The sequence below is a fragment of the Ammodytes marinus genome, assembly GCF_949987685.1.
Source record: "Ammodytes marinus genome assembly, chromosome: 19".
In the NCBI taxonomy this organism is placed as follows: Eukaryota; Metazoa; Chordata; class Actinopteri; order Uranoscopiformes; family Ammodytidae; genus Ammodytes; species Ammodytes marinus.
The window spans coordinates 16958346-17021963 of NC_137223.1; the positions used below are offsets into that span (position 1 = coordinate 16958346).

General features: G+C 42.4%; 2 protein-coding genes across 4 annotated transcripts; both read right to left on the reverse strand.

Annotated features, from left to right (window-relative positions):
* Positions 1–2586: 2586 nt before the first annotated feature.
* On the reverse strand, positions 2587–9178 carry yy1b (YY1 transcription factor b). 2 transcript variants are annotated; one of them, XM_080048394.1, is made up of 5 exons: positions 8446–9178; positions 7219–7369; positions 6246–6306; positions 5571–5729; positions 2587–3698 (listed from the first exon to the last, which is right to left on the reverse strand). In XM_080048394.1, the coding sequence occupies exons 1-5, from the start codon at positions 9035–9037 to the stop codon at positions 3516–3518; spliced, it is 1146 nt and encodes a 381-aa protein (XP_079904520.1). In that variant the 5' UTR covers positions 9038–9178; the 3' UTR covers positions 2587–3515. The 2 variants fall into 2 exon arrangements, with proteins under 2 accessions (XP_079904520.1, XP_079904519.1); XM_080048393.1 differs by having other exon boundaries at positions 7219–7381.
* Positions 9179–10557: 1379 nt separating this feature from the next.
* evlb (Enah/Vasp-like b) lies at positions 10558–38083 on the reverse strand. 2 transcript variants are annotated; one of them, XM_080047616.1, is made up of 13 exons: positions 37497–38083; positions 22631–22799; positions 21582–21759; positions 16710–16776; positions 14308–14375; positions 13929–14173; positions 13694–13791; positions 13523–13559; positions 13328–13379; positions 12632–12689; positions 12467–12527; positions 12168–12225; positions 10558–11464 (listed from the first exon to the last, which is right to left on the reverse strand). In XM_080047616.1, the coding sequence occupies exons 1-13, from the start codon at positions 37589–37591 to the stop codon at positions 11427–11429; spliced, it is 1224 nt and encodes a 407-aa protein (XP_079903742.1). In that variant the 5' UTR covers positions 37592–38083; the 3' UTR covers positions 10558–11426. The 2 variants fall into 2 exon arrangements, with proteins under 2 accessions (XP_079903742.1, XP_079903741.1); XM_080047615.1 differs by having other exon boundaries at positions 13523–13562.
* Between the last annotated feature and the right edge of the window lie 25535 nt (positions 38084–63618).

A 63618-nucleotide genomic window follows, 5' to 3' on the forward strand; every position in this document is an offset into this window, starting at 1 on the left:
CAACTCAGGATTTATTTACAGTACATCCAGCACCACCTATGCTACTCAGCATTCTACAAGCAGTAGTGAGGGTAAAATCCCCTGCAAGGGTGTTATTAATGAATGTAAAATAAATAATGAAGCGCAGAATGCTACTGGGGTCGATCTGTAAGGGACTACTTCCTAAATTTAGTCTTCATTCATGGATGGATGACAGGGTGTAGTGCATCAACCGTGGGCATGTTCATGCTGAGGGCTTGTCCACTATGCTTCAGTGCGATAAACCTTCGTATGTTTGTTTGTTTGCTCGCACCCAGTGCAGTAGCAGCAGCAGAGAGAGAGAGAGAGAGAGAGAGAGAGAGAGAGAGAGAGAGAGAGAGAGAGAGAGAGAGAGAGAGAGAGGAAAGAAGAACTAATGAAAGAAAATCCAGTTGCAGAGGCTGAAGGTGAGATGACACCTGGCTGCAAATGAGCCAAGACTTGTCCAGGGCAGAGCGAGGAAGCAAGAGAGGGAATAACACACCCTGGTAAACATGCAGCACTGAATTAAAAATAGAAAAGAGGAAACACACACACACACACACACGTGCCATGACTCCTGGGAGAGAGAGGCCACAATGAAATAAGCATCTGAAAGAGAGCAGGTGTTGGAGGCTTGCCTGACTTCAGCTGCATAGCAAGTAGAGCATTTATTCCCCTGCTTTTGTCAATCAGAACAACTAAAAGCCGCCAGTAAAAGCTCCCTCAGAAAAAAACAAAAGACAAAGAACCCCTAGTGGAATCATCCATTATATAGCCTACTCTGAGACATCACTCCAGTCAAAGTTGGCTCCAGGTAGAGGTAAAAATAAATAATAATAATAATAAAAGGGGGAGGGGGGGTCCTGTTTCTAAATTTCAAGAAAGAGACTGAGCTGTTTGGGACTCTATAAAGCATAATAAGAGATGAAGAATGCTTAATCATTCTTAATCAATTTACTTCCTCGCAAGAAAACACAAAGCAACACAGCTCCCTCTCGAACAAGTCTAAAACAAGACACCTTCTTAGTGTTTCAGTTGAAATTGCAATCTGCAGTGTTTGAAATGCACTAGGATGAAATCCATTTTGTTTTGAATGTGTGGTTTACAGTTGTGACAGCAGTGTGTTAGCATTTGAACAAAGTGCTGGAAATCCAGTGTTGTGCAGGCTGTGGTTAAGCCATGAGATAAGTGAGTAGAGTTTTGAAAATTGTGTTTGAAAAGCAATAAAAAACAAGCTAGAGTTTGGTCCACATGGACTGCTGTTGTGCATAGTGTTGTTAGAGTTTTGCACATGTAACTCTAGTTGTGCCCACTGTGGTTTAGCGATCGAAAACAACTGTAATACACAGCAGCTGCATTGTGTTGCTGTAGCCCCCTGCCTGGGGATCAGCACCATGGATAGCACTGGGCTTAGTCATTAGAGAGTCTAGTGCCACAAGGGGGCAGTAATAGGAGCTGGTGCGGAGTCAGCAGAAGGGTGACTAGGATCAGGCCAAAGAGCAGGGTTTTAGCAGGACGCTGAGGCAGACAGTTGTTGTTAATCCTGCTGGCTGAGCAGAAAGAGGGCAAGGGACTTATGTGGAAACTCAGAAACTTGTGAGTGGAGAACCGAGAAGGAGGGAAAGGAAATTCCACCGGGCTGACGCAGCTTTTGAGAAAGTCTGTGAAACTGAGTCAAATTTCTATTTTAAAATGTCTCTTCCCACACTTTTGGAAGCCTGTGGTGTGTTAACTGACCGCAAGAAAAATTGAGACAACAATGGTGCTGAGGGGAGTCCTTTTTAAGCCAAAATGTCTATAATTTATTTTTTTAAACACTCAATGGTGAATACGTTATTAGTCTTCTTACTAAAATGAATATTGTGTATACAAAGCAGCCCATTTAAAAGATGCCCACTTGGACACTTTAATTGTAATGAACCTCATGGAAACAATGAATTAATTGAGGAAAATTGTCAGTAGATTACTTCATAATGAAAATAATTGTTAGTTGCAGCCTCCTAATTTTGTGGTATTGCATATCCTTTGTTTCACATAGACAACCATTGTTAGCTTTTTTTTATTACATTTTCCAATATGTTTTGTTTGGTCAGTGATGGATTACTGAATGGACAGACAGGCATCGGCAGGTGTTGTAGCGTCTGTCTGGAAGGACTATTAATATCTCTGCTGACGCCAGCTTTTCTAAAAAACTTCCAGTTTCCTTGTCCCTCCCTATGAATACAGAAATACAGAGTTTTACTAAATCTGCACTTTGACCAAAGTTTACGAAACTTTCCGGTTTTAGTGTTCAAGTGAAACCTACTTTTAAACTAGTTTACTGTCATATCAGAACATCCTCACATTTATGAAAATTGATAAATTCTGAATAAATGACTTCCGACACCGAGATTTACTTTTCTTAATCACTAATCGATTGACATATTGCTTGCTTCAGCATAAAAAAGTACTCATCATAAGGTATTGATAACATGCAGGCTAAATAATACGTTCGGTCAACAATTACAATAAAACAGACCAAATATGAAAAGGGAATTTGTTAATCAGAAACATGCACCTAATAAAATCTTTTGTATATTTCGACAGGCTTGGAATGATCCATTTTATTGTGGGCAGTTGAGATACATGGGTGTAAATATCAACAAAGGAAGTTAATGGTTGACGTCTGTACATTACATTCTAACAAAGAAGGTGATGGTCTTGCAGTCCATTCCATGTACGCTCCAGATACTTCAACTGAGGCACGCGCCGAGTACGCTCATGTTACTCATTCCTGTGTGTAAAGACAGCTCATAGAAAATATAAAGCAACTCATGACTAAAAGTTTAATTGGTTAACACTTTAAATCACACCTCTAGCTATGTCTACGTAATTTCAATACAGCCATACAATACAAGTATACAAGGTTATTTTGTGGTTAGAGAAAAATACAACCAAAGAAAAAGAGGGTATGGAAATGCAAACATACAGCTGTGTTTTTAAACTCCTCATACATGTGAAACAGGTCACACAAGGCCGGGGGCCCTTTTGAGTCATAGGTACGATCTCATAATGCAGGAGAAAAAAAAAATGAATCACAATTTTTTTTTACTAAACATAGCCTGAGTCACGTGTACAATATGCACACTTGGGGAAAATAAAAGCTATGTGAGAAAATAAAAATACTAATAGATTGCTGCTTCTCTCCTCACTCTGGTAAAAATAAGTCTCTGATGTTTGTCCATGAGTTCCATCTTCTGGCAGCCAAGTGCCATTGGAGAAACAAAGGGACTGTGTTGGCCGGGGCTTGGGGGAATAGTCACTGTGTTCCTCATCCAATATGACAGCAGACGAAACGGGGACACAGGAAAACTAGCTGAATTTCAGTGTTTTTTAGTCTTTTCATCTGTCAGATTTTCGCATAAGGACCAATAAGTCTCAAGCTATTTATTCCGTCTTCAAAAGAGGCTTCGTGTGTGCCGCTCAGATGTTTTTTCCCCCCTCATCTGTGTGGCTCGATGTTTGTGAATGGGTTCTCATTGGTTATTTTTGGCTTTGGCGTGTGTGAGGATGTGAGACTTTAGGTTGGTCGACTGCGCAAACTTCTTATTGCAGCCGTCGAAAGGGCAGACGTAGGGCCGGTCTCCAGTGTGGATCCGCACGTGTGTGCGCAGGTTGAAGTCCAGAGAAAACCTTTTCCCGCAGCCTTCAAAGGTACACTGAAAGAGAAGGGAGGAGCAGGGGAGTTGGTCTTCATGTTATTCAAACACTAAGTGACATCAAACTTCTGGGCTCAACTGACTATTCCCCCCCCAGACAGAGCCTGTCCAATCACAGCTTAGCAAAGACATGCCACACTGCTATATACCAATATTGTTTCTCTTTTTCCATAAGTTGGTGAGGATGCAGATGTTTTCGCATAGGACATGACGTCTTAACCTCAGTCTCTTAAGACAATATTATGTATGTAGCCATCAAACACATCAGAGTCACATGGAAACATTTAAAAGTCCGCCAGAAACTGTGGCTCCCATAGCGAAACATAAAGTTAACGTTATCTTAGTTAGGTAGCAGACAAGCTAGCCAAAATTGCAGCTGCAACTATGCTGGATACTATTTGTAGTTTCAGCCGTCGGATTGGAAGTTATCAGATAAAAATGATAGACCTGCTTTTTTTCAAAATGAATAAGACTGTTGTGATGGTAAATCTTCAGCTGTCAATATTAAGTAAACTGCATGTAGCAAGAACCGAGAGCTTGACATGAGAAATAGTTATTAACCCATTGATGACGGCTGCTGCGCGATGCCACATTGTATCTCCTGCCTGATGCTGCGTCGCGCAGCATTGTTACTTTATCTAATTTTCATGGCGTGCGCAGCATAGAATGCGCCGTCATTGGTTCAAATACACATGAGGTGGGTTTTGTTGATTTTTTAAGACCACGTGACCACCCAAATGTTGTGTGGTTTGCCGAAAATCACGCCAATCAAATAAAAAATAAAAATAATAATAATAAAAAAATTACGGTTAGTGGCGTTTGGAGCGCAGAATCTAGGTCTACTATAGGCTACTGACGAAAATCACACAACACATTGCATCTATTTATTAACAATATTTAAGAATTCAGGCTATATTTTGCTGCTCCAACTCAAATTCAGCCCAGCCAGGCGATAGTTAAGTTTCAGTTTCGTTTTGGACCAGCTGATCGGCTCCCAACAGCAGGAGTCAGTCTGCTTTCCAGTTGTACTGGGAAGTCGGATTTATGGTGCCAGTGATAACTGAACTAAATAATAAAATAAAGCTATCTTCTCCTTCCTATATCTGTCTATCTTTATCCCTCCACTACACACTCAGTCACTACTATCCATGCTAAAAGGAAGCAGGATTATAACCTCATTTAGCACATTATTTTTAAATATTTTATATTAGTTATTCTTTTTTTTTCTCCCCCATCTAATTTTGACGATTTTTAGAAAAATGTGTTGGTTTGTAAGCGCTAAGGGAGCATGTTTAAATAAAACCTGTGAACCTTAACTATTAAATGTATTTTATTTCATGTTTCTAAGTGCTACACAGGCTTAGATATTAAGGTTTTGGTAGACTTGACAATTCGTACTATTTTTTCAGAAAACCCTCAGGCATTAAGGACATGCATCCTAGATTGCCATAGTCATCAATGGGTTAAGGGCGCAAGACTGTAAATTGAAAAGGACTGATTTACATGTCAAAAATATCTGCCAAAATGTATAATTTGATTTAAATATTTCAGTAATTACTGAGAATAAATAGTGAGAGAACATGTTGAGCATGCATAGTCTCCCTTAAAAAAAGAAGAAGCAAAGAGTTGAATTGCTCCCAGTCAGTGAGATGGGGGCCTTTGGTTTATCCACCAATGACAAAGTTTTAGTAGCATTGGTGCTTGGTCGTTGATCATTTTGAACCCACAAATGAGAAATCATGTATTATCCCTTAATGCTCCGATTGAATTTCGGTTAAAACTGGGATAGGCACATGTGCTTAAAATGTAAATGTTATAATGCAAGTGGATCTGTGTGTGTTTTGGAGTGGGAAGTTAATCCAGACATCTAACCTGGAAGGGTTTTTCCCCTGTGTGAACAAGTTGGTGACGTTTGAGTTTGGAGCTCTCGACGAACGCCTTGCCACACTCGGCGCAGACGTGCACGCGGGGCCCGTGGGTGTGGAGATGCTTCCTCATGGCCGAGTTATCCCTGAACATCTTTGTGCAGCCCTGGGGACCAAACACAGTGCAGTGCAGTGTTAACAAACATCAAGCCATGCAATGCAAGCTTCTCAGCAGCAAGTCTGTAAACTCTAAAGTGGTGCACCAAAAACATATTTTCTTTCCTTGTACACATATAAATGTCAAGTGTCCTCAGCATTTTGTAAATGTTTCTGTTATCAGGTTACTGAAAAAACAAGTGGTGTTTCCTGTATTCTTCCCTGAGGTGCTATAGAAACAGTTAATCTCACGCTCCAATGGCAGACTGCTAATAGAGAGAATGAAGGCCTTTTGCATTTGAAAAACATGTAAGGCTCAGACAAGGCTTAATTGTTCTTGTAAATACATGAAAATCAATTCACTCAAGTGCTTTCTCCTCTCTTAAATACTCTTTACTCAAAAGTTCAATTACAGAGAGAGCAACAAAACAACAAAGCAAGGCCAATGAACCTAGTGGGGACTATAAAGTTGTGTTGAAGCAAAGTGAATGAGCAGTTCCTTCGAGGACAAAGTGGTTAAGCTTACTTTATGAGGACAAGCTATCGTGCGGGGAGCATCGTCCTCTTTGACTTTCCTGGGCTTCATCCTGTTAAGAGAAAAAAATGCATGTAAACAAAAAGCAGGGCAGGCACATAACACAAAATCCTCCTTTTTACAGACACTCTTCTATTCTTCTAGACCAGATTATAATAAAGAGATGTCTAACTTGTCACCTCCACATGGAAAAGTGACAATTCTGTGAAGTTAATGCAGTGGATGATTACAATAGACGCTTATGTGAGTATTTACTGGACTGACATAAATAAAAGCCTGCTTACCATTTAGCTTACCTGCACTTACAAAGCTACTGCAGCTGAAACAGTTACTTGCTTAATTTACAACCATATTAAATCACCACATAAGGCTTTCCCCCTCAAGACTTTGGGTTTTTTCTCGTTGAAAAAACAAGCCTTTTAAATGGCTCAGCTTTGGTTGTATTATAAATCTCATGGACATGTTTCACATTTTTATATATGCTATATGATTAAATGACAAGATAACTAAAACTAGCCAAATTAACTGTCAGTTGCTAAACTGTCTAAATGTTTTACTGACATCGAGGATTTTTTTTTTAGTTCCTTTGGTTGTCACCTGTGCTTAAACCAAGAAGCCTCAATTTTTTTTAAACTTCAGTATTATATTATTTCGATTGCACACTAATATTTCAAGTGAGTATTGAACTCTCTACCCTTCATTTCCCTGTACAAAATGTTTAAAAAACACGAATACATGCCTAAATAAATAAATAATAATGAAAAAGTACTTAAAATGAACATGGACGTTATGCCCGATAGATTATAGACTGTTGAAGTTCTTATCTACAATCTTTTTACAATCTAACAGTGATGTTTATCTTTTAATAACATTCTTCTGCAACTGTTTTCTCAGGAAACAGGTGTGTTTACATTTTTCGAACAGGACATGCAGACATAGGTCCCGGACACGCAAACACACTCACCTGGCAAACTCGGCCAGCTGTTTGGGGTCTGAGAGGTCTATCCCCGGGATTCCACCAGGGGGCAGCTTCTTCCCCGTCATGTACTCGGAGTAATCCGGAGGAGAGTTCTCCCCTACGATCTGCTCCTCCACCACCGACTCATGGTCAATGTCTTTATGGTCATCTAGAAATACATTACAGAGACTGAACCGATAACATATTGGTGTTTCCTTAGCAACACGTGAGGGGAAGAGCTAAAACATCTGCTCCAGTCGCATAATTAGGCTACTTCACTTTGGAGTTACATTAATAGCAAAATGACCTATTCCACACATTATTCATTTCCTACAGCTCATCATTTCATGCAGTCAGAAAATGTTGGGGAAAAACTTGAAAAGGGTGCTACAACTAACATCGTTTGGACTCGAACATTCACTATAAATAGTAGCTTCCTGTAAATTAAGAACTGATATATAAATATAATAAATTATAAATAACTAAACCCTCTTAAAACAGCCAAGCAGGGTGAACATTAAAGCTCTCTGCTGCTGTGTCCTCAAAAACTTCCGCCAGAAACGTTAACCAGAGTTTTCTGGGAAATAAATCGATCTTATATTAGGTAATGAATGATGGATATAACCCTTCTAGTGAATAGTAAATACAGTGCTTTAACGCCGCCCAGAGGCAGCAGACAGTCTGACGCAGCCGCAGAGCGGTCCGGTGAACTCCCACTAACGACAGTTTGAGCTAAATGCTAAACCATGCACATGCTAAATACCCTGACTCACACAAATATATCACTCATATTAAACTTTCACGTGTTTTTTTCAAATCCCTCCGGCGCCACACCAGCTACAGTACAGAACCACGTTCACAACTGTTTCTACGTCCAGTAAATATCGCGCAATTGGTTGCCTTTATATCTCCCCCACTTTAGCACCGCCGCCATGTCTGCCTGGCCGCGACTATCGCCATTTTTTCGGGGCCGCCGCCATACTTTCTAGTCTCGGGGAATATGGCGGCGCCCAGCAACACCTAAAACATGGCCTCCCTTCAAAACAAAAACATTTCGCTGTGGTTCAGGTAGGGGTTTGCATCGAAAGCGTGCATTATTTCTCGCTTCTCATCGTGGTGCAACGGACAAACTCCAGGAACTAGTCTGGTGCAGCAGGACAACGCCCTGGCAACGAGGCCTCATGCAACAGCTAACAACGACAAACAAGACACGGCGGGGCTAACGTTACTTACCCGAGGCCCACATTGTGACAGAAAACTCCCCCTCCAGTGTCTTTATTTGCACCTGCTTCTGTTCCCATTTTCTTCCGCCAGTATCCGTGCCACCTAAGTAGCTCTTTTTGCCCGCTTTCTTGCCTCCGGTGCCGCCTCGCGGCTTCATCCGACCCACTGAGCTCTTCCCAGCCACAGTCACTAGAGTCTGCTCGATGTACTCGTCCTCCACTCCCGGAGCTGGTACCGGGATGAGGATCTGGTCCTCGTACCCGCTGCCGCCGTCTGTGTGCATGTCCGAGTCATCCCCACCAACCACCTCCTCCCTGGTCTGAACCAGGATCACCTCTTGGTGGTGGTGGTGGTGGTGATGGTGGTGCATAGAGTGTGGGTCGTCCGTGCCAAGCGGCTGGAGCGCTATCATGGGCTGCCCGTCGTCGTCTTCGTCGTCTGTCTCTTCGTCCGTCTCGTCGTCCTCATCATCCTCGCCGACCACCGTGGTCTCGATAGTCTCCACCGGTATAGTTTCCACCTCTATCTCGTGAAGCTCCACGATCTCGGCCGGCATCTCCGAGCCGTCTGTCTCAATGTACAGCGTATCTCCGGATGCCATGTTGTATTCCGCCAGCTTGCCTCTTTCATTAACACCGTATTGTGTCCCTTTTTTAAATTCTTGACCTCTCAAACACACTCACACACCCCCAGCGCTGCTCCTATCTGTCTGTGGTCTCCCTCTTCTTCGATAACAACTCTCTCCACGGCCACGCCAGTTCTCGTCGCCACTAGGCTCTCCAATACGGAAACATCGCGAGACTTTGGTGAACCAGGCCAAACCGGTGCTTTTTTTTCTTTACATGTCCATGGCTGCTGCTAGGGGGGTTCCCAAACATTTATGACATGTGTTTTAGCTAGGCCTATATATTGTCCCAAATCAGTTATCTGATCATATTTTATGAATATGTACTGTATGATTTAACGAGTACATTACATTATAATACTTATTGAGTAATTAGAGCTGCAACTATTTTTGAACTTTAAATCACATATACATATTTTAAACACATATTTGTTTAATTAATCAAATAAAAAATGTGTCTACATTTGCAAACCACAAATGTCCATCATAGGTGCAGCATTAACAGTGGCTTATCCTGAACAGCGCCCATGTACGTATTTATTCTGATTTCTTTTTAATTGTTCACGATTTTTTTTTAATTTGATTGAGTCTTTTCAACAGTCCATCACAACTGCAAGCCATAGATAGTTTATAAAAGCCTAAACACTACGAATTTTTTGATTCCTGTTTCTCTTCTCAAATATGGGGATGAATCAATTTTGCCTTGCAAATCTCCTGGTGTAATGCCGAGAATTGCATTGCATCAGAGGTTTTTGTTAACTGATAAAGTACCTTGCAGTGCTTACCTGGCAGATATTGTGTTCACAGGAGAGCTGTGGAAATTAGCTGGTCATTTAAAAAATCTATTTCAGGTCATACAAAGGAATACTTATTTTCATCTTATTACTTTCATGTCTCAACCAATTGCATCCAATACAGTCCTCAGGTAGATAATATGCAGTTTTAGTTCAATAATACAGTACGTTACCACTAGGCTGTGCATAAATAGCACATCAAACGTCTACAATTGAATCTAAGAATTGGTGTTTAATTAAATGTACATTATATTAACTTATACACATACTATAACAAACACTATCATGAATACCAAGCAAATAAAAGTCTGTACTAAATCTTAAATCTTATAAGCAGTTATTCTTGAAGGACACTTTAACAGCATCCTATGTGTGGCACACTTGAATAACACAGGTTGCACAGTGGCAGCTCAGATGTTTCACACTTTTTTGTGCTGCACCAACCTTCATTTATAGCACCTATTCAATAAGCACAGCAGCTTTTCTTTAGTTAAAACTGAAAGGGAAAAATCATCAGCCAGTTATTAAAATACCCCCCCCCCCCCAAAAAAAAAAGACAAATCCTCATTTATCCAGTACATTGTTCACAGTTTTATTTGAATTCATTTCAAACTCAGTGTGTTTATTTTCTTTTCAAACCAGGAAGCACTTTGTCATAAAAGGAGAGAAATAAATGAACAATACTACCATATCCTTGCAGCCAATAAACATTTTATTAACAACATGATCACAAATACTCTGGTGTATTATTTAAACATTTTTTTGTTTATAAGATTGCAATATCCAAAGAAGTTTATTCCACCCTTGGTTTCAGGTCGGAGCCGTTTTTTTTTTCTGCTATGGTTCCACACATACGTAGCTGTGTTGGCCATAAAGGATTAAAAAACCTTAAAAAAATCTTCCAGGTCGGATGACGAGAGAAACACATATTGGGATGTGCTTGCAACTGTATCTAAAACATAAACAAATGAAAAAAAACAATATAAAATACAAAATGCTGACATAAAATAATGTGCAATAATAATGGTCAACATTATCATTACTTTCATATTCTCATTATCATTTCCCCATTGTTACCATTGTACTCACTACTACTACTACTCATATTAACAATACATTGACAATCATAAACATTTGAGTAATAATAATGGAAATGATAGCAATAATATACAAAAGAAAGTCGAAAACAAACTTGTGAAAAAAGCAAAACTAATAAAATCATATGAATTTCATCCGTTTTCCTTTCAGCCGAGGACAGGGGGCGAACTGGGCTAACAAACAGACATGAAAAATGTTAACAAATCAGAGTAATCAGTGCAAGAGAGTGCCCCGTTCACGTCCGTCTCTCCAAACAGACAAAAAAACAATGCTACACAGACACGTCTTTTAGGTGCTTCAGCAACGTTGCCGGTAGCTTTAACACCACAGCTGAAAAAGGATGAGTAGATGTCACAGTTTGGGCCTCCGTTCCTGACTTCTCCTTCTCCACCTCCTCTTCCTCCTCCTCAGCAGCTGCTGCAGGGGGCGATGGTTTGAAAAGGTGGTCCATGTCGGGGAGCAGCTCTGAGAGATTATGTCGTGCTAATTCGACTGAGTTCGTTTCTAATGGCTGTAGGCAAAGGAGATAAAAACATAGGAGGAAAAAAAGGTTAGGTTGATCATACGGGTTAGATTGATAATAAATTTTCCCAATGTACCGTAATAACCTGTCTTAGAGGTGCCAAGTTAAAGGAGCTCTCAACTAATTTCTTTTTTCAAAACCCCGGATTTCTTGGCTGCATAATTAAAAAAAAAATCTCCTTTCCCTCCGGAGTCCCACAAATGCTTTGAGTGCCCTTATAAAGAAAACCGAATGTAAAAGGTGCACCGTGGGTAACCGATGTGTTATGAATAATAAACAAAAGGGGGAAAAACATAAAATTATACATAATGCATGCACTTTCCAAAGTCTAATGCAAATGAACCTCTTTTGTCAATGTAACCAACCTTTCTATAATACAAGTTATTTATTTTTTGTATATTTTAACAACTGACTGATGATGTGATTACCCAAGCTATTCACATTGTTCATATTCATGCAAATAAATAGAGCATCTACTGTATATTTTTCTTGTGTATTAGTTTCCACAATCTGGTTTCTGAGACTCTAGTGCAACCCAGTGGTGACAACGCCACATGACTGCCTTACTCCCATCATCCTACTGGTTAGAATCCAATGAAATATTCATCAACATTAATCAGGCGACAGACAGCGTGCCTAAATGCTGATTGATAACCACCTCATTGCTGCGAGGAGAGAACGTTAAACATACCATCAATGATTTCATCCTTCACTTTGTGCAATTCACGAAAGACCTCATCCAAGATTTCCTAACGAAGCACAAACGAAACAGAACAGAACATAAGTCCAAACTGTTTCAGGACACACATTTCTTTATTGACTGTAAAAAGAAAGCTTTTCACACAGGAAGCAAATAAAAAGAGTGAGAACAAAAATATAAATAGTAACGATCAGAACCCTGTTTTGTCTTCCCAAATGTTGGCAGGGGTTAGTGTTAAGTTCAAGTTCATACTAAAAGCAGGCGAGCAGTCATCAGTGTGTTTTCTTTACCTGTTTCATTCTATCAAGGTCTAACGAGTCTGTGTCGCTTCCACCACCCACGGGCCGTACCCTGAACAACAAGAAAGAGAAAAAAAATCATTCTCTGTTAGATTGGCCGCTTTCATTCTGTTTCACAGACATTATACATTGAGCTGTCCTGCTTCCAGCTCTTACCTTGAAACCATTGACCTGTCTGCAGAGTTAGCTCGGTCCCACGGCTTTTTTGCACCATCTAAACGACAATAGCGGATGTAAGACAGAGTAACCAGTAGGGCTTTACAGGTATACCACATTTGCTAACCGTTAAGAGTCTTACATTCAAAATCTGTCTTAAGCAAATAGAGCGATATTTGAAAAATAAACTTGAATCTAAAGTAAAAGTCACTATGAAGGAAAATGTCCGCTGTGAGTGTTATGTTGCATTAATGTTATATGTTATTATTACACAATAAACTATTCGTTTGATTGCATTTATTGGTACGTATTATTTGCTGTTGTAGCTGGTCAAAGGTGGATAACAACTGTTTATTCTGTAAACATGAATTCTTAAGCTTGTCTTGATGTCTATTTTTTAGGCTATGTAAACGCCTGATCTGTATAGTACAGTCTGTACAGTTGTCTGATAAATTTAGTCAAGTCAAAAGTAAGAGGTAACCGCCCCAGAACCCATAGGCGCTGTACACAGATGTACAAAAGGTACATATTTACTGGCTGTTTAACATACAAGCCGTGTTGGGTGGCTGTTTCATGTTTATCTTTTAATATATTTGTCTTTTCTGAGACTATAGGAGACACACACACTGTAGAAAAATCCACAAAACATTTCCTGAGGTTGTAACACAGTTGACTATGCTCAGTTTTTTCCCCAACCTGTGGCATTCTGTCCACTCCGGGTGTTGGGTGACGAAGAATTTGGATCATCCTAAAAGAAGACACAAGGACTAATAAACATAACTTCATCCACTATCATTATCATCATCATCATCATCACATTATTATTATTATTAATAGAATTCTCATAGTAAATCAGAGGCTGAACAACTACACTGTTTTTCCTTCACTCACATTTTGGCTTTCCTCAGGCTTCTCTGAAGCTGCTTTCCTTCTGGGAGAAAGAAGAAGCCTCAAGTGAGAACAGGGCACTTCATCCACATCCATACATGTCAACAGTTTGACAAGTGTGATAGTAATAACAACTGTTAGTTTTGTGTTTTTTTCGTAACTCAGCGCTCTGACCTTCGCGCTAACAGAGCGTTCATCTCCTCCATCAGTCCTACACTTCCCCCACTCGTTCGGTTGGCATCGTTTTTGGCATTCGAAGAGCTGTCCTCAGGCTGAAGAGAGGAGTCCAGGGGTTACATGTCACTTTCTAATATGTACAATAGACTGTCCAGTTATGTCCTGCCTGACTAAAAGATTAAATTCATTACATAAAAACATCAAAGTTACAAAGACAAAAGTGGCGTCTCACTCTATTGACGCGGCGTAGTTTGGCTCCAGCGATCATAGCAGCAAGACCCGTCTGGGGGGAGTCGTCGGCGAAACTCCCTCCACCTATGGGTAGGGGGGGCGGGAGGGGAGGCTGGGGGGCCACTGCTGAAGGCGGCGGAGGCCCCGGCGGTGGTGGAGGGGGGGGAGGACCACACATGTTCATAGGGGGAGGCATTACCGGCGGGGCCACCGAGAGCACAGCAGGGTGGCCTTGGAAAGGAGAACCTGGAGGAAAAAAAGTTAGACGTGAAGATGGGAGTCTCTATGTACGGTGTGAGCATTTAGGTTCAGTTGTCACCAGGATGACGAAAAACCCATTTTGTTATTTTAATGTTGTGGAAAATCTGACGTGAGTATACCTGAGTTGGAAGACCTTCGCTCCCGCTCCATGTGTGCCTGCAACTGCTGCTGCTGCTCTATCATCTGCCTGAGGGGGAAAGCAAGGAAACACGGATGGTCACTTTATTTCTCTCATGTCATTTTCTTATTTTGCCATTCTGTCAATTCACTATGCCACGGGAAAAAGTGCAGCCAACAAGCGGCCAGAGAGCTGTCCTCAAGGTCACAAGTAGCCTAAGAAGGCTTCAAGCACGCATGAAGATTCAAATCATAGAAAGTATAATAGTAGAACACCTCTTTATATGCTTTGGTGAACTCAGTATACTACATAGAAAAAAGTCTTGAAATGTCTATGTGTTGGAGTTGCTAAGCCTTCTGCTAATGTTGCTGCTTTCTTAGAGCAACTTAACTTTCCATGACTTCATTTTGTGCAAAATTGTATCTCAATTGTGACAGATGGGCTGATGTTTCCCCTTCACAACGACAGCGTGAAGTAAACCTTTTTCCTCTTTACCAACATCACTCACTCCATCATCTCCGTCCATCTCCTCTCTCCACCTTACAACCACTCTCCTCCCAAAGCATGTCCACCACTTTTCACGTCTCAGTCTTTGATGTGAGAGATATATGTATGTCACCACTCAGGAGAGAGAGAGAGAGAGAGAGAGAGAGAGAGAGAGAGAGAGAGAGAAGGAGAGAGAGAGAGAAAGAGAGAGAGAAAGGAGACAGCTCATGGAGAAGTAGTGGAATTTTCCAGCTGTGTGTTGGAGAGGAGAAGTGCTGAGGCAGCAACCTCCCCGACGTGACAGCAGCAGGAGCGGAGCTGCTGAGCAACGCTGCACTGCTACCAACCAAGGAGAGGGCTCAGTCAAATTCATTTGCACCCGCTGACACACGTGTGCGCACGCACGCACACACACACACACACACACACACACACTCACACTCACAAGCACGCAATCTCCACTCACAATCACAGACATAATCCTTTGTGCCAGTGGTACAGTTTAGCAGACTTGGGATCAGATCAGAGCTGTTACTCCCATCACATTTGTTCTCTTAAGCCCCGGCATTTGACATTTAGGTGAACCAACCAACAGGCAGAGATGGAACAGGTTTGAAAAGAGAAACAAAGACCTAGTTGTGTCTAGGTGTGTCCCTGAAGGAGAGAAAGAAATAGTGTGGCCGCAGTGGAAGAAACACAGGCTGAAACACAGGCTGCTTAGTAAGCCATGGACTCAAGCGTTATTTTGAGAGCTACTCATGCAATACTTTTAGAACATTCAATCTGCAACTGCGATGCAGAAAAAAGGATGTCTTGTGTTTTAGCCTCTTTTTTTTCTCAAAAGCTCTGTGTCTTAATCTGACTGATGCCCATGGGAAATAGTTAGTCCTGCGAGTGAGACAGAAGGTATTATTGGAAATGGATAAAAGAGAGTGTGTGACAGGCTGACAGACCATTTAAATTCTTATCATAATCCTAAGCGCTATTCTCGTTTCCCCCCCCAGCCGAGCAGATGTAAAGGTCATCCACTGGTTTGTAGATAATGCAGTAACTGTCCCGAACAAGCCATCCCACCTGCACCCAGATACAAAGTCTCCGAGGCAAACATTTTGGAAACAGGCACATCACTGGTAGGAGGCTTTAAATATAGCTGGGTATCTTATATCTTTTTTTTTATGTGTCACCGTCAATGTGCTTTTTGCTGCATTGCTTGTCTTCAGGACTCCTTTCTTATTTGAAGATATACAGTTTTACAGCTTGGGGCTATTTCACATGAGAGATTTTCTGTATTTGTGTTATTTGTCTTTGATCTTCTCAATGGTTTTAAATTACTTTGCCTGGTTAAAAAAAAAAGGTGATGTCACCTAGTTTCCGTCCAATCAGAGGTGAGCAACTATGTGTCACAATCTGATCACAGTTGGGGTGGTTGTTTGCTTATGTTGCCAGGAATCAAATCTGAACAAATCGGAACCCTGAAGCACATACACTGTGTTAAAATCCCTTCTTGAACATCGAATGTAGCTAATTTAGTCAATATGTAAAAGTGCCGTAATAAATATGTTTGTGTTAACGATGAATAATATGATCACTTGTAGCCTATGTCTAAGTGGTCAGCCTATAAACACAAGGGGGCATTTAGCAGCTAAACGGAATAGAGACCAAATACAGACCTAAAAGGACAGCATAACTTCAAAATGAATGCTAGCATTGCTTCATATCTGGTGGTGGCTGTGTAAATTAGCAAAGCCTTGCTAGCAAGTTTTCCATGTCAGTGTTGTGTTAACAACTTGTGAAAGAAAAACACTTAATATGGGTTAAATGTCACAGAAAAGTCTATGTTCAAGGGCTTTTAACATTTCAAATGAGTTTGTCAATGTCTTTCCATTTCAATGTGAAGTTTTCAGAAGAGGTTTTTACCTTGCTCTCTGAGCCTCTATCTCATCTGAAGTTGGTCCGTTCTGGACATGGCGCTGGACAGCTGGACCTAAAGTTGTAAAAGAAAAAAAAAAGTTAAAGAAGAATGAAAGCAGAGAGACAGAAGGAGACTGAGATAACAGTGAAGTGGACCTTAATAATCCATAATGAGCTGCATGATGTTAACTTCAATTAGTCCCAGTTAAGACAATTAACTACCAAATGACAGGGAATTAAACAGCAGCTGATCATTATGTCCTCTTTGTGCCGTAATGAGTATTTTGCAATGAAAAGCATATTAATCCCTCGCTCAACATAAATGGATTCATCCACTGGTAAAGCTGAAGGCAAGCAGAACATAATACGGTGCGTGTGTGAACACAAGAGAGAGGCTCTGCTGTCACACTCATACTGTATGTTTACTCCTGTTACCAATAATGCTTTATTAGGGATACATGATACTCCATTTGATTGTCAGAAGTGTTGGTGAAGTACATACATAACAATACACACACACACACACACACGTCTGGTTGGCTTTTTACTTAAAATTTAAATTCACAAAGACGTTAAGAATGAGAACATTGGGGCGACTGTGGCTCAGGTGGTTAAGCGGGTTGGCGGTTCGATCCCCGCCCGGCCACCTGTGTCATGGTTGTTGTGTCCTTGGGCAAGACACTTCACCCACCTTGCCTTGTGTGAATGTGTATGATTGCTGTATGTTTGAGGTGGTGGTCGGAGGGGCCGTTGGCGCTGAATGGCAGCCACGCTTCTGTTAGTCTGCCCCAGGGCAGCTGTGGCTACTCTCGTAGTTTACCACCACCGGTATGACTGTGTGTGAATGAATTGAACCAGGAACCATGTAAAGCGTCTTTGAGTGCCTAGGCAATAAAGCGCTATATAAAACCTTTCAATTATTAACAAACATACAGAAGTATGCCCACAAAAGTAAGCCAGAGACCCACGAGTAGTGTTCTCTCTGATGACATGCAACTTGCCGGTGGGTTAAGTGTTTATGGAATGTAAAACAACAGAGCGGTTTAGCGAAGTCTGGAGTGTGGTTGAGCTGCTTATTCACAAGCAGATGGCCTCCTAAATTGGAAACAGAGGAAATGATGTCGTCTGCGGTCACACATCTGCTTTTTTTGGACAAAGTTCACATATGACAGAGATGTGGCAAAAAAAAATGTGTGAAATTTTTTGACAGCGCTGCTATGAGAGCTCAGTGGAAAACGTGGGAAACATCCCTCCAGCCGTTCATTAATGTGTACAAATCATAGGAGAAAATGCTCAGTATCAAAGACCAAGGCTTTCTCCAGTATCTCCGCTTCTGGCTTATGACGTGATTTAAGCTAAAAGGCACTCGCAATGTAATCCATTTACAACCATGAGTGAGATCTGCAGATGGAGGGCCAGATAGGGATTGTAATTAATTTAAGACATGATAATATGAGGACAAGGGGACGTCAATTTAGGGATTACTATGAAGTCAGTCAGAGTGAGTCATCAGCTTTCAATGGAACTTCTTGTCATCACTGAACTCGGTGTATGGAGAAATGAAACTCCTCTGGTGTGATAATAATCTTCATTGTTGCACCTGAGTACAAGTTCAGAGTGAAAAGGCTCAGGATTTATATGCTCACATTAGTGCTTTGGCATCGGACCCTTTTTAAAATGGAGAAACAGTATGGAGAGGAAAGAAGAACCCTTTCAGCGAAGGACTTTAATTTGATGATTTATCGTGGCAATGCTTTAACATGCTGATGTTGTCGTCAATGTGTCTACAAACCTTCAACGTGGGTATACGCTGTTCCCCTCTGTATAATGAAAGGTGTCCTTTACGGAACAGTTTTACAGTTTGACCCAGTCGGGGCCTTTTCAGAGTCAACATTCCGTGATGACACTCTCCACTGCTCACATCTCTAATAGAAGTCACTCTCGGGCGAGCCGACCGTGCTGCTGGCCGCCATAGATCAGGTCACATTAACTCCAAATAACACATCACAACAAAAGACCTGACTCCCACTATACTACTGGATACCTCATACCACACACACAGACATAGGCCTGTAAATACTGCATTGATTATTTTAATTTCGATATTGAAATTAGAATAGCATGTCATATCTATTCTATCACTTCATTTGCAGAGAATGCTGAATGTTGTTGTCTTTTAATTAAATTCAGAGGCTCAACAACTGAGGAATAAATCACATGTAAAAGTTCCTGTGTGCTGTGAGTTCCAGTTTCTCATGCTAAATAGTACATGAACTCTGTCCTCTCAGCCATTTCAAAGCCATAAAGATGAGGGAGGCAATGTTCTTTCCAGCTTAATAACTTTATAACGGACCATTTCTTACTTTTAGAGGTTAAGTCACTTTTACGCCAGGTAAAACACTGTAGTGCTAACACAGGGCCAAAAAAAAGGGGAAGGTGATTAACATGATGTTTTGTAGGAAGGGAGACTTTGGCTCATGAAATTACAGTATCGACTAATGTCAACTGAGCCATCAGTGAGTCTCACGCTTGTAGGAATGGACACCACAACCTCTAAAAACAAGCACACAGCACATCAAATAAAAAGTGTCATGCAGAGGTTCAGACACAAACACACACACACACACACACACACACACACACACACACACACACACACACACACACACACACACACACACACACACACACACACACACACACACACACACACACAAACACACACACACACACAAACACACACACACAAACACACACACACAAACACACACACACACACACACACACTCAGCTTTTCTACCTACATGACATGCTGAAGAAGAGGAACCGGTTGTAGCAGACACAGAGGCACTGACAGACCCACTCGGCGCTCACCATGTCTCGCCTTGGGCTAGTCTCCCTCCATCACCTCCCTCACTAGCTCTCTCTCTCTCTCTCTCTCTCTCTCTCTCTCTCTCTCTCTCTCCTCTCACCTGTCCTGGCCTCCTCCCCTCCTCCACCTAGCCATGGTATCAACTGTCATCTTCTTGTAACCCACACCTATAGACAGTAGCAGCAGCGCGGCGAGCATCCCCGGGTTAGTGTTTCAAAAGGTCAGCTTTGTCTGCAAGCTGCGCAGCGTAATGCCACACACACAAACACACACACACACACACACACACACACACACACACACACACACACACACACACACACACACACACACACACACACACACACACACACACACACACACACTCTTGTACATCTATCTTTGTGAGGACTATCATTGACATAATGCATTCCCTAGCCCCTAAACCCTAACCCTAACCCTAATTTAAACCTAATTCTAACCTGAACCTTAAAACCTAGTCCTAATCCTGATCAGGACTCAAGAAGAAATAAGGACCACACACACACACACACACACACACACACACACACACACACACACACACACACACACACACACACACACACATACAAATGAATATGTTACTGGATGTGTTCTGTTTACTGAGAAGTTGGTATTTGCCAAGGGTCAAGTGCTTTTAGTTATATTTGTCAACTACTTCACCGAAGGTCACAGTCTACAGTATTTACTCTGTAAACCTACCTGAGAACAATACAGAAGACTAAAGGTCAGGTGTTGCCCTTCTTACCACTAGAGGGGGCAGGCACACTTGCTTAGTTCAAGGAAAATCCAAGTCAAAGTGATCTTCGCTTTAACAAGGTGTGAGTGCAGCTAATGCAATTACTCAGAGTAGGAAAATGTACAAAAATAAAATCCTTCGACATGGAAGACAGATGAAACAAAGGTATTGACTCATAGCAATATACATGAATGAATTGCCTCTTTCTTCCTGCCTCTTATACATTAGCACACACACACACACACACACACACACACACACACACACACACACACACACACACACACACACACACACACACACACACACACACACACACACACACACACACACAGAGTATTGTAGCGAGCTGGGTGTAGGGCTATCAGTCTATCTATCTGTCGAGTGTGTTTGTGCACTCCTGTTTGGCCGCTGTCACTCGAGCCCCTTTGTTCCCCTCGTCCTGCGTTATTAGGCAGGATGAAAATATCTGCTCTCCAGCACGGGACCCAGGGGAGATCTTCTCAATGACTCATTCTAATTAAGAGGCTTTAGGGGACTGCAGGGGGGAGAGACACACACACACACACACACACACACTGCCGCTGCAGCTGGAGTAATGCCTGGCAAGCTGTGATACTCACTCTCTGTCTCTCATTATATCAGTTTAACTCACCAAGTTTACGTTTGTCTGTTCTTCTCTGTATAACACACAAATGTATATAAACACTTGCACACTCACACACAGAGCTCAGGATGAAAAGATTGCCTGTCTTGCACATGTATCCACGATTGAAAAACCACCCTACCTTATTACACAGACGATAACAGGACTCTTAACAACGAGCAACAACAACTCATCATTGATTACAGGAAGAAGCGAGATATGTGACATAGCACCAACAGTCTAAGTCATTCTAGGTCCATTAGTGGTTTCTCTCTGTATTTCTATTTTATTATTGATATGTGCCATATTAATATTGGATAGATGTATTACAGGCCACTTTACCTTCTCCCAAAATGAACTATGAGATACTGTACTAGTATGGTGAGTATTTCACCTGCTCACATGAACTTTTCCTAAGCTGTGTTCACCATGTTTGGAAACTCAAGTTCAATCGGTCTTTTTGAATTGGCCATATGTGTGCAGTAGAAGCGTAATCAAAGTGAGGAATTTTAACAAAACAGGTCACTTGAGCATTATTCCGTGTGTGCTCGCTTTGAGTGCAAAATGTTGGTGTGATGGACTTTGGGGGGGAAAACCCACCTCCATCTTGAGCGCTGAGGACGTTGAGGGCAAAGAGCATGGCGTTGGAGAAGGTGGTGGCCTCCTCCTTGCTGGCAAAGTTGAGGCCATAGACCTGCCTCGCATCCCTCCACTGGTGGAAGGTGGGTGTGGCCTGGTTGTACTTGAGGCCTTTCACTATGGAGTAGTTGATAACCACCTGTGAGAAAAGAGAAAGCTGGAGTTGACTTATATGGAGAAATGAAAAAAAAAAAACGATTGAGCATTTATCTTCAACAGCCATTCATCGTTTCTATCCGAGGGATGATATACATCTCCAGATGGCAGCTGCAGGTGATAAATACAACACACCATCGCTATTCTCGTAACTCTGCTCTGTTACTGATAGAAGAAGCTTTAAATACCAAAGAATTGATGGATCTGTGTTTTGAAAGGAGTCAATGATTTGTGTTTTGTTCCAGGGTAAAGACATACACATTGAGAGCCAGTGTTCATGAACAGCACAGCTTGTTATTGCCTGTGGATTCGTCATCTGTCACAAGTTTGAAGTGGCTTACATCATGTTCCATCCTTTGGAACAAACACGGCGGTGAAAGAACACTGCTGATCCTAATTTCTTTTGCCTCATTGATATTAACTAGAAAGCTCATTTCTCATATACATGGTGGATGCATGAATATTTGTAAGAACATCTTTTTATGTGGTCACAGATTACTTTTTTAGATGAGGATGTTTCTGGTAGTTTTATGGTTCCAACATTTTAGCATTCATATTTACTCATATTTAAGCAGAGTGTGTGTATAGTGCATCATGTATTGTTTGGCAGGCAATCTGAATCAAGGGCAGGAATGGTGAGAAAAACACCAACTCATTAAAAATGCATCAAATTGCTACTGCAGAAAAATGCAGAATATGACAAAAAAAATCGGAAATGGAATAAAAAACCTTAAGTATTGTAACTTGAGGCATCGATGTTGCTGTTTATTATTTCATGTTTCTGTATATCTGTAACTCAATATCACAAACCAAAATCCATGAAACCCATACCTAACTCCCCCTCTGTCTGTTACCTGCTGGTCCTGCAGTTTGACGCCCACCACTCTGAAGGTGTTGTTGACAGTGTTGTGGTAGATGTTGATGCGGCTGAAGCCCTGCTGTCCAGGTTTGATGGGAACCCACTTCTTACTGGTGTCATCGTAGACCATGACCGAGGCCCGCGCCTGGCAGATACTCTGCTCACTGGAAGTGAAAGAGGGGGGGGGGGGGCAGAGATGAGGGATGAGAAGAATTTTCCAGAAATTCTGTCAGTACACCTGAGTGAAGAGTTTGCATATAGCTGATTTATATCGTATGCATAGGTGCAGAGAGCATCAGTGACATCTGCGGATGACAGTGTGGATGCACTTATAAGGTTAGTAGGGAGATATTATTATGGGATTCCCCCTACAATGGATTTCACAGTCACAGAGCAAAATGATGTTTAATGTTTCAGACAGCTGAACATTTTTATGACAGTGAACTGATAGAGGCACTGAATAAGAACTTAGAAGAGTGGTCACACTTTGGGGACTAAAGAAACCATAGTTCTAAGAGGTTTTCAGATAGTGTTGATAGGTCAAACAAATACAAATCAAAAGTCCAATAAATACAAGGGCTTTTGTTTAAGTTGTTATTTAGGTCACATTCCCTATGTTTTTGTCAGAGGACGTAAGTGAGACAATTTCAGTGAACAAGGCATCAGCTCAGTCTCCTTATCCAGTGTTACACTAATAGTCTAATCCAAATGTAATCAAGCGTTTGTCCAGCAGCTGTTGACGTTCTTAATGAGTGGCAATCGTACACAATTGTGTGTGTGTGTGTGTGTGTGTATGTGTGTGTTTGTGTCTGTGTGTGTGTGTGTGTTGTGTGTGTGTGTGTGTGTGTGTGTGTGTGTGTGTGTGTGTGTGTGTGTGTGTGTGTGTGTGTGTGTGTGTGTGTGTGTGTGTGTGTACTGCCTCCAGTGTTGGGGCTGAGTGCTCACACATCTGACTGCATTCATCAGCCCACTGAGGCTGCTGCTCTCTCCCATACACTTTCCCTCACTGTAACATACACACACACAGAGACCGACTTCAGCATACTGTAGACCGTGCTGACCAATTACAAGTGCTGTGTTCTCAATGTGCTTTGTGGACAAAAGGGAGCGGGCTGACTCTACAGGGTGAAGAGGGAAAAATTGAAGATCAAGGTGGACGTATATGAGGAGGAATGAGGACGAAAAACACAATAGGAACAGGGAAGATATTCTGACTTGTAAATGAGATGAACAAGAAGAGTCCCATCTGTGTCTTTGCCTCTTTGCCAAGCTAAAATTAGTGGATCGGCCCCTGAGGCCAAGGGAAAGAGCTGCGTCAGAGAAGAGAAGGAGAGGAAAATAAGAAAAAGAGAGAAAAGTATTGGCTTATGGAGCAGTGTGTGTGTGTGTGTGTGTGTGTGTGTGTGTGTGTGTGTGTGTGTGTGTGTGTGTGTGTGTGTGTGTGTGTGTGTGTGCGTGTGTGTGTGTGAATTAAGTACAGTGAGAGACATTAGTGCATCACATGTGATGAAAAGGAAATCACAAAGGAATAGGAGCTGTTCTTTTACGAGGGAGAGAGATTTTAGATGCACTGATTTTCATCATACCACGGGAAAGAGGAATCTATTCGGAGATATAAAAAGAGCTAACACAGTGTAGATTACATCCCTCACTGAAACCCACAGAATAAGGAACACTCACTGTAACCGTGCGGCTGACAAGTGCGTAGCATCAATTGGCAACACATTTATACTTTCTGAAGGTAAGTATTCATGACAAAATGAAGTGCCGGGCCAACAATAGGATACCATAGCTTTCCCTCTCTGTCACTTCAAAGCACACTTAAAGTAATGCTCAAACTTGTAGGACCAGAATCCATTTATATAAGCCCCAGAACAAAAAATAAATAAATCTCCATCTAACACCCTCCTGTATGCCTTTTCAAGCTTGAGGTATAAATAACTTTCTCCCAGTTTGAGCCCAACTGTCTGCACACGTTTTATTTGGCATTAGAGAACACCAGCAGGGTGTAAATGTGTTTAATTTATTTTCTTCAACTCGTCGACTCTGTTAATTTTTTAAAAGGAGTTCTCTGCGACCATAGCTGAGAATGGCATCGAAAGGCCCAGCAGCATGAATAAATGAGGTTCCTGTGCTAAAAGAGACTGGAGCAGGAAAAACGTGGAGAGGGAGATGAAGTGATGAAGGAGAGAGAGAGAGAGAGAGAGAGAGAGAGAGGAGCTCTGAGGCAACAAAAAAACAAGACATTTATGGGAGACACACACACACACACACACACACACGTCCTCACATGCTCACACACATTCACACAAATACGAAAACGTATAGTGTGGATCAGACCCACGTCACACCCGTTGAAAAATTAACAATTTCTCCGCAGGACATGAATAAATCAGATGCTTCCGAATTTGCCTTGACAGTGCACTCATGCACACATATACATACAGTACATAGCCTACGCACAGGCACACACTCTAAATGCCAACTCTCCTTGGTCTGTTCATGACCGGTCCGTGCTGCAGGAAATTCAAGCTGACAGGGACAGAGAGAGAAATCTCAGAGAGCTGTCCAATCCACCGAAATGGGTGTGCAATCAAAAAGATAGGTGCTCCCCTGCTATTGAATCTGTGCCCTTACTTATAAGATAAATGGATGTTTCATAAGCGCACATACCAAAAACTAAAATCCCAGGGTGCCTTGAATGGTCTGATTTGTAGCTTAAATTACTTAAACCCAAACAAATATGATACTTTCATCAGTATTATGTTTTGCATTGGCTTTTTTCAACATGGAACCTGTTAAATTAATAAATCCGTGTGTCTGTCTAAAGCCAGATTAATGAGGGTCTGTTATGATAAACACATGAATTATTCACCCACGCCGCATAAACTTTCTCAAGCCACGTCTCTATCTCTCTCAGACACACACACACAACTCAAACGCACACACACAGAAACACTTTACACACATAGTAGCCCAATTAAATTGTTTTTCTATCTTTCTCAGGTCACTGCAGGGTTAATGGGATGCCTGTTCCACCCAAACTCTGTCTCCTTCCACTGTTTTTGGCTTTTCTCATTTTCTAAAATCAATCTATTTTTCCACATTTCCCTACAGTCTACCACACACAAATCAGATACAATCACTTCACAAGTCTTCCTTCATCACTGATGACATCATACCAGGCTGCTCACACCTGGACCCGGTCACGCTGTTGGTTGACTCTAATCCAGCAGCGTCTAATTGTCAAAGTATTTCATTCCCCCGCCTTCACTGTTTCTGGTGCTACACTTCCTGTCTGCAAGCACTGACTTTCCTCCTCTCGCATCATGCCTCTGATACATAAAAGACAAACACTGAAGGCAGAGAGAGGGATACGCTTTTGACAGGTAGAGGAATCCCTGGCAAAGGAAGAAAAAGAGAGAGAGAGCGAGAGAGAGAAAGAGAGAATTACAGTTGAAAGTAGACATATGGAGAAAAAAACTAAAGTATTAAACATAATTAGCACTCTGATCCTCTCAACTGCTGACAAATTGCCAAAGATGGGGTTGGAATTTAAATTTAGCACACAGAAACTGCTTGGTAATGGCATTTTGCCACCGCGAAAGGCCTACAGGTGGAAAATCTCACACTTTCACATAATGTATTGCTGTTATGTCAATTGCTTTTCTTTCTGGGATAACTGAAATACCAATTCTATTTAGAATTGAATGGAAAGTGAGGAAATATATATTAGACTTTCAGAGTAGTGTTCATTGGTTTCACTGTGTGTTTCTATGAATCAGCAGCAGCCAGAGGGCAGAGTCGGTAAGTGAGGAACTGAACATCAGTAGCTCCCAGTCAGTTACGAGGCTCTGGTAACTGTAACATCATGTAGGAGCCTAATGGGAATTACTCACTGTCACTTTAATTTCTCACAAACGTTTGTGCTGTTCTCCTGTTCGGAGTGTGCGATTGTAGCTGTATGAGTGTCAGTCCTAGCCATAGATAGTATAGCCAGTCTCTGACACCAATCTGTGCTGTCAGAGGGGGCCTTGTACACGTCTCTCTCCCTGTCCAAACATCGGGGGGGGGGGTCTCTGCAGCTCTAGCGGCATCCTGCACACTTCACACGACATCAAAGCCATTGTGCTGCTCCACTTTCTGGTGCCTCCGCGCTCAAGGCTGCGGTGCACCGACAACAAAGGAGGATCTGCCCCCGAAAATAGAAAAAAATAAACTTGCATCGCTGCATTACCAATGTGTGCATACGCTCACAGTACATAATCATAGTGAAACATCCACACTCCACATTGGCTGAATAAACAAAAGGTAAACATATTTCACATCAGTTGCAGCAAGTGGTTTCTGGATTCAGTGTGAGCTGCAAACATGCGAGTCAAAATTCTGGTTTTCCGAATTTGTTTTTTTCTGTCAGTATAAATCTGATTATATTAGTTTCTGCTGTGGAGTGCAAAGGTCATGGTATGGTTCATTTCAGTTGGACCTACAGTATATGCACACCAATGATAAAACATGTGAGGGAAACAAGACTAGCCTATAGACAAGCTAAATGTAAAGGTCAAACAAAGCTTAAATCAGGGAGAGATAGACTAAATATCAAGGACATGAAAATATGTAAAGAATGCATGCAGTATGTGAGTTTTTACAAACTCACTCCATCTGCAGCTTACACAATACAAATACAACAAATACACAATCAGGCTAACAAACGGACGATAGTGTCCCAAGATGGAAACCTGCCAGCAGGCAGCAGTGGCTGTCATTAGGAGATCAAAATGTCCTGAACTGATTTGATGGATAAGCTCATTCAGGGATTCTGCTGCAGCCAGAACGAGAGCTTTATACACAATAAACCTCCTGATGACACACCACCCACCAAAGGAGACAGAAAGCAACATAAAAAAACAAAGCAGCACAGAGCTGTGGCCTACTTGCCCTGCTGTCAGAAAGGATGTGCTCAAATATGCTGTGACTCCACACGGCTGTCTTTAATTTCAAACAGATACACATTTTTTTATTCCATAATAAACTCAAGCAAGCATTTGTTAAAAAAAAAGTATGAATACAGGCTATGTATGAAGAAATATTTTACTTCCAATTATATAAACACAACACCTCTTAAACCACTCCCTCTCTGCACGCGATGCATGGCAATATGCGTCACTTTGGGTATACTATATATACATTCATATGCCAACATGCCGACTCTAATTGACTGTGAAATCCAACATATTGGACTTTCTCCTCTCGCCCAAAACAACAACTGTCCCGTTCTCCTAGCCTCAACACATGTCACAACACACACCGCAGCAGCGACCTTCGGACCAGACGAGCAGCTCCATCATTTCCAGACTAAAAGATTGAGCTCCAACATTCCTTGCTAATATCGCTGTCTGCTGTCTTCTGTTCCCAGAGGCTCATAGAGCTGTGAGTATTTCAATTGCATTTCTCATCCTGTCATATTCATCTGTTATTAGGGAGATGTTAAGAACATGATGTCCCCTACAGGTGAATAAGCAGACATTAAAACATCTTAACAGAATTCAGCCCAATGGTTTTAAAACAGCCTTTATTTTTCTCCATCACTGTTGCGGATGCACTATCCTCTGTCACTTGAAGTGGAACATGTTTTGATTTGGGTTTCAGGAGCACAGAGAGAGGAGGAGAGCGAAGAACATAAAGTGTCTTTGTGCCCCACAGCTGCTGAGAGGGAACAGCCAAATCCTGAGAGTTAGCTGGCAGAACAATCGTCCCCCCCACAAATTGTTTGTCTTTTTGTCTAAATCCTTCACAAACGTGCTCTCTGTTTCCCCAGACAGGGAAAAAAGTGATGGAGAATCCTCTGCCTGCAAAGAGGCAGCAAAGGGTGCACAATGAAACTTTTTCAATAGTACATGTGTGTGGGCATCATCTGCATGGAACATCAGAGATGCATAAAGCAGAGAGGAGAACAGCTGATGGCTTAAACATTTATAAGTGCACCAGGGCAGAGCTGAATTTGCAATGAGACCGAGCCTTGTGCAAAAACCCAACACAGCAATCCTACCACAGGGGTCAGTCGGTATAAAGAGGTGCCCCTTTGATTAAATGATATTACTGCACGACTACTGACAGAAAGAGTTTGAGCTTCTGTGAATCTGGAGCCTGCAGTGTTGGCTGTCTGACATATACAATGTTCAGCAACATGTCCCCCTGAAACTTTATAAAATGATCAGTACCTACCTGAATCACAAATAGCCTAAGTATGTAAAAAAAAAAAAAGATCAGAAGAGCCTTTTACTATGCGTAGCCTAAAGCAATCAAACTTCAGTAGGCCTAATATAAGAATAAGATTCTATAAATATATAAAACATAGGTATGTACATTATATTATTCAAATTGTTGATACATTTTGAGCAAAAGCTTTTCTGCATCAATCATAATCCAAACTATGCTTTAAACTATTTCCCAAAGTTGTACTTGTATTGCTGTATTGGTTAAACTTAACCTAATGTAGCTCTTGTTGTACAGTGCAGAGAGGAAAAAGAATGGCACATGCATGAGTATGGCATACGAGTGTGAGTGTGTGCACATGCTCCTGTCTCTTGGTATAAATCACTACATGTTTATGTGTTGAAGCATGTTCATGCATAGATACTTGAAAAAATGGTTTAGAGAGGAAAGTAAACTGTCAGGCTGGTTTGCAGGCCAGTTACATAAGTAGCTTGCTTCCTTGCGTATTTGAGGTTTTGGTGGCTAAGGGAGGAGGTGGAAAAGAGTGGAGCAGGGGGAGTAAAAAGAAACATAAAACTGAGAGGAGAGTAGATAAAAATGAGCATGCACTGACAGCAGACTTTTAAACAGCCTGTCTGCTCTAATACAAACAGTTATAAAGCAAACAGACTTGCAAAGGAAAAGTCTAAAAAAAGAACTGACCTTGGTCCAATTACGGTTCAAGTTGTTTTATGCTGAAAATATATTCATTCACCGATCGCTTGTGTAAATGTTATGGTGAAGGACAGAGTGCTGGGACATGATAGAAGGTCATCAGTCTTCCACTGACTATTAAGCAATGGATGATGGGAAAGCTATAGCGTGACAGTAATAGTTATTGGTGGATATGACACTGCACATTTGAACCAAAATAGAACAACGTTTTTTCAAAACTTCATCTCTCTTTCTCTCTCTGGCCCCATTTTTGCAAGACAATCTAGCAAACCTGGCAGAAAATGACAATTTAAAAAAAACATGCCTGTGTGTTTGCATGTATTACAAATAGCATTTGTTTGTGTTTCTCAACCAGGCCTGGAGGCACATATGACAGTGTGTCCAATCTCAACAACAATGGGATGCATTGCCATTGAACTTGGATAGGTCAAGGTTTTCACTTCTGCAGTGAAAGAGCTTGTCAACTACATGATGGATTCACTGAGGTTGACGACTGTGGTTCAGAGTGAAATATTTACAACTATTGAAAGGATTGCCATATCATTTGGAAAAGGTATTCACATTCAATGGTAGAGGATACATTTGAATGACTCTTAAGATCCCAGACTTTTCATCTAGAGGCATCAACAGGTAAAAGTTTCAATTAATCCAATAGTTTGGACTAAATGCATTAAAAATGACAGCCTTAGCTTATGTTATTGGTGCTAATTATATGATAACACACCTAACATTAGAATTGACCTCAAATGCAGTGCTATTGGGCAACTAATACTTACATCTCAGAGCATCTTACATGCACTCCCTGTTTCTTTCCGAGACAGACAGGAAGGTGGATGGGTACACGCTCAGGAAAATGAGTTCAAACTAAATAATTTGTTAAGTAATTTTTTTTTGTTCCTTAGGCCAACCCACTATCGGGATTTATTACTATCAAATCTTTTGTAGCTGTTATGCATGATACAATGTTCACCTATTTGTTTATTTTTGATACTCTACATCTCAATGTGCAATGCACAGTGTAATCAAACAGTGCATGTGTTACTGTATTAAGCTTGTGTTTATTGGAATGCATGCCAGACCTTGGAGCCCCTGCAGAGAAGACACACACACACACACACACACACACACACACACACACACACACACACACACACACACACACACATATATATATATATATACACACACACACACACACCTAGACTCTACTGCTGAGACCACGCAAGAGCAAGCTAATCTGTTGGCATGACAACTGGAGTGGAATATTCGCTTGGCCTAGAAAATATGGCTGTGAAGAAAAGATGAATGATCAGTGAGATATGAATAAATAAATAAAACAGAAACATAAGCCTCAGACAGTCTGCCCTTTAATTACAGGCCCGGATGTCTTTGCATCAACACTACACAATGTCCTGTCTCATCCTCTGATCCTCAAATGACTGTGTGTAACTGTGTATTAGCACAAGTCTATGCATCCATAGGAGCCGCTGTGTGTGTGTGTAGGTCTACTGCTTTGAAATATTGTATCAGCTCTAACTGCTGGATCCTATCGCCTGGAAGGCAGACCCTAAAGACTCTGCAGACCGTGAAACATATATAACCAATTGCTGTGTCTACTTTACATGTTGCCTGGCTTTGGGGGAGGGAGGATTCTTGAAACACATTAAATCAATTAATAAGTCAGCATACTACCACCTAAAAAACATATCAAGAATTAAAGGGCTTATGTCTCAGCAAGATTTAGAAAAACTTATCCATGCATTTATCTTTAGTAGACTTGACTACTGTAACAGTGTCCTTGCTGGCCTTCCAAAAAAATCTATCAGACAGCTTCAGCTAATTCAGAACGCTGCTGCTCGAGTCCTCACTAGGACCAAAAAATTGGATCACATTACCCCAGTTCTGAGGTCTTTACACTGGCTTCCAGTCACTCAAATAATTGATTTCAAAATACTGATGTTGGTTTAGATAGATAGATAGATAGATAGCTTTATTGTCATATGCACCGTTACAGCACAATGAAATTTGCCTTTTCAGTACACACCTCTCCAAGAAACATACAAGACAGTGACAATAACATGGGTGGACAGGAGATAGTGTAACTGCAGTATAAAGCACTAAATGGTTTAGGGCCAAAATACATTACTGATACGTTATGAACCGTCGTCTGGGACAGGTCTACTTACAGTCCCAAGAGTTAGGACTAAACAAGGAGAAGCAGCTTTTAGTTATTATGCACCAAAAATCTGGAACAAACTCCCAGAAAACTTGAGGTCTGATGCAACTCTCAGTTCTTTTAAATCGAGTTTGAAGACTTTTTTGTTTCCATTTTAACCTGCAATTTTTATTTTATTTGCTTCTTTTATTCGCTTTTAAATGTTTTATAATGTGTTTTATGTATTCTAATCTTGCCCCTGTAAAGCACTTTGAGTGGCCTTGTGTCTGAATTGTGCTATATAAATAAACTTGCCTTGCCTTGCCTTGCCTTGCCTTGTTCTCTTGTCAAACCACTAATGAAGCCTTTAACATGCCTGACAGTCCACTGAGGTCAAGGACGGCCAGGAATAATAACGTTAGAGTAACGTAGCAGTGTTTTAGTACCATTAAACAGGTTAGGGTTAGGAATTCATGGTGTAATTCAAGCCAGAGCCTAACGAAGAGAGTGCAAGGATGAGGTTTCTTTTACTGCCGCTCTGCATGCTGGCATAAAGCATTTAAGAGTTTCCTCAACCCCGAGCACTAATGCTGGGACTCAAAGAAAGAAAAGAAGCACAGTGGGAAAATCTAGTTGGGGAGGACACATTTGGGAGATTTAATGTGAGATGGGGTACTACTCTCCAGGTTACTGTTTGGCCATGTTTTATGAGGTGTGATGGATGAAAACATATTTAAGTGTTGTGTTATTGACTTGGAAGAAGGTGTCTTACTTCCCTGTCTGTGGTTTTAAGCCACCTCAAGCCAAAGAAAACCTCATAAAGACGCGCCGTTGCGTCAGTAGAACGGCTGCTATGCAAGGTCGAATAGTTGGCAGCTGTTGTAATCAGATCGGTTTCTTCTATCCTGTCTCATCCTCCTCATCACTGGGAGATAACGTGCCAGGCTGAACAATTGAAATGAAAAAGAGGACCGTATGTGTCCGACCCTGCTTGGCTTATATCGGACAGACAGAAGGGGGAGTGGAAAATAACTGGGAGACTCAGCAATGGAGGATTTAGACTTGGGATGGTCCTTTATGTCTCTGCAAAAACGGCCAAATCCTCTGACATAACAGAAGCATCGGCAGAGACAACACATGGTCAATAGATCCCTGATGAGTTTACTGCAGCCCTAAACAAACAACTTAATCTGCTGTGGAGCCTGCACGGCCAGAAATGCTGCTGAGGTCTGAATTCTGCAGGTGCCCGAAGATGTCCATAAAGGAATTATTCCAAACTTTGGGAAATTAAGCTTATTTGCATGATTGCCTATACATTAGATTAAAAAAAAACACTAATGAATTTAATCTAATTTAATTTGTGAGCTTTAAATAGATTGGATGGCTGGTAGATTTCTCACCGTTGGAAAGAGCCAGGCTAGCTGTTTCCCTGCCAACAGTCGTTAAGCTAAACTAAGCTCAGCTAACGTTTTCCTGGTTTAGGTTTCACATAAAAACAGACACATTTTCATGTGTGGCAATAAAGGCTTCAATTCCCGCAAGGAGCCAGACATTCCTGTCTAGTTTGTTGTTTGTGGGAAGCTCAGTTTAATGAGCATGTGTTGGAATGTTTAATACAGAGTGTGGCACCCAAGGCTGTCCTCGACCACCGCCGCCCCCTACTGAAGCTGATGTGCGCTACTGTAAACATATCAGAGGGATCAAACTTTGTCTGCTTCAACTGGGTGAGTGAGTGCTTGAAATGTAGGGGAAGTCAATTCTCCATGTCAACCACCCAGGCATGAACAGAGGCACTTAGACCCCATGCTGGGAGGAAGAGTGAGCAAAAAAGTGAAAAACAGTACAAGGGGTAAAACGAGGGACACAGTGATAAATTGAAGAGCGGAGACCATGGAGGGAGAGGGGGAAATTAAGACAGCGACAGAAAGATAATTGGAAGCGGCAGAAGGAGATGAGAGCTGGGCTATAGCTTTAAAAAATGCATGCGTCTCCATTTGGCAGAGGAGGCAAAAACAAATCCCAGCCGTGAGAAGACAGTTTACTGTAGGGGAGAGAGAGCAATGCTCGGATTCTAAGAAACATTCTGTTATCCCTGAAAGGAGAGACAATGAATGGAAGTAGAAAAGTAAGCTGTGGAGATGCCCCGAAGCTAAGGTCTGTCTCCCCCCCTGACGCCATTTAACTGCTGCTACATGTGGATCCTTGCACACACACAAACAGACACACCAACACACACACAAACAGACACACCGACACACTGACACACACACACACACACACACACACACACAGAACAGGGATGTTTATACGTGATCCATTTTTACACATAAGCGTTTTCTAAAGGTCATTAGGTTAAGTGCACTCCAGCATAGACTACACTAGGGCTTCAAAGTCTGCAACAAACACAGACACGGGCATCTGTAATTGGCTGACTCCTCTTCTTTTGGAGCATACACACACCACCACACCACAGTGGACACGTGGTTTTGCGCAGGTTCCAATTCGCGCCACGAGTGATCTGTCAGTGGATTCAATGAACCAGAACATTACACACATTTCCAGCAGTGCTTTCTTGTGCTTGACATGCATTTGCAGTGTACACAGTGCACCAAGGGAACAGGAAAGATAGTTTGGCCTCCTCTGGGAATCCTGAAAAACAGAAAGGCCTCCCATCATTGCAGGACATAATCCTCTAGCAATAACGCACATTACAGCATCTCTTGGATTTCAAGGTGAATAAGAAGTGAATGAGCTCGAGGGGAGAATCAGCTATTACAAGTGAAATCCTATTTTTGATGGGAGTGGGGGTAGGAAAATTGATTCAAGCAGACACTGAAAACTTCAGGAAAATATTATTTTTATCTGCATTTCCATATTTTGGAAGAATCTCACCTTCCTGCTGTTTAACACAGGGCGTGTTTCAAAGTTAGTTTACTTGCTCATGTGAGGACAACATTAGCTTTAGCATCCTGGTGTAATGCTTATTACTCGTTGTGCAGTTAATAGTAAACCAATCAAAATCATACAAGTTAATTAACTATTGTTCATGTGAAGTGAAGTTCCAGCAAACAAAGGTATAATTAATATCACTGTGTGTGTGGTGGATATCACACCTGAAGAGAAGAGTGGCTAACGGCTCATGGTGAACAGCTCGATTTCAGCACAGCAGTATTTTGTCAATGTCAGCAGTGGTTAAAAAAGGCTTTTAAAACAAGAAATGTGTCTGGAGCATTTCATTTGAAATGAAATTAAAATGTTAGATTGGATAAAAAAAAACTGTCAATGGAAATAAGACATGAGGTAACACTGAAAAGCAGCTAGGTGGATCATGTAAAAACTGAAATGACAAAATGTTTAAGAGACTTTCTTTTGGATAACAATTGTTGCACTGGATCTTTTGAATAAAGAAAACCGAGAACCAAACAAAGATCACACATTACCAACGGGCTTCTACTCGGAGCTCGAGGAGGCCTTGACGCAGAATGTCACCCCTCTGTATGTGTGCATTTCTGTGCATACATGTATGGATTGGCCAGCACTGGTTGTCATGGTTATCTGGCTATACTGTAGGTCTACCCCGGTCACCATGGAGCCCAGGGCTGGCGCTTCTACAATATACAGCAGCATATCCTACAAGGGATTTTTCAGAGATGTGTGCCACACCAAAAAAAAAATATACTAAAAACCATCATTCAACATACTTTCATTTTTTTTCTAAGAACAAATCGCATTTCTTCTGTAATTCAACCTCACCATCCGTCCTACAGTCTCACTCTCTCATTTACAATCCACTCTCTCTACCTTTTGCTTAGCTTTGCTTTTCTCACCATCCCCCAACTCTCTCTCTCGGTCTCTCTCCGTCTCCTCTCTTTCCCTTCATTTCCCTCTCGTTCCTTTTCTCTGTCTCTCTTGATTTCTATTTCTTCTATCTCCAGTCCCTCTTCTTCTCTTTCATCCCTCTCACTCAGTTCTAATGAGCTCACCTTGCTAACGAGAAGGTAATAGAGGCTGCTGTGTAGCCGTGTCCATTTCCCTTTTACAGCATGCTGAACTACCTTCAGCAGCCAAAAGAAAATGTATGACAGCTGATTAATCTGCACAGACAAGGATACAGCGTTCTGTTTATTTATAAGTCTTATCTAGAAACAATCTTTCTGCTTCCCTGGGTGAGTATTCATTGCATAAAAACCTGATTTGTGAAACATTAATGTTGCTTAAGGGCTTGGATTCTCTTTTTTTTTTAACACATTGCACTTAAAATCGATTTAATCTCTGCAAATGTGTGCAGGGTTTGTGTTTGTGTGTGAATCCCTCTTCTAGGGAAGAAGACGAGAGGTGTGAGGCACAGCCGGAAATGTGTGAGACTACAATTTCTTCCACAAGTCCTACACGCTACAGTCCACAAACACAAACACACTTGATGCTGATATTTGCTGACATTTCCTCATGTTTGTCAATGTGGCTTTTTCATAGGTATCAAGGTGAAGTTAGACTGCAGTGGGTCGAATATGTTTTAAATGTCTGTAAGGCTTAAAACCCTCTCCAATAGCCATCATTAGACATAAAGACAAACTGGGGTTAAATATGGCAGGTATGACATCATGCAAACGGTAGATGAGATCATCGAAGAGATGCCCCAGGAGAACTAAAATGAAGTCGGTGCAGAGCAGACAGTAAGAAAACTGGGTGTACAGATACCCTGGTGTTCTTTCCCTCTCTTTCTCCCAGTGATGCCACAGTTGTGAATGCCCTCGGACTCCCGTGGAGCCCCCAGGGAGCTCGGCCAGGCCGTGATAGTGACATGCTGTAGAACCATAAAGCCTCTCCAGCCTGGCGCACCCACCAAAATAAAGGCTGCTTAGTGGAACAAAACTCGGGCTGAGTCCCTTAAAGCTGCACTAATCAGAGCTGTTAGCAGGAGGAATCATCAAACGTGTACCTCTCACAAGATTACAAAGACATCTCAAAACAGGGATGCAAGTAACGATGGATGGAGGGATGGATGATAATACATATGATGACAGACGACTACAAAGGAGATACAATTAATAGTGAATGTGTGCTTCATAGGAGTGAAAAGACACATTTTTCTTACAGCATCGGGTTCTAGCACGCCTGAATGCAACAGCTCCTTCCAGCACAATTACATCTAAGCAAGACAAAGAGCAGGGAAAGAGCTGTTGCATTTCTGAGCATGCGTCTTGGAGCGCTGTGTACATATGACAGCCAGGCGTCGGCTGTGGATGCAACAAGCCACCCAAGCACTAGTTCAGCGTTGATTGGAGAGGAAGAGTAGCGGCTAAAGAGAAAAGAGAGCGTTATAAAGAGAGAGTGCATGAACACGGAGAACAAAAGAGGCACAGAGTCGGCCGACAAGAGGGCTACGGCGGCCACGGGGCCCTGGATGGAAAAACACAACACAACTGCTGCACTGTCACCGCCTCTGTCCAAACTTGGCAAGCTCCTCCACAGGCCATCAATGCCCTCTGCTTCTCCCAGGAGCACAACACTTTTTTCTGCACAGCTAGCTAACACATTAGCATGCAGCCCCATCCCCCTGCAGCATCACACACAGGAACGCTTCATATGCAGCAGCTGGGGATCTGTTGTAGAAGGCACTCATGATGCACTAGCAAAAGAAATTTAGGATCCTGATTTCAACAAAAGACAATGGTGACGTCAGAACTGGGTGTCTCCTCCATAAAGGAATCAGTGATGGATCTCTAATCTATTGACAGATCCGTCATTAACACCTTTCCCATCCGTGAAAACCTACCTGACTTTGAACTCAGTGAGCTGTGGCTGTGCCCCCGGTTCAGCACAGTAGATCTGGGGGAAGTAAAACCGGGCCGACTGAAGGTTGACGTCCATGGTGTCCACAGAACACGGCAAACACACAGGTCAGCCCTTAATCACGACTACAAATAAAAAAGCAGAAAAATCCAGAAAACAGTATCAGTTGCTCTTTTTTTGTTGTGTGTCAGTCCTTAATTCAGTCGCCGACACTTTGGCTAAAGGTCGGAGTTGAGCACCGGCATCCCCAGTCACCTTCTCCCTGAACGGTTTGCGTGGTGGGGGCTACAGAGCTCTACCGTCAGGCTGGCATCCCCCTCCTCTTCGTCTCTCCGCCGTACACAGACCATTCAGTCACCTCTGCTGCCTGGGACCCAACAGGCACACTAACCTATTTCCCCACAAGCAGACACTGTACTCTCAGCAGCTGTCAGCACAAGAACAAAGATGACTCCAGTGAAAGATGCTCTGCCTCCCAAAAACACAGGCGGAGAAACATAAAAAAATATGTATAAAGTCCCGGTTTTCGAGGTTAACCATTCATCCTTAACCCTGGCAGAGATGCGTTAAAAAAATTGGGAAATATGAAAGGAGAATGTTTTAACTGTGTGCGGGGAAAGAGAGGCTTAAAAATAGGAGAGCAGCCCTCAGCCACATACAGAGAATGAATGGTAGATGTGAGTCCTTTGGTTTTTACGCTTCAGAGATGGGAGGAGGAGGAGAGGGGGGGTTGGAGAGAGAGAGAGAGATCCCCGGTGCTGTGAGGCGTTGCCTTTGCGATGCCTCTCCTCTCTCTCTGTCTCATTGGATTACCTCCTCCCTCTCTCTCGCCCCCCACCCCCTCCCAGCTGTGATAAGAGCGATGGTCCGCCAGCCTTGGAGGCTGCTGGTCCTGCCCCCCACCCCATCTCCCCCTTGCTATACTCCACCCGGACGCCTGATTGGCTGAGGCCGGGATGCGTGAGCCAAGCGTGGAGAGAGGGACGAGAGGGGAGGAGCAGCAGACTCTAATTCATCTGATGGCTCCCGTCTTTTCTCACACATGATTTGAGCTGTCATGCCGGGCCTGGATGGAGCTCTGTTGATGCAACACAATCCTACACACAAAAAAACACACACACACACACACACACACAAGTTTGTACGCCTATACTTGGGAGGGCATTCATTGACGTAATGCTTTACCAAGCACCTTACCCTAACCCTAACCAATAAAACTAAATGCCTACCCTCAACCCTTACACTAAACCTATACCCTATACCGTGTTCTGACCTGAACCTTAAAACATACATATAGTCTTGACCCAAAAACCTCCCTTTAACGGCCCGTCCCCAAATGAGAACCGGCCAAAATGTCCTAACTTTCCAAAAATGTCCTCCTTCTTAAGGTTTAAAACACACATAAGTTCTCACAAAAATTGTTGTACAAGTACACACACATACGCCAGCTTGTAATGGATGTTCATAAACAGAAAGGGAAGCAGATGGAGTTTGTCAAAGCTCCTTTGTCCTCTGATGGAACTTGGGAATATGTTGCTGAATTGGAGGTGCAGCAGACCTGACAGCAGATTGTAGCAATGCAATCACAACATATGCCCCTTTAACCAACCCTTTCTATCCAGATGCATGGATATCATAAGTCACATGCAGTGAGTAATGTGTAGGTGTAACGAGTTAGAAACACACCAGGACACCACAGCTCTGTTTGGATTGTTTCTCTTTACTGATGATGACAAACATATGACAGGGATCTCCATTAGTTTACATCCTCTCTCTCTGAATGCTGCCTCTCTCAGCTCCAACACAGACTGAGCACAACATAAAATGTATAAAATGAAATGATTGTACAATGGTGGGTATTTTCTTTTACAAACATACCTGATGATGACAAACATATGACAGGGATCTCCATTAGTTTACATCCTCTCTCTCTGAATGCTGCAAAGGATGTATAAAATGTATAAAATAAATAACAAAGAAATAAATTAAACATTCCCTGCCTTGCATGTTAAAGTCATCATAAATACAGCACAACTACATTACCCACAACACCGTGCGTCGCTTGGCGCGAATGTAGACGGCACTTCAAAGCAGAACATTTAAACACATCGTACTCTTAAAATAAACAAAACCCGCTCTTAACAACAGCCCCATATTACATACATCACATCGCTCTTTCGGGATATTACTTTTACACCACGAATGAACTGTTAAACAACATTTAGAAGCGGATTTGCCTTTCAACATACCTGCCTCTCTCAGCTCCAACACAGACTGAGAGAGAACTTCCTGCTGGGCGTGTACCACAGTGCGACAGGGGGGTTCACGGAACAAAACACTTGATAAACTCTCGTAAAAGAAAAGTACTTAAAACATTTCTTATTGTATAAGTACAAAATAGAGCAGACAATAAAGTTATTATCTTAAACATTCAAATACGTATTTCTTGAAACAATAAAAGTACAAGAAGTCCATTAATTCACCCCCCCCTCATTACCAACACATGGAACGCACCGATACACTGATTCAATAGGGGCTTAAAATATGCTGAAATATACACACTATTACATTCACCCCTTCTTAATTACAGCAAACTTTAAGACCATATGAGAACTCTTAGCTTCAGGGGCAACCTTGACCGAAGTCGTCCAAAAAGGACAGCAAAACATTTTACCAGGTAGAAATATGCCCTTATACATATAACCTTGGACCCAAATAAAGCAATTCTCCACTATGTATGCTGATTTCTTTTTCCTCTACTGCATTTAAGGCTGAACCCTCCCAATGGCTTACACCTATACAAAAGTTGACAAAACTTCTAACAAGGTAGCCAAAGGCTTTGTGCTTTCAACCCCTCCTATAACCATGCTCATTGATTCAAGCAGTCTTCTGACAGGTTTTACAACTCTTTTACTCCTCCTAGGCAAGGTCTCTCCCAGCAAGGAGTCATCACTGTCTGAAGCAGAGCACCTAGAGCAGCAGGCTGAACTAGCCACAGTACTGATCCCATTTAGAGTTGTGGGCGACATGGAATAACCACTCCTACTGCTGCCGACCTCATGCAATGTCTCCTGTGGATTTATGTCATCCTCTGTATCAGTCTCAGGCCCACTTGTATCACTCCCAGGAACATCGTTACTTCCGACACAGCTCTTCTCACTGCTCTCCCCTGAAGAAGCCATATCCTCATCACGAAGTTGTGTACTGTGGTGCCCCTCCATGCTAAGCCTAGATGCTAACTCCACTTGATCTTCTGCAGGAGCCTCTTTGGCGCTGGACGTTTCAGGATGTTGGCCGTTCAGAATCCAGACAGCAGTCCTGCTATGTCCGGAGTCCCGTTCTGTGCCAAAGAAAGGATCATTGCCCAGGGTTTTCACTTCATCAACAACTTCTTCTGAGGCCGTGGAGGGAATGGTGGACACTTCTTCTGGCTCTGTCACTGGCAAGAAGTTGACCGGTAAAATGAAGTTCCGATGGACAACCTTACTTTTCTTTGTGGCAGGGTCCTCAACTCTGTAGATGTGTACAGAGAGATCTTTCCATGTGATTACACGTACTTTTGAGTCCCACAGATCAGCCAATTTTCCTTGTCCTCTTTCCTTCCTGTTTGCCAACAAAACATGATCGCCAACTTCTAGTGGGACACCTTTCACCCTCTTATTATACTCTCTTGCTTGCTTCTTCTGGGCTTCCGTGGTGTTGCTCTGAGCAATCTTAACAGCTTCTCTCAAATCCTTTTGAAAAGAATCAACGTAGGTGTCGTATGTCATCACATCTTCGTTCTTCAATGTACTGCCAAACATGATGTCCACAGGCAACCTGGGCACCCTACCATACATCAAATAGAAAGGTGCAAACCCTGTTGTTTCATGTGTAGTGCAGTTGTATGAGAACGTCAGTGTCTGTATCATCTGTGGCCATCGTTCTTTTGCTCTTGCTGGGAGGGAACGGATCATGTTACCCAGTGTACGGTTAAATCTTTCTGTTTGCCCATTGCCCATAGGATGATATGGGGTGGTGTGGGATTTCTTTACACCTGACACCTGTAACAGCTCTGAAATCAAATGACTCTCGAAATTAGCCCCCCTGTCTGAATGGATCCGTAGAGGAAAGCCATAGGTACAGAAAAACTGGTTCCATAACTTTTGTGCCACCACCTTAGCGGTCTGGTTTGGACAAGGAAAAGCAAGGGCAAGCTTTGTAAAATGATCTGTTACAACAAGTACGTCAACTTTATCCCCGTTCTTCCCTTCAGCTGACCAAAAATCTATGCAAACCAGCTCGAGTGGTGCACTCGTCTTGATAGATTCCAATGGCGCCCTGGCCTCTGGCTCAGGTGTTTTGCTGACCACACAGCGTTTGCAGTGAGAAACATACTTCTTAACGTCTCCATCCATTCCCGACCAAAAAAACCTTTGGCGGACCAGATGAAGGGTCCTGCTTTGGCCCTGATGACCTGCATCGTCATGGGTTCCTTTGAGAGCGACCGTCTTAAGTGAGTTCGGCATTGCTAGCTGATACCTTTTCCTACCAGCTCTGTCCTTGGATCTCCGGTAAAGGATATCATTTATCATCTCAAGTTTTTCCCAGTGTTTTAGCATCCTCAGAACCTGGGCAGTCTCATGGCTTCTCTCCCTACGGGAGGGCCTCCTCTTCCTCGCAACAAATAATCTTACACGTGATAAAACACAATCTTCTTTCTGGCTCCTTTGGATGTCTGCTGTAGACAAAGCTGGGAGGGCTGGCAGGCCCATTTGAAGCAGACTGTCAGGACACTGGGCAAGGTTGACATTGTGTACCTGCCGGCCACTTTCCCACTCTGAGCAAGATTCCAAGAGGGCTTTCACTCCCTCCCCAGAAATACTATTTTGACCTCCAACTTGGTCTTGTGGTGAGTAACTGTCATTGGTCTGGACATTCACAGACAACCGCAATGCCTCTTGTATATGCTCCGAGGTAACACACTGTGCTTCATTTGCTAGGGCCTCGCTAGCATCCAAGACTTTGGCAAATGGGCGTCGGCTCAGAAGATCAGCAGGTACATTCTGGGTGCCAGGTATGTACTTCAAGTCAAAGTCAAAGGGTGCAAGTTTTGACACCCATCGTTGCTCACAGGCATCTAATTTAGGCTTGGTCATGATATAGGTTAAAGGGTTGTTGTCGGTTAAGACTGTGAAATGGTTCCCCTTTAGCCAATGTGCAAATTTATCACACACTGCCCATTTAAGGGCAAAAAACTCTAACCTATGAGCCGGGTATCGTGACTGTGACTTAGACAATGACTTATTTGCAAAGGCTACAGGTCTTGGTCTCTTTTCACCATCAGGTATTTGACTGAGGACAGCTCCCAACCCATCCATTGACGCATCTGTATAAAGGACAAATGGCTTTTTGAAGTTTGGGTGGGCCAGAATAGCAGTCTGAGTAATTGCGGTCTTGATTTTATCAACTGCCACTTCACAGTCAGTAGTCCAGTCCTCTGGCTTGAGACGTTTTGGTCTATTTGCACAAGGCTTTCCATTCCTCCTCTTGATTTTCTGTCCTGCAGTCAGCGCAAACAATGGCTTTGCCATGCCTGACAGACCTTCAATGAAGTGTGAGTAGTAGTTAGCCATACCAAGAAAGGATCTTATCTTGGTTGGCGAAGGGGTTTCACCGTCACTTTCCATCAAATCCGCTGCTGTTACCTGGTTGATAGCGGACACTTTTTCCGGGTCAGTTGCAATGCCCTCTGCAGTTACAAAATGACCTAAGAACTTGACTGACCGTCTGAGGAAATAGCATTTTTTTTGTGCCAGCTTCAGGTTATGGTCCCTGAGGCGAGAGAACACCATCTCTATACGATCCAGTGCCTCCTGCTCACTTCTTCCAAACACAAGGAGGTCATCCAGGTAACAGAGAAGGGAGAGATAATTCTGATCTCCAAATATTGACGTCATCATTCTGGCAAATGTTGCTGGGCTGTTACATAACCCCTGAGCCATTCGATTATATTCATATAGTCCAGCAGGGGTAGTGCAAGCTGTGTATTTGCGGTCGTCTTCATGTATGGGAATGTTATAAAATCCCGACGTTAAATCCATAGTACTGAAGAAACAATTCCCACCCAACGAAGCAAGCGCGTCGGCCTGGTGCGGCAATGGATAGGCATCCTTCTCTGTTCTTTGATTTAACCATCTGAAATCAGTACAGATTCTGAGCTCTCCTGATGATTTCCAAACCAACACCAGTGGAGATGCCCACTCACTGTAGGATTTCCGAATAATACCTTTCTCCTCCATTGCATCCAAAGTCTGCTTCAGTTTCTGGTAGTCGGATGGCGGAACCCTTCTACATGGCAGTCGGAAAGGCCGCTCGTCCTTCAATCTAATTCTGTGGATGACTTGCTTTGCTTCTCCACAATCAAGTTTGTCACGGGAGAAGATTCCGTCATATTGAGAAACCAAGTCAACAAGTTTTGTTTTCCAGAAATCAGAAACTTCACAAGACTGGACATCTATCTCTGTTAGCCCTAGTAGCTGCAATCTGGAAATGTACTCCTCCTGTGCTTTCTTGGAACACTCCGAGTGTGGTGTCTCAGCCTGGGTCACATTCTGCAAAACTGCCTCTGCCTTACCATTGCAACTTTCACTATAATCATCAAGTTGTAGTTCTTCAAGGGCCACGCATGGGTGTAACTGAGCAAGCTTAGTGTTACGACGGAGGACGATGGGACGACTCAGGGGATTGATTACCTTCATGGGGATCCATTTATCCCCCCGCAATGGACAGACTGTGCGTGCTACCAACAGATTTCTTGGTGCAGACTTTGATTCACTGGGTTCTACCATAACAGTGCTCCCCACGGACACTGGCACTTCTTCTTTAAGTTTTCCCCAAAGTAAATGCTCGCGTTGTGGCTCCAAGGTCACACACTGTTTAAGCACAACAGTTCCCACTCTTTTTGGCATTTTGTCCCCATGCCAGCGGTCCACATTGGACAGCAGACCGAGTAGGGGTTCACGAGAGTCTTCTCTGGCTGGCTGTGAAACCTGATCCCAAAACCAGTCACTTTTTTTCACTTGTCTCATTATGTGTCTCATCACATTTGATCCCACTATCATATCATCTACTTGCCCTGGGACAACTAGGAAAGAAACTTTCATTTTGCAATTGAGGAAATCAATGTTCAACTCATAAGTATATTTAGGTTTAACCTCGTTACCCCCACAACCAATCAGGAATTTGTCTGTTGGTTGGCTTGATTTTTCATCAATGACTTTGCCACGTCGGAGGATCTGTTCAGCGGATTCGCTCAAGGTGCAGGTTGTGGACCCGCTATCTACAAGAGCTAAAAGTTCTACCTGTCCTTCAACTAGGGCTGGGGCATAGAAAAGATCATCCTCGTCACCTATTTTATGGTAAGGAGCCTCCTGCGTCAGACCATTGGAGGCTGCTGCTAGGGGTGTGGATCCTTTTTCGTGGATCACATGTTGCTTTGAATAGACTTCACATTGAGGTTTAACATCAGCGGGGCTATTTGGGGTTGTGTAATTTTCTGCGCCCACACCAGGCCCCTTTGGGTGTGGGCCCTTTAGTTTAAAGCTGGGTCTTGTACATGAGCTGTGTTCACATTTACTTTGGTTGCCTGTTTCCTTTCTGGACATTCAAAGCCCCTGTGTCCCGTCTTATAACATCTGAAACATAGGCCTTCTTTGAAGCAATGTGCCTTGGTTGAATGATCTGGGGCTCTACAGACCCTGCACGAGCTGAGTGTTGTAGCTGGTTCACCCACTGGGAATCTGACTTGCGTTGTGTTTTGGCTCTGCTCATGGGTGGCAAGAATCTTTTCCATAAGGGAGATCATTTTATTCAGAGAGGCTGGCTCAATGTTATTGTTAGTGGACTGTTTAGCTGTAAGTGGCTGTTGAGTCATACACCAAGCATCTGGCGTCGTGTCTTCGTTGACTTTTGCTATGCTTTGCGTCTTACACCCCTTGGCTGATTGTCGGTCTCTGTGGTGGCTATCGATCAGTCCCTGAACCTCCATGACAGTCCATTTCTCAAGGGGTTTACATCTGAGGGCTGTGTATAGGCTATGATCAGGACAGTGTTTAACAAACATCATGGTCACTTCATGAGCTGGATCCTCCACTCTCTTACCCTGCCTTCGCAGGCACTCATCAGCAAGATCAATAGATTTATTGAGTCTGATCCAGTAATCTAAACCACTCTCTGATTGCCTCGGTTTGGTTTCATAGAAGTCCTGTAATGGGGTGGTCGATGAGATTGCGTCCCCAAAGTGTTCTCTGAGAATACTGAAGACAACATCAGGGTCTCTGCTTATATTTATCAGTGGGTTGTTACGAATGCAGATCTTAACGATGTCTTTTGCTCGCCCCATTAATTTGTCCATAATTTCGCGGCCTTGATCAGACAAGCTATAGCCCTTCTTCGCTAAATATGTTTTCATGAGTTCCTGCCACTCAGTTACAGTGTATTTATCTGAACTGTCCCCTCTGAAGTAGGGTGGCTCTTTGATGTCAGTCTTGAGTATTAGGTTCATCTTTGACAAATCAAGGTTTGGGGCTGTGTTTTGGGGAAGGTCGGGATTTACATTGGTACTGGCTTGGCCTGCTTGTGACATTTTAGCTGAGATCTGACTCCCTATCTCATTGCCTAACTGCTTGATTAAGTCTGAAACATCTTGCAACTGATTGAGTTGTATACCACCCATTGGGTTTTGACCTGACAAACCATAATCACCTGCTGGAGACTGAACAGGGGAGGCTCCGACACTCTGTTCTAACATACGAGCCACCTGTGCTCCCCGTCCCACCCCATGGATCCCCATTTTTGTTTTCAAAATATTACCATCAGTGCGAGCAGGGGTAACATTTGCAGAGACAATATTACCATCAGTGCGAGCAGGAGTAACATTCACAGAGACAAAATCATTATTTGACACAATTCCATCTGGTTGCGGCATATTGACATATCGTGAAGGAGAGAAACCTGCGGCCCCTTGAGGGTCATCACTATTTTGAGAAAACATACTGTGCAGTCTGTCTCTCCAACTATGGTCCACCTGTGATGTCGAGGAAGTGTAGAGAAGGGCCCCGGCGATCTGCAGCAGCTGATCTCTTGATCCGGGTCACGGCACCAAATTTGTAACGAGTTAGAAACACACCAGGACACCACAGCTCTGTTTGGATTGTTTCTCTTTACTGATGATGACAAACATATGACAGGGATCTCCATTAGTTTACATCCTCTCTCTCTGAATGCTGCCTCTCTCAGCTCCAACACAGACTGAGCACAACATAAAATGTATAAAATGAAATGATTGTACAATGGTGGGTATTTTCTTTTACAAACATACCTGATGATGACAAACATATGACAGGGATCTCCATTAGTTTACATCCTCTCTCTCTGAATGCTGCAAAGGATGTATAAAATGTATAAAATAAATAACAAAGAAATAAATTAAACATTCCCTGCCTTGCATGTTAAAGTCATCATAAATACAGCACAACTACATTACCCACAACACCGTGCGTCGCTTGGCGCGAATGTAGACGGCACTTCAAAGCAGAACATTTAAACACATCGTACTCTTAAAATAAACAAAACCCGCTCTTAACAACAGCCCCATATTACATACATCACATCGCTCTTTCGGGATATTACTTTTACACCACGAATGAACTGTTAAACAACATTTAGAAGCGGATTTGCCTTTCAACATACCTGCCTCTCTCAGCTCCAACACAGACTGAGAGAGAACTTCCTGCTGGGCGTGTACCACAGTGCGACAGGGGGGTTCACGGAACAAAACACTTGATAAACTCTCGTAAAAGAAAAGTACTTAAAACATTTCTTATTGTATAAGTACAAAATAGAGCAGACAATAAAGTTATTATCTTAAACATTCAAATACGTATTTCTTGAAACAATAAAAGTACAAGAAGTCCATTAATTCACCCCCCCCTCATTACCAACACATGGAACGCACCGATACACTGATTCAATAGGGGCTTAAAATATGCTGAAATATACACACTATTACATAGGCATAACACGAAATTTCTGGGTAGGTTCCACATCACAGCAGACTGCCAATACCCAATCAATCCCTCCTATATATACTGAACATCCTCTGCAGCCCAGGAATGGTGTCTTTGTAGTATAGCTCACATCACCCACATTTGTCCTGCTGTGTTTTGCCAGCAGGCAATTTCATTGATTGGACAGGCTATAGAACTGTTGGGTCTGGAGTGCAGTGGACATTGCAATTTGGCAGCAATTTAGTACCGTTTCCTCGCCCGACACAATTGTGTTCTTAAAGCCATTGACACTTCCTCTGTATGATATTAGTGCACATATTTGCCAGAGCCTGGAGAAAACATATTTAAATCAAGTGAGAGGAAAACGGCTGCTTACAATGAGTTGCATCATGTAGCCTTCTCACAGAAACAAGGCATCATAACACCTCCACTGTAATTTAACCAAGGATTTAAACGGGTGCTGCAACGATTAAGTAAAGCATTTCCACAAAGGAAAGGTCAAAATTTAAGCGGATATATGCTGACTTTAAGTCCTCAGTATTGGCCAAGCTCCAGAAACTTACTTTGTACAGGTAGTAAGTACTAAAGTAGTATTCATAATGATGAGAAAACAACCATTAACACACAAGTTTGATACGTGAACCCTGACCTGGGCGTGATAATAAAAAAACAGTAATGAGTTTCACGGAACATAATTCCTCTTTCTCTTTACATTGTTTACAGCTGTACACAGAGCTACTATGTGCATCTATTGGTCAATGTCACAGAACATGTCGTAGACGTTGTCATCCGAATTCTTATTGCTGTTCCCCCACCCCTCAAATCTGTCAAGTTGGGACCATTATTGGACTGTTCATGTGTGGCCTGATCCCAGCATTAAAGCCACTACGAGTAACATGGCACGTTGGCGACCCCTTTGGACAAAAGCGGTAGTATTTTTACGACGCCAGCTGTCGTGAAGCTGTTTTCTGGCTCGTGCCGGGCGTGCGAGATTCAAATGATCAGGAAGCAATATAGTGCATGTCCGTGTGTTGAAAGTGTGAGGGCACCGGACTCTTTTCGGCTCCGTGAGAGTGTGACACAGCATCAACTAATGCCAGTCAGTGCTACACACACCTGATTGCAATGAGTTGATGCAGCAGTGTCACTTAACTACTCTCTCTCACGGAGCTGAAAGATTGCGTGTCCTCACACAAAGCGAATGAACGAGAGACGGCAGTCATCACGATGAGGTAATGTGTTTATGTTGTTGTAAATAAGGACTATTTCAGATGAATAATGGTCATCTGATGATGCTGGTGAAGCAAAGTAAACTTTGTTTTAGTAGGCTACCGCTCATTCATTTAGGAGTAAACACTGTAGTCTAGTTCGCTTCCGTGAAATTGTGTATACGTTGCTTGGCAACGCCCTCCCGCCCGCCTCCCTTTTAGCTTTTCTTCATTGCATTTTTTTCTTTTTTCTTTGATGGTTCAGCCCCGTTATCAGTCATTATGACGACAAATAACTGTCTCAAACAAGGCTCCCGCTCCCCTTCCCTCACCTGGAGGGATAGGCTTCTCAAATTGCGTTGTTGCGCCACACTGAAATCTGCGACCAATACGGATATGTGACCATAGAGCATGCACGCGTGAACCGAAAATCGGACTGGATGTGCGACCAGACCAAACGCAGTAATAAAAACTATATAAAAACGTCTTTCTTTGCACTGATGGTCTCCTTTGCTGTTAATGGTAATTTACGATTATGTGAGGAAACATGAGGCTGTTTAAAAGATATTTAAATGTTACTCGGAGCTGCTTTAAGCCATTATGTTTTCTATTGAGACCTAAAATGTCTCAAAAGAGCCCCAACAAATCTACTTATGAGGCAAATTAAAAATGGTGTGTGCTGCTTTAGTTTAATTAACTAACGCAACACACTAGGCTACATTTACTGAACAGTAACAACTCATTCATCTTTCTCTCTTCTTTTACTGTTCAGAAGGAGTCATCTTTACCTTCATACTCTAGTTGTAACAGTGGACACACCACTATATCCTGTGTATGGTTACTGTCACAATGTCTTGTCTGATCACTGGAGAAAATGTCACCGTGAGGGGGTTAAAAGAAGAAAAACAGAGCACAAGACGGAAAAACTAAAGAAAAAAAAACACAGCAGGCTGACAGATGGAGGAGCGAGTGGGAACGATTTTACAACAAACGGATGAGGGAGCGGGGTTAGAGTATAATACTGAAAAAAGGTGGAGAGAGGAAAGGGGGTAGAAAAAAAAGTAGACAGAAATGTACACTGATGGCACAGACACGCAGATAGAGATGATAGGAGATGAACTGCCTTGGTAGGGAGACGACATGCCAACCACGAGGAGGGAAAGAATGTGAGTGAGGGAGACAGGGGGAGAGTAGGAGAAAAGGATGGAGAAAAATGTAGAGAAGCAGAACCGGAAGGCTAAAAAGGACATCAAGCCTCTGCTTACAGTGTACACCCATCCCCCATCCCACCCTCTCTCAGGTTAGACCCCGGCAGCAGATTGTATCCTAATCCTCAGAGCTACACACCTCTGATTCTGCTCTCACTGTGTGTGTGTGTGTGTGTGTGTGTGTGTGTGTGTGTGTGTGTGTGTGTGTGTGTGTGTGTGTGTGTGTGTGTGTGTGTGTGTGTGTGTGTGTGTGTGTGGAGAGAGAGCAGCCAAGAGCTACTGTAAAAAAAACCCAGCTAGCATACAGCAGGGGGGATGGCCTTCTGTCTGACACACAGCATGACTGAGTAAGTCCATGTGAGAGTGTGAGAGTAAACGCATGTGAGTCTGTTTGTGTGCGTGTGTTTGTGTTTGTGTTTGTGTGTGTGTTGGTGTGTGTGTGTGTGTGTGTGTGTGTGTGTGTGTGTGTGTGTGTGTGTGTGTGTGTGTGTGTGTGTGTGTGTGTGTGTGACTCAGGCAGGAGGGGACAGAATAGGAGGGTGTGATGATGGAGCCTTGAGGTGAAAATGGGTGAATGGCAGAAAGCAAAGACTGTAAGAAAACTGATGCCGCTGATGAAGAAACAAGAAACCGTCAAAGACATCAATCACACCTAGCAGCACACGATTAGCTTGAAGCCGGCAGGTAAAGTGGTCGTAGTCAAACAGTTCACAGTTGATGGAGCATTCACAATCACTCCAAAGAGTACAAAGAATGAAAACATGAATCAAAATTATTTGTCCAGCATATTCCAGAGCGACCCGTGGGCCTTACCCTCTTACTTAGGATTTAACTGGAGTACAGGTATAATACTGTACAGAAAGTTCATTGGAATGGTCTATTTTAAATAGCAATGTCCGCAATTATAGAGAGGAGGATGTGATAGCATTTTATCAAAATAAATCAAACGGCTTTGATTGATTTATTCTGATTCTCCCGCCTCATGATGGTCACTTCACCTTTGATTGTTTCTTTTGTCGATTCAATCTTGATTAAATGAAACACACAGGCCGTGTCCCAATCGAGGGGCCGCATCCTTCTAAGGACGCGGTCTATGAAGGCCATAGCCCGTGAAAGCCGAATCGAAGGCCGAACGAGCGTTGTTAAATGAGTCTCTGCAGGTCTCCGTTTACGAGCATTTCCGGTTTGCGTAACAAGCCGTTACCTTGCGTGACGACTCGCCGCTCCTGTGCGGCCTAGCAACCCTGATTGCTGCCAACGGAAACAGCCTTGTCAAAGGAGGAAAAAAGAAAAAGAAGTTGCCTACCAGACGAAAAGAAAAAAATTTACAAGAAAAAAAGAAAGGAAGATAAAAGTTAAGAAGATGGAGCAACACATTGCTGTATTGTTATTTTTTATCTTATTTTATGCCATCTCTGAAAACAACGCAGTGAATCTTGGGATATGTTGGGCCGCGAAAGATACATCTGTTGGACCCTTCAAAACCGTGAAACGAAGGCTGCATTTCTCGGCCGCATATGAAGTAGCCTTCCAAATGGGACAAGCCTTTGCGCGCCGTTATGACACAATCAGTCTTCAAATGCAGCCTTCGTAGGCTGCGGCCCCTCGAATGGGACAGAGCTACAGTCTGCCAAAGAAGCACTCCAGCAGGCAGCCAATTTTTGAATTGGCTCCCTATATAATTAGGGGAAGAGGGGAAGAATAAAGGGGCTACAATACCTACACAGTTCTCATTAATTAAAGCTGAGTGCAAGGCACCTCATTCCAATGAGTTTTATTTATATAGCCCATTATCACAAATAGCCATTTGCCTCAGTGGGCTTTACAGTCTGTACAGCAATACGACACCCTCTCTCCTCTCAACTAGACTGACGAACAAAAAATAAATAAAAAAACATTGTCATTGTTTGATTTCTGATCGAATGTACTGAAAGCATAACATACAAAATAGACTGTATGATGTTTCTAGATATTCAGTCATGTGTTGTTCTGTATAATCCAACCTGACTTCCTTTCCCGTCATGCCCGCAAACTCCAACACTACACCTGTGTCCGGTCACGCCGCGCAAGGTAAAGTGATTGGGAGAGAGGAAAGGGAGTGTGAGAGGTGTGAGAGTAGAGGTTGAGATTATCTGACGTTTCCTGTCTACTCAGTTAACTCATACTGGCTCATCTTCTCAGGCCTGGGGAATGAATTTCAACAGAAAACACACACGCACATCCATGCACTCACACACACACACACACACACACACACACACACAAAGTCTGACTCATACGAGCCGATCAGTTTAATTACGCCACACACCAAAGGGAACTGGCAAAGGAGATACAGAGGGGGAAGGCAGACAGTACGGGGGGGGGGGCTGATTTCCCTCTCATTCACCAAGATTTGATTAACTCTCTCTCTCTCTCTCTCTCTCTCTCTCTCTCTCTCTCTCCCTCTTACTCAAACAGACAAACACACACATGTCTGTTAAGATTGGCTTCGGTGCTTTGCCTTTTGACGCCTTTGTGCGTAATGATGACTCATGGACCACACTGTTCTCACCCAGAATGCACTGTGTTATCATATGGGTTCAACAACACAGACAGGCCATGTGACCTCACACCTGACTCTAGATGTATCAAAGAAAGAAAGAATTGACAACAACAAAGATGCATTAAGGCTCTGTTAAGCTTGAGGAATTGGGTGATCTTTATCTGTGGGTCCTTTATGAGTGACCCCTGAAATCATACTGATTCGATATATAAAGATAGATTTGTTATGGTGGCTTTAACTATTGACCAGATGGTGTTTTAATTTGTATGAAGCTTTGTAACATTGAAAACTCATGTTAGACCTACAGTTTTCTTAGCATATGTTAACACATGTAAGAAAAAAAAAACAGGTAAGTGTTAACCATGTTGAGGGAACAGAAGATTAGAGCAAGAGCATTCTTGATCAGTTTACATGAACATAGTCCTTTAATAAAAGTAAGAAACTAAGAATGCATCGAAAGTCTAAACACTTTTCTAGCATTTGTTTGAAAGCCTGCGGTTAAAAACATGTCAGAATTTCCGACATCTCTGGAACAAGCTGTTAAAATAAAACTAAATTTGATGTCAAGTTGTAACTTTGCAAAGAGTGTGTAATCAAGAGCACACACCTGTGCAACTTCAAAGCACACAGCTGTGCCCATAGAACACTGAGAGAGAAACCAGACCTCCACCGCTAGTCATGACTGCAGCGGTACATTACAGGCAATACCATAAACTTAGACATTTTGAATTATTTCAGGTCGGGCACCAGATGCATTGAATATTCGTTAACAGAGCAACCCCACTTTGCAACTTCATGAAGTGTGTTTTCTTCAAAGTGATCATAGGCCTACATTAATTTACACTTATGTCCACTTGCATTGGTAAGGTATATGTGTTGCTCCTGCCTGCCAATATGAATGAGCACTCAAATTTAAACTTCACCTTTATTTTCTGCCCTTGTCCCGCGTTATATACAGCACGCACATTAATGTTGGTATTCATATGGGTCACACATACCACCAACTGCTTCTGTCAATACCCATCAGGCAACATTGATGATGCATGGGTCGATATATCCTACTCTTCACTTAATGAAACCCTCTGATCCACGCAAATGGACATGGTGGCGATGGTTCAGAGGCCACCAGGGGCAGCCTCAGGCCACAAGCACAACCACACATCAATCCTGCTGTCAAACTTCATAAAAGGGACAGGTCAGTCAGAAGCAAATGTTCATTCAGTTACAGAATATGCTGTTATTCTTGGTTCATAAAAAATTGTAGGAAATGCTTATCAGCAGTTTCTCTGAGCCAGGGTGGAGGTCTTTGAATTGCTAATTTAATCTGGCAAAGAAAAAATTGAAAAATATTAAATTTACAATCATACAGGACAGAAAAAGCAGATAATCATCATATTTGAGTAGTTTTTACCAGTAAATTAAATTTGGTTGATAAATGACTTAATTGGTTAACCAATAAAACACAACTAGTGCTATTGTGGCTAGAGGCTAACCGCTCCGTGAAGCCGCACTTTGGCTAGCCAACTTTATCATTTTGACATGCTCACAAAAACCAAAGTATTGGACAATTGACTTTTTAGCTGATGGTGGTCCTGGATGTAAAGTAAAGGGATCTCCAACATTTCTCCAGTTCATCCTCAAAGGGACCCTAAAATGTGTACCAAGTGTAAAGGCAATCCACACAACAGTTGTTTAAATATCTCAAGCTAATATCACTCAAAACCATACATTTCAACCTCTTAGTGGCAGGACGAGAGAAGACAAATGTGAAAATCACAGAAAGAAACAAACGACCACATCGACATCTCCAAGAGGAGTTATTGGTGTGCCGTCAGACCAGTAGATTAAAATGGTTAAGAGACTGCAGCCTATTAATCAATACGTCAAGTGGGAGAGAAGGCAGAGAAGAAAATTGGAAAGATAAAATGTTCAGAGTCCAGAAGCCGAATCAGACATCCAGGCTCCATCCATCCAGGGATAAGCGATTAGACTAGAATCACAAGGCCCCAGCTACAGCACCTTTAACCTCTCCACAGCTGGGATCATTGAAACTAATGTCTTATCTTGACGAAGGGGAACAGATACTGTAATAGTGTTAGTTTCAAGCAATAGACTCATTGAAAAAGGAAAAGCTCAAACAGGATAAGGTTTCAAGATCAATTAAGCATGTCTGGACCTTTTATGACCAAATGCAAGCAAGTGTATGGTATATGAAAAATGTGTTAAAAGAACCGACAAAATGACTCTGCATAGCCAGTGTTGTTCTAGGAGATATTAAGAGGAGACTCTATACAATGTGATATAATGTTTATATACGTTTTGCTTGTAATGAATCCAAAGTGTGGCAATGACTTGTTGTGGCCTTTTAAAAAGACTACAAAACATTCTGCAGTTTTTGCGGTCCACTTTGTTCTGCTGTATATATCTGACCTTGAGTAATGTATGTGTGACCTGCAGCTCACAGCAGAGATCAATGCTCATTAGATCACAACACAGAAAAACTGTATGTGTCCTACTATCATCTAACATACATGCACCATAGTGGGATAGACGCACAAGCAGCTCAAGTGTTGGACGGGGAAAAACATTGTTACTCTTCCGATCAACAGCACTCGTTTTAAAGGAGCACTATATAACTTTGGGTGTGTCAGAGAAGTGAACATTTTCTAAGGTATATTCTCATTGGAACACTGTTTGAAGTTAAAAAAAGCTTCCTGAAAAGTTATTGTTTTACTGTAAACAACCCCCCCCCCCTCCTCTGAAACTGCATAGTGCACCTATAAAAGGTGAAGTAAGCGGTTTATTTATGTTAATATAAGTTTTCATATTCATACAGTGATCACTTTCATAATGTGCGCGTTTCATAAAGCCGATTTCTCAGTGAGCTGCTCTGCATGTAATCGGCCAATAAACTTTTCGGGGATCCCGAAATTAATATCCAATCACAAGAGAGAACGCTACAAAACGACACCCGTCTCAGTCATGGTCTCTCTGCCGGTGCACGCCAGAGCGCCAGATGGGTGAATGTTTATGCGCCTACAATGGCGGGGTTGTTAAAAATCCTTCCCAATGTCTGTTTTGGTGGTTTTTATCATGTTTTATCACACTTGTGGATCTGAGATGATGCTAGATAATTCGCTGCTTGAAGACCGCAGTGCATTAATGTGGTGACGTAGGGACGAGCGAGGGGACTGCTAACTGCAGTAACTGACAGGATGTTAGCTAAAAGAACCATTCCGCTTACAGCACCTTTAAGTCAAGAAGAAAACTCCTGCAAACATGCCATTCACACTCAAAGGCTCACTCACAAGCATCAAGCTAGGTTGCAACAAGCTGTATGCAGTGCCAGCTTGTTGTGGTGGTGAGTCAGTCAATGTTGCCACCTACAGAGCACAGCTGTAAAGCACAGGACCACTCATCCTTAATCACAGCAGAGTATTTAAGTGGTGGTCAGGCAAATAACCTAAATAAGTGTGGATCCGTTGGACAGGATAGCTTTAGGGAGATATTCATGCAGTGAACAAAAGTCAGTGTGCTTCCATACTAACAACCATCTTATCTGAAGGTATTGTTGATGTACGCTGTCGTCACATACAGTAAATGCAATGGATGGATAAAAAGAACTGGAAGAATCACTCTTAGCTAAAAATAATAATAGGAGTAAAACAGATTGTGGATGGTAGTGAAACAGCTTTAAGAACAATGCAGAAGATAATGAAACCTATCAAATCTCTGGAAGAGCCTTTAACTGTCTGTTTGTGAAGCTGGATTGGGACACGCCTTCCATCATGTAAGTGCAAAATTATTTATTCTACACTAAATCGACAAAACAGTACACTATTTAAATTTGTATATAGCCTAGTACACACCATGTACAGTGCATTAAGTATGTAAGACTGAATCAAATCAATGCATGAGATCTGTAAAGTCTACAAATACACAGATGGGAGTTGTAATAGAGCAGTGTGTACTGTTGGCCCACTTGGTCAAGTCATTAAGCATGTAATTAACCATCTTCAGTAGGCCTACAGCAGTCAACAGTATCAACATACATGAGGATAAGGAGAACATGGCACACATGTCAAGCCCTGTAAGAGAGTGTTTGGTACCATGGAGAGCTGACAGCACAGCGGGAAGCGGAGAGAGGTTGAAAGAGACACTGACCCCAGGGCACCCTGACAGCAGAATTCCACTCTGACCTTGGGACACACACACACACACACACACACACACACACACACACACACACACACACACACACACACACACACACACACACACACACACACACACACACACACACACACACACACACACACACACACACACACACACACACACACACACACACACACACACACACACACACACACACACACACACACACACACACACACACACACACATTCCAATGCCAGCAGCAATTAGAATCTGCACGGGGTTCCTCCTGTTGGTGGTGAACCCATGCCAAGTGCCGCTGCCCAACCCACATCAGCGTAGCAACAGCATGCCTGCAGCTGATTGGCTGCCACGCCTGAGTACCTGCTAGTAACCTTTCACCTGATAGGCTCTTGCAGTCCGCCAGTAAAACTAGTGCTTGGATGCCACCATAAACAGCCTCAGCTGATTGGCTCTCAGCTTTGTAGGTGTGTGGACCGTGCATGCGCATGTCGGTTTCATCCGTGTGCGTGCACGTAGGCTACACAGGCGTGCTTCAAACACATGTGATCTCTGTGTGAATGCAGTGATCACAATACGAATCGCAATTATATGCTAGTTTTATCCCTAAATCACGAATGCTATGAACAATTATGCACGTGTGGTCAGGTGGCCATGACAACACCTCTTTTTTCCCACTCTGCAGACAGCCTCCACGTGACACATCACAGGACGACCTGGAGTCAGAGATGGTAGCTGCTTTCATCCAAGCGGTCTCGCTCTGTATTTGTGTCTGTGGACAGAACAGCCGCTCCAATTAAATGTCCATAATCTGTCGGCCAACAGGTGACCCGCAGGTCAATAAACGCGCGCATCTCCTCTGACAAACCTATTGTGCTACGGTGACATGCACCTCACAGGCCTGTGTATGATACTGCGATTAAACGAAACAGTCTTCTCCTTAATCGGATCCTTTGGCTTATCTCGCTACTATCTGTTAAGAATTTCCCATAATAATGCGCAGTAGAATCACAGCTTTCTGCTATTGTGCAGCAGAAGAGCAACGCACGCTCATGCTTACCTCATCGTCCTCTCCTCCTGCCTGCGTAAATTAGATGAATAATGTTTTCCTTGAGCTCAGTGCTTTGTCCCTTTAGTTGTTTTTTAATTGATTTTTTAGTCCAGGTCCAGCAGCAGCAGATCTTGGTGTCGTGATCAAAAAACAGCGATGCTGCCAGCGAAGCCTGCAGCCGGCTGGATGTGCAGATGTTGAGGGAGGTGGAGGAGAAAAGGCGACAGGGTGTGGAAAATGCTACACGGTAGCCCACAGTTTTCAGGTCCGTCTTTGGGGAGATGAGACAGTTGTTCTCCGGTGTCTTGTCAGGAGGCTGGTGGTTTGATCGAAGCCATTTCAGAGGGCGGCACGCCGCTGTCCGCAGGATTAGAAACCGGGCGGAGTGGCTGACAGCGGCTTCTGAGGTGCCATCTTTTCCTCCCTTCAACCACTGGGAGGCTGGACGGAGAGAGCGAGAGAGAGAGAGAGAGAGAGAGAGAGAGAGAGAGAGAGAGAGAGAGAGAGAGAGAGAGAGAGAGAGAGAGAGAGAGACTAGTTCCAATCGTGATGGTTTCGCTGCACAGTAGCGCCTTCGGTCTGGTGATGCAACTATACCGTGCATGCAGGTACGAAGAAACAAACGGACACATCTTCTTTGAGAATATGATCTGTAAAAAAAATAAATATAGGCTATGTATCTTCTTTTTTCTTCTTCTTGTATCTAGGAGAAAAATAACTCTGACACTGTTTCTGAAATCAGAATGATATTCCATTTCAAAACAATGCAGCCAGTTTAATATTAGAGTTATGATTAGATATAAAGTACCAATAATACTTTAAGCCTTTAAGACCTTTCGGTGTGTGTGTGTGTGTGTGTGTGTGTGTGTGTGTGTGTGTGCGCGCGCGTGTGTGTTTGTGTGCGTGTGTGATTTCATTCCATCTGATATCAGGATTAAATGCATAGATGGTATATAAAAGATTAAATCACACACCTACTCATAGCATTTCAGATTAACTGGTTAAAATCAGTGTAAAGGGTCATACTATTCCATAATATGGGAATTTACTGCTATTATATCTTCTATGTCAGCGCATCCTATTGTGGATGCTATATTCTGTGACATTCTTCTCTTTGTGACTTAAGCTTCACAAAATGCTGCTGTAAATGATCATATATATTACTACATGTGGAAGCAGACAGGATGTGATAACGTGTTTTTGAAGGTTAGGCCCTTGTACATAGACAGGTGGCACACAAACCTGTAAGCAGCCAGGAGTCAACCAATAACATCTGTCCTTGTCTGCCAGCTGAGTCCAAGCTTTGCTGTCTCTGTGTTCCGTTTACTCAATCTGCCAAGTCCAAGTGTAGAATGTATTGTTGTTGTAAATACATTAATGGGGTCTGAACTTACACCTCCATGCCCTCCCTACTATTCTTTCTGGATAATAAGAACTATGAAGTTGAGGGCTGCTCAGGAAGTCATTTTCTATTCATTTTTTCATCAAGGCATTTGTTATATAATAGAAAATACATCACTTCACCTTTGCTACAACCAAAAAAATGATAATTTCATATTCATAATTTTATATTCTGCTGACCACCTAATAGATTTAATGTGATAAATATAGTCAATGCTATGTTTTGTCGTTGCTTTTAAAAAAATATATAAATACAGCTGTTATATATCACATTCCCGCAGTTGTATGCTGCATCTCAAGCATTAAAAATTTAACCTGTAGTAGTTCTGCTTTCTCACCAGCAGAGGTCTTCCTCCTCGCTTTCCAAAGAGCACAACAATTCCCACTATGGCTCATACTTACTCACAATGGTAAGTGTCCACTCCAAGGTTGTACCGGCATCTCATTGGCTTGGCAATCATAAAACATGCTCCTGTTTTAAAGGAGCTATTGTTTTTTTGTTTTGATCTAGATTTACCCCTCAAAGCAACTTTAACGTATGCATTCAGTTACCGTTCACCAAGGATCACTCACTGTGATTTGAGTCAATGGCCTTTATCTCCAGGCTGTGGACACCTTCTCACTTCCTTTTGCCTCACACATGTTTATTATGAGCAGGCGTCAGTGATGTATATTCCTATAATAATATTTTAAAACAAGGCAAAAAATTGTTTTCTACATTTACCGGACTGGGATACATCTGGCCTGTAAAAATGTAGATCATTGCAACAACACAAGAACCTGCTACAACAATGGGACATCTGCTCAGTAACCATAAACAGTTTTATATACACCTTAACATAGTCATCTTTTCACCATTACATTTTTATTGGTGACTGTGGTACACACTGTTTCTTATTTATGCTTGAAGTGGAACATCAACTACTAGAAACATTACAGCACACATGAGACAGAGAGCACCTGTTTACAGTTACATTACAGTATTGCCATCAAACACAGGTTCCCTCTTCCACCAGCACCAGTCAAGCAATCGAAGACGGTTACAGACACACATCCCTGACATACAAATCTCCTGTGCATAGTGATGGGGAGAACGTTTTACAGTAAACAAGAGGCATTCAATTAAATAATATGCAGCAACTAGCTTGTAAGAAATGGATCTATATGGTTACGCTGTGGTCTCAGGGAAGGCTAAAATGCACCAAAGCTTTCACATACAAGCTTGAAATAAATAATATTGGATTGACAATTACTCAGACTTGTTCGTGGATGTGCTCATATTGTGCACACCCAAACGCAACAAAGTCAGAACGATTTCAGTTTGGGTTTCTACTATAAACTGTTGTCATGTCGTGGTGTCTAAAAACACACTTATATTTCTCATAGGACCATTGCTACATCTCACCTTTTAGCCACTGTCTGAAACACGCCATTTTAGAGCCTGTCTCTTTAAGCCCTGCCTTTCAAAAAACCCAATCCGCTGTATATCTGCGGGTGTGTATATCACAGGTGGAGGTTGAGCTAAGTTAGGTTTGTACTGAGGGGGCGTGGATTATTCCCTTATGACATCATAAGGGAGGAGAAATCCGACTGGGACCCATGTTCATTTTGAAAAAAACACTAAGAGGTGCATTATTTTGCATAAGAGGTCACCTTTAAACCCATTTTATTTGGAAGAGAGTCTTTTTTTGCCGGTCGAGGATTTGAACAATTATTAGTGTGTGGATTTAGTCAACTGTTCTTGCCTTAGTAACAAATCTGAAAGTACTGGCTGGGGGACTTGACGGGGCTCTTGTAGCTGAAGGTTTCGTGCACTGCGTTCTGGCTAGTGGTGGTTTTCTGTAGGTTTAAGATAAAGGATGGGTTGTGTTTCCTGCTCTCTGGCTTGCTGCTGCCTCCCTTCATCTGAGGCTTGTTAGGCGTGGCATCGGGCCCACTGCTGGCGGGCACACTGGCTGCAGATTCGGCGGCTTCAGAAGATCCAGTCTTTTTTGCGTGGGGGCTCAGATAGATCTGCATAGTCACTAAGTGAAGGGGTGAACGGAGGCAAGGAAGGCGAGGGGGAATCGACAGAGGGGAGGAATGGTTTTGAGTGGAGGCCAGATAGTGCAGGTATTTAAAGGAGAGATTGAGTAAAAGGAATGAAATAGACAGAAATAGGGGGTTGCGAGGGGTTAGGGGAGGACACACAAGTCATGGTGAGATATGGAAAAAAAATGGAGGAGGACAGGCATAAAATACCAGCTCGAACACAATACTCATATTAAACATATGCTATTAAAAGTAAGCAGGTATTTCCTGTGATGCTAAATAAGTTCAGGGGTTAATACATGAATGCTGTTAAGTGTATGGTTATGGATGAATCCTACCTTTGCAGTGTGTCACACGCCTCAACCCTTCACCTGAATTACACACAAACAGAGAGGTCCATGTAATACATTATGTACCACTGCACACTCCCTCCCTTGATTGACAGGTTGGCTCTTTGTTTATTCATTTATTTGAATTTGTTGTTTGTTTTTCAGCTAAATTAGGATCCACTATAGTTGATAATTGCATTTATTTTTAAATAAATATATTTGTTTTGTCTCCCATGCCTTTATTAAAATGAACGCTAGCCTAAATTATTTGACCGTTATTGTACTGTTTAATGTCTTAAATTAAAGACACTTTATTGAAACGATTGTTTTCTTTAATTGCTTGTTTTCATTTCACCTTTTCTTTTCAAGAGTTTGTTTGAACCAAACATATTTAAAGCAATTGTTTGAGGCATTCAGCCATCTTGTTCGTTGACTTGGGACTCTTGTGTGAGTCTTTTGTATTGACGCCATGTATTATAATTGCTGAGAAAGGTATAGAAAAACAGAGCTCAGTTTCATTTTGGCACTTCCATTCTCCCAGACTGCCTGGTCACATCCAGATTTACTGTCAAGTCACAATTGCGTAAAAATCTTTTTTTTCTCTCTCTCTCTCTGTCTCTTTTTTGGACCTATAAAGGCTTTGAGTCAGCAGCTATTCCATATTCTTGTTGTGAGGCCTTGAAAAATCAAGTGCGGAAAAAGCAAGGAGAGGGTTCACCTACCTGCACCAGTTGCAGCAGGCTCCTTGGACTTGTTGCTGAAGAAAAATAGAGAATTGGGTCCAGAGACAGGTGAAGATATAAGAAGGACACCAGAAAACACGTTAGGAGGTGACAGCACAGTGACACAGAACCAAAGTAAGTAAATGTGACCTTATGGTTTTGTGAGAAGTGATATGAGATTGTCAAAACATTAACACTGAGTTTTTGTTCTGACTAAACAGCTAAAAATGACCATTTGTCAACCCTCAAAGGGAGTGGTTTGCGGTACACTCACACAAAACAGGATGTTGTGATTCTAACTGGGTCAGCGTAAAATGAGTGGAATGTATATGTTTGGGTGCGTAAGAAGTTTGAAGCTTATTTTCCAAGTATAATAAAGAGACACGGCAAGATGAAAACACAGGAAAGACGTCGGCCACTTCATTGGACTTTTTAGTCATGTCTTGTACTGTACATGGCGTATGGAGGTTTAGAAATAAAGAGCGTCTTACCCTTCCTGAGGTCTCTTGCAGGTGAAGGCTGCAGAGGTGGGTCTGGATGTGGTAGCCTTACACTGACCGTCCTTCACGCTGCCCGGTGGACTCTTCACACCACTAGAAACCAACAAACAAAAACACGTTCAGTTCAAACTTCCCAGTCAGTTTCACACAATGCATATTTTTTATTCTACAGGTCTTTGCATTTCGATGCGAACTTCATCAATCTGCAACATGTCAGAGGATGAAACTCGAACGACATACTTACGTATGCATCAGTTTAAACCCTTTTCCTTTTAAGTTCAGCTGGACATATTTCTACAAATTTAAGTGATGGGGTTTTAATCAATGCTTGGCTGGAAAAATGGAGGCAACAAGTAGTAAACAGGAGAAGCAAAATAAGCCAACATCGATGTAAGTGAGCTTAGGTTCTAAGTGTAAAGTGGGTCCTAATGTGTACGGACTGTGAAGCCCACTGAGGCTTTCAGTGATATTGGGATATGTAAATAAACACTGATTTGATTTGAGGATGGGAGTGAAGACAGAACGTGGGTGGGAATAATTGGTGGAGAGACGAGGTGAGAGTGTAGGGAAAATAACCACTGATGATGCTGGCAAAGGCGATCAAGATGTGTCGATGATTTTGCTTCATCCTAACTCCGCACGGACAGCCTTAAGTGAATGGAGATTTACCTCTCTCTCTGAGCAATTATATCAGCATACCCCAGATATAGCCAGAGAAGGAGCCACATATTAAAAAAGAAAAGGATCCTGCTCTCTGACTAATGCCTTCTAATGGCAGCATCATTTGAAAGTTAATTGAGAGGAAGACGTCTGCAGCGAATGGTTTTGCTGCTTTATGGCCTTGAATTGAAGTCGAGTGCTATTGAATAATTGTTGAGCATGCGT

Excerpts from the sequence above, each read along its gene's own strand:
- yy1b (XM_080048393.1), bottom strand. The coding sequence starts at position 9,037 with ATGGCATCCGGAGATACGCTGTACATTGAGACAGACGGCTCGGAGATG. Across the intron at positions 6,307-7,218 it reads CAGCTGGCCGAGTTTGCCAG|GATGAAGCCCAGGAAAGTCA; the intron begins GTGAGTGTGTTT and ends TTCTCTTAACAG. Across the intron at positions 5,730-6,245 it reads CGATAGCTTGTCCTCATAAA|GGCTGCACAAAGATGTTCAG; the intron begins GTAAGCTTAACC and ends TTTGGTCCCCAG.
- evlb (XM_080047615.1), bottom strand. The coding sequence starts at position 37,591 with ATGGACGTCAACCTTCAGTCGGCCCGGTTTTACTTCCCCCAGATCTAC. Across the intron at positions 14,174-14,307 it reads GCGAAGGTCTTCCAACTCAG|GTTCTCCTTTCCAAGGCCAC; the intron begins GTATACTCACGT and ends TTTTTCCTCCAG. Across the intron at positions 12,528-12,631 it reads GACAGGTCAATGGTTTCAAG|GGTACGGCCCGTGGGTGGTG; the intron begins GTAAGAGCTGGA and ends CTTGTTGTTCAG.